The sequence below is a fragment of the Vulpes lagopus genome, chromosome 5 (assembly GCF_018345385.1).
Source record: "Vulpes lagopus strain Blue_001 chromosome 5, ASM1834538v1, whole genome shotgun sequence".
NCBI lineage: Eukaryota > Metazoa > Chordata > Mammalia > Carnivora > Canidae > Vulpes > Vulpes lagopus.
This window is the reverse complement of record NC_054828.1, coordinates 42900198-42972286: the sequence shown is the minus strand read 5'-3', so window position 1 is coordinate 42972286 and position 72089 is coordinate 42900198.

Below are 72089 nucleotides of genomic sequence, written 5' to 3'. Positions count from 1 at the left end.
CCTAGCTTTCTGTGATTCTGTGAAGTACACTGGCTAAGGAAGAGGGGTTCTTAACAGTATTAACTTTTCTCTTCCACAACCATTGAAGCATCACTCAACAGCCAGGTTAAAAGGCAGTAACTTCAACAAACATTCTGCTACTACCCCCGTAAAGACAAGCTCTCAAACAAGAGCTACCATGATTAGAAAACTAGAAAGAAAAATCACAAATCAACATGAATGAAAAAGGAAAGTCAATAAACCACCAAATTTTCACTGTGACAAATATAGACTTTGTGGAACTCTGTTTACCTTCTCCATTCCAGAAAACGACATACTTCTCATCAGTGGTCATAAGAAATAAGTGAGGTGACTCTGAAACACATTACAGACAACAAATAAAAGGAAGAAAACAAAGCAAAGGTCTTCTTTCACTACTGTCTCATACATATTGTCCAAGAAGAGCTCTACTTCTCCATTCTTACCATTTGGTAGACAACAGACAGAAAATCCAAGCCACACAAAAATGCAAAACCCACTGTATGAGTTTGGTTAGGTTAAATGCATACTCATAATGGGTTATAGGTTTAAAAAATCAATTTTAACCACTTGAGTCAATTGTGGAAGTCTTAATATTGACCACATTTACTCAACTGTCTACCACATATATCTTGTAGTTATTTCAGGGCTTATTTATAAACAATATGAATATAACACCCTGCCATTAAAAAAAATGATTTAAAAAATCTCTTGCTTTTCTCTTTAGTGAGGAAATGTCATGTCATCAGATCAAACTGTGTGTCTGTGTGTACACATGTATTGTATGTAGATCTTTATGAGAATATCTACTGTCTACAGGTAGAAGAACTACTGTAAGCAGTACAGAGGAATCTTAAAGGTTGTATTTCTTACAATAAAAATGTACTATATTTCAAATTTTACTAAAGTAAAGAGAAACACATTTCTTCTTCTTTTACCTCCTGAGATTTTGCACATCCCGTATCTGGGATCTGATTCCCTTTCAAAACCTACATAAATCTGGTAACCTTATTCTAAGGGCTTGAGCACTAGAATTATGCAACAGTGATAAAGTGTGGTAAATTTTTAACATGTTTTTGCTAATGAGATAGGCAAAGGAGACGCTATCGAGGAGCATGGTAATGTTAAAAAAAAAGTTGGTTTCCAATTCCTTGGTTACATTTTTAAGTACACTCAACATCAAATGTCCAAACAAAGTATCTTTGTTTGGGTCTTCTTGCTGTTAAGCATTGGTGCTTATAAAATATGGATGTCTAAAACCTATATACATTCTGTAGAAATCAGTACAATATGATTTAAAACATTCCTGGGAGATTTTTAATAAGATTTATGATAGTGATTAATTACCACCTTACAATTTCAAGCATCAAGCTTTATGAAGAAAAGCATGTATCTACTCATAAAGAAATAACAGTACTTTTAAAAATAGCCATTTTTATAAGCAAAACAGTGGATTTATTCAATCAGATATATGATTATCAATATGAAATACCTTTGACATAACTAATTTAAAATCATTACAGAACCTTAATGGATATCACTCTGTATAAACCCCTACACCTCCCTTGGATCTTCTCACAACTATCTCAAACAGCCATAAAAACAAATGAAATCTTGCTATTTGCAACAACATGGATGGATCCAGAAGATATAATCCTAAATGAAATAAATCAGAGAAAGACAAATACCATATGATCTCACTCATTTGTCACATTTAAGAAACAAGACAAAGGAAAAAAGAGATCATCAAAAAACCCAGATTCTTAAATACAGAGAACAAACTGGTGGTTGTTGGTGGGAAGGTGAGGGGGGGCAGGGGTAAAATGGATGAAAGATATTAATACTATACTTACCATGAGGAGTACTGAGTAATATATAGACTGCATAGAATTGTTGAACACCTGAAACTAACATAACACTCTATGTTAATTATATTGGAATTAAATAAGTAAATATTTTTAAAACATAGAATAGTTTAACTATGAGTTATCAATTAATCAACCACATTCAAAATATATAATATATAAAATGAAAAAGATAATGTTGAAATTTTCATAGATTCAGAAAAATCTCAGGATAGAAAAACCTATAAGCAGGTGAAAACTCCAGTGTTTATAGAGAACAGGGGAGTAATGAGATTGTGATAAGTGGACTGCGTTAGTTTGTGGCAACAGGAGTTCCTAATGTGCATCTCAAGGGACAAAAGCTACTTTCCACTGGCAGGCTTGTCATTTATAAAGGTTGGTATCCCATTGTCAATTCTAGTTTTTCAAGGAAAGCTGGAAATCTAAATCTCGTGAATTCTCCCAACTTTTAAGTGTTGGCAACTAATTCAAAATAATAAAACCCAAAAGGGACAGATTAAACCCATCTGGAGACCATGAGCTGCTTCTGGGTCACTAGATTAATAAGCTCCTTAGTCCAGGCTTTCTGATTTGTAGCTCTTATTACCACATTCCTGTCAGGGTGCTCTTCCTCGGTTCAAATACTTTTAACTATGAAGAACTCAGTAGTCCTCAAGCCAGACTCCATATTTTGGATAGTTCTTCCTTATTTTTTATCAAAACTTACTTCTCATCATTGTTTAAGAGCCATCCCTGCAACATGAAAATCTTATAGATACTTGAAAATATAAGCATACCATATATATTTGGATGAATAAATAAACTTTCCAAATATAAAAATATATGTATGACTCTTACTATTTAGTGGAGTCTTTTTAGACAACAGATCATTTTTTTTCATATAATTTCATAACAAAATCAAAACAAAAATCAAAAACAGGAATAACATCATCAGACCAAGTGTTGGAAAATATGAAGCATATCGGTAAGGGAGATCTTGCCAGTGACTCAGAAAAAGAGAAGAGAGGAGAAGGACCTTATCAGAGGCTGACACAATCAATACTCTATGCCTTCCCAATCCCAGACCATGATGAGCTCATTTCTGTACTCAGGTCAGCACATCAATGCTTGTGGACAATGGCCCTGTCCATTTCCTCACATGTATAATTTGAAATACTACATCCACTACCTTATCCTCAATCAATTCCTCTTGCCTGTATGTCCAATTCAACACTCCATTTCTGGTTTCCAATCCTCCATGGGCTTGTAGCTGCCTACCCCACATCCTTTCTCTTTCGCTGGTCTCTTCAAACCACTTTCCCTTCCTGCTTTTTCCGTAGAAACTTGTTCCTTTCCTTGCTTACCTTTTGAACAGCCTTCCAATCAGTCTCCATCCTAGCAATTCTCCATTTATTACCCCTTCTTGGTTGCCCATCCCCCAAATATTGTTCCACACAAAAGACTGCCAGTGATAATTATCAGAGATGTTTTAGAAAATAGTTGTGTAATACTATTCATTTGCCATTAGCTGTTGAGAAATCCACGTTGAAAATGAAAAGCATTGTGCTTTCTTTCTATCTTTTTTCCTTCAGACATGTGAAAATGTGATTTTTGTGACAGTTTTGTTAGGGGTGAGAATTTTGCCTTCCTTTCCCCTTCATGCAATGGTCTCCAGTGTCAACATTGCCTATGAAGCGAGTAAAGGCTCTTGAAATACAACAACCATATCACTTCTTTTTTAATCAAGGGAAGAAGAAAATGATGAAATCTCCTTCAAGTGCTAAAAAGATAGCAGTTTATTTAAAGAAAGTATTTACACTCCTCACTAATTACTTAGGTGTGTCACACTGATACCAGCACAGAACTTTATATACTTCAACCATCTTCAATATATCATTAAATTCATAAAGAAATCAGAAACATGCTTCAGTAATTGGGAATATCTTTCAACTTTCTCAGGGTTTTTTTTAATAGAAATTAAAAAAAAAAAACTCTTCCTTAGAGGCAAAGAGCCTTTGTACACTGGGCATATATTCTCAGCATAAATATAGCATGACTGCCCTCATCTGATTGAAGTTTTGTAGCAGAAAAAGTATCCCATTGTCCACCTACTTTACCAGGAAGAAAGGAGTCTTACTAAAAAAAAAGTATAGACTGACCAGTTTAAAGAAAGAACTTTTATCCTTCCCAGATTTAGTAATGGAATATTTTCCTATCCAGATTCTTTTCTAAATTTTCCATATCCCCAAAGGAATTCCCTTTTCATTTTTGCTTTCTTTCTTTCAACGAATATTTACTGAATGCCTTCTCTGTGTAAAGAACTCTACCAGACGTAGGGTGAAAACAGAAAACAATATAAATAGGACCTCTACTTTCATTGATATTACCATTCCATCGGGACAGTAAAATATTACAAGACTATTACCTCAGTTAACTATTTAGTTACACTTTGTGATGTGCTAGATAAAGGAGGATGATAGAGCATAGTAAGGGCAAATAACAGAAGGACCTGGAAGGTCCTCAAATGCTTTCTTAGGAAGTGAAAAGCAGCAATTATTTTTTCAGCATGTAGAGGAGAACGGGAGTTTCCAGAGTAAAGGAACAGAGTATGTGAAGGCTCTCAGCCAGGAAGGAGCATGGGTATTAAAGAGTCTGGAAGTTTAAGAGTGAGCAGGAGAGAGGTTTCAGGCCGGTAGTAGAAGTATATTCTCCATCATTTAAGGCTTGAGACCATGTCAAAGATTTTGATTTTTAGTTTCAGAGTCTGAAAGGAAGTCCATGCTAGAAATATACAATTATAAGTCATCAGTGTAGTGATTCTACAACAAAGAACAGGCTTAAAACCACTGGCATAAATAAAATTTCCTGGGGGAGTAACATAGCCTACAAAGAGAAGAAGGACAAGAACAAAGCTTTGAAGCTCTCAAACATTTAAAGATTAAGAAGAAAAGAGCAAGCTGATAAAGGCAATTGAGTAGTAGTCAGAGGTAACAGAAGAAAAACCAGAAGACTGATGTCATAAACTAAGGGAAGAGCATGTTTGTTCATTTAGCAGAAGAATATCAGATGATGTTGATGGGTCACAAAAGTAAAGACTGAGAATGCAAAGAAGTTATTGTCAACTCCATCTGAAAGCTGCACTGGTTCAATGATGGAAACTCCAGTAGAGTATGTTGAGGCGTAAGGAAACAGAGTATTGAAAAAAATTTAGAAACTTGACTAAACTTCATATAATAAATATCTTGACCATATCTGGGAGTGTCCTAAGATTGAATAGAGAAAAACAAAAACTACCATGTCACACACTGTCATAGCCACAGTCTCCCAATTCCCATCTCCTCTTTCCCATTGCCTCTACCACTCAGCAGAACATGCCTCTCTCCCAACTTTGTGCCCACTCACTTCTCTCGCCTATCCGTAACTCCTTAGACTTCAAACATCCTGAGCAAGCACAGACTCAGTTGGCAACTTGTAGGCAGGGGACATTTCATAATACAATTGTTCAGACATATTCCAGAGACACATTTAACTCATGAGTCTCACAGTTCAAAAGACTGATGGCTGATAATTTCTTAAGAAAAGGCGGAAGGACTTGATTTTTTAATGTAATAGGGAGTTAAATAAAAAATGTCACTGTTCACTTGTGCTACCTCAACCATAACTGTACTGCATTGAAATTGTCCTTATCTATTCAATAACTAACTGTATCTTGTCATGTAAAAGCTCTGACATGACAATTAACATCTCTGTTATTCTGCAAGTAAAATTAAATCGCTCACTAGTAAAATAGAATAAAGACAACCGGAAAAGGCAGATATACCACCTATCTTTTTACCCCCATTCAAATCGTGTGTGCCTTTTTTTCTATAACTTACAGAGAAGGGGGGGAAGAAAAAGATATTTGTCCCATGATGAAATAGAGGATTTACCTACCAAATTACATGTCAAAGCAGATTCCGACCCATAAAGTTATCTGATGTATTGGAAGGAGCCAGGTGTAGGCAAACATCACACACCAAATATGGCATAATTCACCTTTCCGAAAGCTCCTCCTATATCTTTCCCAGGTCTACCAGCGAGAATCAACTGAGAAGTTGATGACATTGAAGCTACCATGTGTTCAGGACCTACCTGTGCCAGGCACTATAAAAGACATAGCATGCACATTCTCTCCACAGGTGATCAGTTGGTATTTCCATTCTCATTTTTCAGATATGGCTAAACCAGAGAAGTTAAACAACTTGCCCAGGGTTAGCCAACCATTAAGCAGATAATGGCTAAAAGTGACAGTCTTTCCACTACATCATGCTGCCTTCCTAAATGAAAGTGATTTTCAAACTGAAGAACTAAATCAATGAGAATTATTAAATTACATATATATTAGAATCTATGGGAGGGTGTATCATGTCAGGGTTAAGAAAATGGACCCAGAACCATTCCCTGGGTTCAAACTCCAACATTGTTTCTTACTAGGTGTGTGACTATGTGACCTTGACAACCTCTTTGTGCCTCCATTTCTTGATCTGTAAAATGGTGATAGCAATGTGCCAGACTTAACAGTTCTTGTGAGGATTAAAGGAATAGAGAAAGAGAACTCAAATTAGTAGTAGGTACATCTAGTTTCATCTAGTAGGTCATCAGTTGAGATTAACTAGCTTTGCAAAAAAGCAAACAAAACAAAAACCTTTCTATTCATTCTATGCATTTAAAATAACTATGTAGACCAGTAATTTCCAACTCCAGTTGTGTATCTAGATCACTTCCAAAGCTAGGAATTTTAGCCCTAACTCTGAAGTATCTGAATGAGTTGATCTAGGGTGAGGCTTTGGGATGTGAATTTTAGCACTCTCCACCTGCTGCATCACCATGGCTGAAAACCGATGTAACATCAAAAGATACCACTTTCACTGCAATGTGAAAAAAAATCAGATTAAAATAGCATGTTCCCTTTCTTTCTTTAAAAAATTCAAAAATGTTATCCAGTAAAATGTGAATAGCATTTATCTCTGGGTGGTAGAAGTACGGGTAATATCTACTTTCATTTTATTTTCTACGAAGCCTTTGAATTTTTACAATTCATTGATATATTCATTCCACATATCTGTTTTGGTACCATGTCCCTGGCACTATTTTAGGCACTGAAGATATGATCCAGTTCAAAACAAGGTCTCTGTGCTTATGGGCTTACAATGTTGTGGGGAAGACAAGGGATAAACAAAAATAGAATATCAGGTTAGCAAGTGGTATACACAATGAAGGAAATTAAAAGCATAGAAAGATGACTGAGAGCAACTACTGGACTATTATATTTAGGATGGTCAAAGAAGACCTCTCCCAGGGTAATATTCAAGCTAAGACCAGAATGAAACAAAGGACTCAGCCATGGGCATCACAGAGAGAAGATAATTTTAGGCAGAGAGTACAACAATGCCAAGAACTTGAGTGTTGTAAACATATAATTTCTTTTAGAGTCAGGTTTAAAAAAATGGAAAAAATAATTTCATTTGGGTAAAAAAGGACAAAAAAGGTCAAGTCCATACAATGTTCCCTGGTTCTGGACCTCCATCATCAGACTGGTCTCTCTAATGATCTGAATAGCAACTAGGAATTGAGGGTGGAACTGAGCTTCCACACTTGATTGTATGGCAGTAGTTTCAAAAGCAAATTACACAAGGGATTAAGGGCCTCCTCCTCTCACATACATCTAAGAGGAAAGCATGAGTCAGCATCATTACCTTTCCATGCCAAGGAATAAGTGCTAGACACTGGCATTTTGCCCAATAACTGAGTGATATGGGAAACATAAGAAAAGTATGAAACATACTGCTAGCCATTGTTGAAGCAATCTCAACAAAAACACTACATGTCTGGCATAATACAGAATGCCATTAAGGCCCAAACTGCTGTGTGCTGCAGGTGATGGGGAGAGAAAGGGAACTAAGACAGTGGGTTCCAGAGGTCACTGTGGCATTTATAAAGAAGGTAAGGACAGTCATTGATCGGATCCCCTTCACCCCCTTTCATCTAAATACGTTTTATTGAGTCCAGATAAAGCAATACAAGTTCCATGGTTAGGCAAAGCCCAACAGGGACAAGTTCCGGGCATTTCCATTGCTAGAGAAAGAGACTCTGAAATTAGTGAAAGGAGAGCCATAAGGATGCAATGAGGTCAGAGACATCAGGACACCCAAGGACAGGAAACACAATAGAGGTGGACCATACTGGGAAACCAGGACGCAGTAATTGAGGCCACTCCCTCCATCCTTTAGGGCCTGTGGGGTTTCATCTTTCCTTCTCTTTGCTCATTTGATCCATCCCCTTTGTTTAACTGCTTCCCCAGGTTTTCACTATCCAGCCCTTTAATGACTTCAGTGTGCATGTGATATTAGGAAAGCAGTCCTAGCACTAATTCTATATGACCTTGCCCTATCATCTCAAAGGTCTCTCATAGACTGCAAATTCCCCCTGTTCCTGCCTCCAATTCTCTAAAGGAAAAAAGCTGATTGACTCAGCCAGGCCTTGTCATAGGCTACTGGGTTGCCCCAGGGTCAGGGGCCACCAGTATTCTAATCAGCTGTGGCACAGGTCGGCCCTTAGAAGGACATATACACATCACAGTCAAAGAATCCTGCCTAGTTCTCACTAGAACAGGATCATGGCTTTCAGAATGTGGGAAAAGTTCCACTGGGTCTACCAGGTATTTCTTTTTTTTTTAAGATTATATTTATTTATTTGAGAGAGAGAGGGAAGGAGAACACATAGGGACGGTGAAGGAAGCAGCAGACTCCCCACCAAGCAGAGAGAGAGAGATATGGGACTCGATCCCAGAACCCTGAGATCAGTGACCCAAGCTGAAGGCAGACACTTAACCAACTGAGCCACCCAGATGCCCTCTACCAGGTATTTCTAAGAAAGGTAATAAGTGCATAGTTTATGCTGTCAGTCGCAATCTCACCTGGGATACAGGGGTACAAATTTGCTGGCAAAGTGTTTCAAGCAACAGATTTTAGAGATTCGAGGGACTTCTGTGGAGAAGTTAAAAAAACAGTATCAGAGTACTAAAAAGTTCCCTTACCAGAGTTTAAACCAAATTTTCTCTATCCAGATGGCTTCCAAGGCCAAGAGGGAGGGAAGTCCTGCTGCCTTTTTATGTTGGTCTTGATTGTTGTTAATGATCCCCAGCTGTAAGGCTCCCACATCTCTTTAACCTCTCTCTGGTTGGCCTCACATCTCTGCATCTCTTGCAGGGAAAACGGAACACTAAACGCAGCACCCATTCGCCAGCAGAGCATGTGCTGCACAACACAGGGAGGTCAGCCTCTAAATGGACCCCAAGCCTTGCTCAGTTAGCATTGCCAGGATCCTTCTTTCATCCTAGAAGAAGCTGGCCTCAGCATTCTCATTCCTGGAGGCAACAGGGAGCCATGGCAGCTGCCAGCAGGAGAGCTGAGGCACACAGTCACCTGTAGCCCATGATAAGAGGTTTCTTCCTCTGGATGCATAGGAATCACTGCCAGACAATGGCATAATTTTCAGGGATGATATATGCATTGGGAATTCTGATTCTAAAACAGGACTCTTTGTCACATAAATTTCTTTGTGGGAGTACGCAGCTAAAGTAGCAATGAGAGGTTCACGACAATTTTTCTGGTATTCTCTTGTTTATTCCCTCAAAAAACTTTTCCCGAGTTAGCTATGGATTGTTAACACCATGGAGGCCAGGAGCACAGAGCCAAAACAAGTCACCATGCCAAAGGAGCTCAGAGTCTGGTCACTGCACTCTATGGAAGGTATGCATAGGTGCTAAGGTAGCCTGGAAGAGGAAAGCTCTGCTTAAGTCAAGGGCAGTGGGGTGGGGGCGGGAGGTAGGGGAGCAGTTCTCTGGGAATGCTTCCTGGAAGAGGTGGCACATAAAATGCATTTTGAAAGATAAGCAGAATTCAACCAAGTTATGTAAGAATGAACGATCAAAGACTTCCAGCCAGAAGGAGCACATATGCAAAGATGTAGAGGCATAACAGAATATGGTACATGAGAAGAACTGCCATTATTTCTTAGATTATATATGAGGACCTGATAAAATGAGTCAAGAAATACAGCCAGGCACTCTGTCTTGTTTGCCATACTAGGGAGTACTTCTTCCTTCCTGGAGTTAAAGCCACTTTCAAGAACCCCTTTCTGGGCTACTCTAATAAGTACTGGTCATTGACCTTTCTGACTACCCCCATACCACAGACTATTTATTGAAACTTATAGGCTAGTTAATTATTGCCAAGTAAGTACTTTATTTCTGTGTTTGTTTGTTTAACCATCTCCTGTGTGAGTTAGCTCTGACTACTCATAATACCAGACCCAGGATAGAAGGAAGCCTTTTGTTCTTCTTGTCCTGCAAATAGTAGGCAATCGACAAATACTTGTTGAAATGAATTGAAAATGTCCCTGAGAGGAGATTGCTGTCTCGCTAGCCATGATTAGCAGAAGTTTTAACCTTCTTTATTGAAAATATATCCTTAATCCTCCCTCCCAACATACACACTCTATAACACATCCACCAAGTCTGCACAGTGGCATTCCAATTGTCTACCCCAGGGTCTTAAGCCAAGTCCAAATGAAATGCCCTCAAGTCCAGGTGAATCTCCTACTCTAGGATTTTAAAAATGGACCCAATAAAGAAAATTCAATTTGCAGGCATGGAATCAAGTTTCCTTTGTTCTTTCATCTTATTCTAGGCCAGAGGGAGCAAGACCCTCCTGGTACCTTTATTATAGCTCTAAAAAGGAAGAGGAGAGATTTGAATCTTAACCCTGAAAATCCCAGTCAAGAAACAGCAGCCATGGTGGCATCCAGGCCATGGAAAAGGAAGGCAGGCTTGTGAACAGGCAGTGGTGTTTTCATTCCACCCAGTACAACAGAGGGTTCGCACTGCTTACCAAACCCTCACTCATTGGCTTTGTTCTCTCTTCCCTGCCCAACACCTTAGTCCTTCTCCACTAATTTTCTCCCTCCTAATACCCCCCCCCCAATATTCTGTTCTGTTTAATAAGGCTCCTCTGTCTTTTGTTAGTGCCACAAGTATTACCTTTAAATGCAAACACAATAGAAAAACAGGAAGTCAGTGGTTGTAGATATCGGTGTGATAATATAACTAAAATATCATACAGTACTGTGTATCAAGGCACTTGTTTTGGTTAACCCCTCTATAAAAAGAAGAATGAGTTTAATGTCTATCTGATTCCAATGCCCTTATTCTTATCACATAGAAAATTCAAAGAAAGGCCATAAGATTCATATAAAAGTTGTAGTTTGCTCTACATTTCTAGCATATCTATCATTCAGACCAAAAGAAGCAACCAAAACATGAAAGGGAATGAGACTGTTTCAAAAACTTAACACAGATCAGCATTTTACATATGCTAATTCACTAATTTCTAACATCTCTGGGAGGAAATTCTTATACTAACCATGATAAAATGAAGACATTGAGATCAAATCAGTGACATTCCAGATTGAGACCCAGACCTATATGTTTCCTTTCCTAAATCACACAGCAAATAAAAGGCAAGCTCCCGCACCCATATAAACATGTACCTCCTTTCAGAAGACATTTTTTATACAGCCATTATTCTAAAGGCCACAGATACAAAGTGGGGTAAGACAAGGGAGAAAAGGAAAATGTCCCTATTTTCAGACCTCAGGAAACAAAACCATTTGTATACAAAAGCCAGGGCATATAAAATAAAATAGGTATACTATTTCAAGTCACACATCAGCCCTGCCGAATGGACAGTTATAAAAATTCTGTCCAGAGAGTTGTTGAGATTTTCCTCAAATGCCAAAAGTCAGTCTGTTAAAAAAATCACACCCACGGGACAGATCTACAATCCCTCCTTGACTCCGTGTCATGTTTCCTCAGTTTACTTCCAGTCAAAATGCATATTTTTCCCACTGCTCCCAGGGCTGAGGGTCAGCCTGGCTAATGAAAATCAAGCTGTCTTTTTTTTCCCCCTGCCATCAACACCGGTCAGATAACAAAATGCAGGTTCTGATCCTGGCATGTTTATTGTTGGTGATGATGTATAAACTGATGGCCGACAGCTTCATTTTCTCTAAGCTAGAAAGGCCCTGCTGGGAGAATTGGGGAGGAAGAGAACTTTTGATTTTGACTAGGAGTATAACAGTTGGATAAACATGACATGACATGGATGTCAGAGTGCATAATACAACTGCATGCACCCAGATGGGACTGGAGAATATACAGACATGGATGGAATACATGTAACAGAGAGTCAGGTACAGATTTACAATACTCTGTATTCTTATAATACTGTGAAATGTTAGAATGGAGTTTTGACTAAAAGGCAAAAGTGGGAAAAGTCTTGAAATGAAGAACAATCTTCTTAATATTATTATGTTTTGTAAAATAAAGCAAGAAAACTAGAAATCACCAAGTTATTTTGATTCTAAGGGTTTATGCCAATGACACGTAACACTTAGGGACATTATGGAAAGGTGTGGAGTCAAATAAGAAAACTTATTTGGGCTACAGCATATTTTGAAATGGGACAGTTTAATCAGAGCATTAGGTAAAGTGCAAATGTACAGTAGATTAAGAGTAAGGAGTCTGGTTTTCATTCTAACTCTGCCAGAATATTCTAGGGATTTTTTAAACCATGATAGGCCTGAGTTTCCTTCCGATGTAAATGCTCCCCCTCTTCACTCACCTCTTGATCACTCCTTAACTCACCTGGTTCATCCCAGGCAAGCAAATCAGTGTCAGTCTTAGTTCTTGTTACTGGAGGAGATGGGTCCCATCTTCTCCTTAACTTACTATGAATCATATTCTGATCAAGTTTGGAGTATAAGATCATGCACCAGGTATTACAGGGTATAGCCAAAATTTCCTTTTATCTATAGCTTCTTAGAGAGCAGTGTTTGCATTTTGGCATTTTACAGATTGCAAACAACTTTTATGTCCTGATAAATTAAAAAAAAAAAAAAAGAGGAAACTTTTTCCAGAAGGGAAAAAAAAACTCATATATGCAAATGCCAGACAGACTTTCAGGAGGTTCAAGGATCTCTGGAAACTGAGGGAGTTCATGAACCCCAGACCTAGAAGCACTAAAAATTCACTGGGTTTCATGGGTACCAGCAGTTAATAGCTTTCTCTAAACTACATATTCCAGTTTCTGAATTCACTTTGATATTCTAAACAATCACCATGACTTTAGCTATTGCTCTGCAACCTATCATAAACACAGAAGGAGAAAGACTCCTTTCCTCCTCCAGCTCTGGAGTTCTTGTGTGTCTGCTACCTGAAGCCCTTTTACTTCATGGGGAACGGAAGTGAGAAGTTTCAAATATTCTCAAGTCCACAGGTGACTATTTTCCTGTTTGTTCACTTCTGCTCTCTATCAGTCCTGTTTTTCATTCTCTGACCAGACATCCTAGTCCCATTTGCTGGCTTCATCTAACTCCATCCACCTTAATCAGTGTCCATCTTAACCCACCTCTCTTATGGGAGAATTCCATATCTTTGCCCAGCAGCATCAATGAAGATGGAGAAGAAAGAGGAAAGAGGGCCCAGCACCTAGGCAGGAGGGTGAGGCTCTCCTTCAGGTTTATGTGAAACTGTGGCCACTAGAATTGTTTGAGACCAATTAAATCAATGTTGCCTTGGCTCCAAGATAGCCTTTATTGCTGGGAGGAACTGTCAGCTTAATTTGTGGATGAGATCAGCTGGCTCAGGGCCAGAAATACTAACTCCCCAAACAGAGTCAATACAGAAAGGGGTGAAATTAATCCCCTTTGCTGGGTGGTTTTCCTGTAGTTGTGGCTCAGGGTTCAGGATGTGCTGAAGCCTTTCATTCAGGAATGAAGTTTGACCTTTCAAGGCTGGTAAGATCAATAATGAGGTTCAGTACTCGTTAATGGAAAGAAGTAGGACACATGTTATAGTAGTTTTCTAACTGGAATCTGAACAATCCTGGACTCGTCATGATCTTCCACTCAGAAGGGGACACAGACTATCTTCAGGCATGCACTTCAATGAGTTCCTCTCAGATCCTTGCTCTTCAAAGTGTGGCCAAGGTACTGCAGCTTGTTAGAAATCCAGAATCTTGGGCCCCACATGAATCAGAATCTGCATTTTGAAAAAAATATCGGATAATTCATATGCATGCTGAAAGTTAAGAAGTACCTCAAAGAAATGAAAGAAGAAAAGACTGTGTTTTCAGAGAACTCTAGCAACCCCGAATAAGTCACTTTCTCTTTTGATGGATGAAAATAAATGTAATTGCTTTGCTTCAGTGGTAAGGATATGACTTTCATATTATAGCTGGAAGAAATGAGATACCTTGATGTTTCTTCTAAACATAAAGAAGATATACTTGGATTTATGGTGTGGAGAGTGGAGCAAAGTTTGTCTCAGGAGCATAGAGAAAACAAGAAGACTAAGCTCAAGCAGAAGAAAACCACAGCAGATCACTCTCCAGAAGTCATCTGGATTGAAGCTTGTTGAGAGATTATGATTCAATTACTTATGATTTTTATCCCACTTTAGGCCTCCTCTAATTAGCATCTGTCCAGTGTTTCCAGGTTTGATCAGTGGTGATAGAGCACCCCTCTCTCTATTCATCACAAGGCCCATAGATTACAGCAGATCTAATAGAGTCAGACATGATATGCTGTCCATGGAACTGTCACCTGTGATAAATGAATTACACAAGTCTCAATGTTTTAGGGACTCTTGTGAAGTGTCAGATCAAACAAAGCCATCAAAAACTTAAAAGAAAGGGGCAAAAAGAAATACATTAAGCACTGCCCAGTCACTGACACAATGCTGATATATGAAGCAAAAAATTGTGGTGTCAAGTTACCACATTTATATTCGGAAATATTGTAAAATATGGATTCCGATTACAAAAATTCTCTTGAAATGTCTAGGAAGCCTTTAATCTACCACATAATATCAGTTATAAAAAAATCAGTGAAATTTTCAATCTCCCTAGCATTTCAGCATGCTTGATGCTTCTCTAGATCCTTTTCATGGATCCTTTTCATGGTTGGCCAAATAGCAACTACTCAAACTATCCAAGGTTTCTATACTCTGCACCTACTTGAAGGGTCAGTGGTCTCTCATGCAGACTTGCTCAGGGCATGGTGTACATGAGTAGAAACACAAAGTACAGCCGCTTCCCTAGTGCTGTTGTTTCACTATATGTGTTGTGAGGCCTAAGCACTTGATAATTCATCTATTACTGTTATTTTTGATACACCAGGATACTAAGATTGATTTAAATACTTAGGGGCCAAGTATCTAAGATGAGACTATGCAACTAGAGTTCCTCCTTAAGTTTGATGTATATCATAGGTTCTCCTTTACTATTTTTATTCTTAAATACTTTATAGTAGTTGATGCATGAAGTATGTTCAGAGGAACTTTTGCCCTAATGAAGATGTATATTAAAGGCCTACTCATCTCTTATCTGCTCGCTGATGCACTTATATTAAACTTTCTAGTGTCAGTGTTAAGATATAGTTTAAAAAACAAAGTGGCCGCCAACATTTATATAAGCAATTAACACAGCCTTCACCCTAGGTCTTTAGGAGTGAAGGTCTTTAAAATGGACACATTGAAACATAATGAAGTATTTGTCACCAGTCTTCCAGCTCTCTAAGGTTCTGATGCTGAGCAGTATCATTTTTCCTTGAAGATAACTGAAGAGAATGTTAAAAGAAGCAGAATGTGCTCCTGATGTTTCATTAAGTAAAAATACATGCTGTAAGAAGATAAAACGATGATGATAATTATCATCATCGTTATCATCATCTCAACTGATCCTGCTTCACTCAATATTAAGATATTTGGTAAGTTTTAAGAATTATTAAAGCAGCACTTGAGTGCTCCTTATCCAATGGCATATGTCCAGGAAATAGCTATAGGAATCCAATGGGCTCCTCTACGGTTAATGCTGGGACCCAGTGCTAAGAAAAGACACTGCGACCCCCAGGATACTGGGAATAAAGAATTCATGAAATACCCAGATCCAATACAAGCATTTACCACTCTCTTTCTATTCTTGCTGGGGAAGGCCACAGCAAAATCTGGCCTTTTCCAAGCTTATCAAATGTTCCTCTTAATGATGGATGCTCACACAGTAACCACTCATTGAGACATACATTAAATTAATTCCTTAGTTAGGATTTCAGATTTCTGTTCTCCATCAACTAAACTTATAAACATTGTCTTCCAGGGTTGTAGGGGTGGTAGCTTATCATGACTTTAACTTAAATCTGATAATGTACAGAGTACCAGAAAAATTGTGTCTCAGTAAATCAGAAAATTTAAAGAAAACTTAAAATTTAAAATGTGAAATTTGGACCCTCTAACTACCATATCAGAGCTGCTGATAGTTACTCAGTGCAGGATAAAATAGCAAGTCATCAAATGATGACCTCCAAATTCAGAAAAAGAAATTCCAGGATAATTTTACTACATCTTTCTTCTTTTTTTTAATTTTTATTTATTTATGATAGTCAGAGAGAGAGAGAGAGAGAGAGAGAGAGAGAGAGGCAGAAACATAGGCAGAGGGAGAAGCAGGCTCCATGCACTGGGAGCCCAATGTGGGATTCGATCCCGGGTCTCCAGGATCGCGCCCTGGGCCAAAGGCAGGTGCCAAACCGCTGCACCACCCAGGGATCCCTACATCTTTCTTCTACAGAAGCTATTGATTCTATGCTACTTCATTGTTTCTAGAACAATATTCTCTGTAGACTTGGAATCACTAGACATTTTCTGGATTGCAATTATTTATTCAACAAATATTTGTTGAAGGATATAGGTATAGAACAAAGGAATCAGTAAGCAATGAGTATTATAAAAAATTTAAGGTTAATCAAGATGGAAATACAGGAGTTTTACCAGCAACAAAGAAGGGTAAAGAACATCCTCAACAGAAGGAATAGAAGCATGAAAGAGCCAAAAAAAATGAAATATTCAAGAATGGCAAGCTGTTCAACTAGTCTGGAGCACACAGTGTGTTAGTATGGGAGAGGGAGACATGAAGCTGGAGGTGAAGGTTGGGACCAATGTGTATGAAGAACAGAGAGGAGCCAACTAAAGTTTTCTGAGCAGAGGAACAACATGATATACTTTGTGTTATATGTACCAGAGGTATGCTATTCAATTCAGTTTTTCTTTTCTTTTGAATTTCTACCAGTGATTTGTTTTTGTATGCTGAAATTGAAAGTAGTGGAGCCCAAAGGAGGTTTTGTTCAATGAGACTTGTTATTAAAAATGAACAAAAATAAATAATAATAACAAACCAAAAAATTATAGAATTTTAGAAATATTGAACACTTCAGATAGTATCCCTATATCTTTCCAAATAAAGAAACTGAGAACTAAAGATGCTGAGTAACCTGTAGAAAGTGAATGTGAAAATTAGTAGCAGAAAAGATGAAAACTCAGGTCTTCCAACTGCAGTTCTATAATATATTCTAGTAAGCTGAATATGCATCCTCTCTTTAAGAGTTCCCCAATGTAACACTGATCCTTTACAAAGCTTAACCCAGAATAACTTCCACTTAAAACAGATATGCTTGAAATAATATGTATTTTTAAAAACTGGAGGTTATTAGGAATGCTTGTTTAAATTAAATTGAATTGTTAGCTACAAGTTCTACTTATACAAAAATAATTTGGATTTTTATGAGTTTATGTATGAGAAAAGGAGCTGTCTCACCAACACATTGTAAAGTAGACTCTAAGCAATAAAACTTGTACTGAAGCACAGAGGCATCAAACAAGTCAATCATCCCAAAGTGGCAGTTCAGGATGAGCAAAACATATATTAAACCAAAAAAAAAAAAAAAAGGGAAGGGAAGTGTATATAAAAAGGCAAATTAGTTTTTACATTGCTAGAACAAAAATGAAAATGGGCACTGCTCAGATTTAGAACTCTTTCTTATTCAAACACATTAATACAGCAGAGTTTCCTCCACTCCCAATCAAAACTTTTACAAACTTCTTGTTCATACTGCATTATGCCTTTAGACTATGGGATAGATAAAGATATTTTTGGTGATGTCCACTAGGACTGCATATGTGTATATATATATATTCATATATATTTGTATATATTCATATATATATTCATATATTTCCTGCTTATATTATTTTGAAAGAACTACCTAATTATAAGCCAAAGGACAATCTGTTGAGAATATCAGAAGTGTAATACATACTGGGTCTAAAGATGGTCTAGTCACCCTGGCATTCTGCTTCTGGAACCAGCAGGGCAAGTATCTATGCATCATGCCCCTCTTCATTCTTATCCCCCTGCCTGCAGCCACTAGGCTACTCAACTCCACCTAAGAGGACCCCTAATCCTGTGGATGGCGGTTGCTAACTTCATGGAATTTAAAATCCATAAAATTAGTTCAAAACTTCTTTAAAGTAAGTTCCAAAATATACTACTTTTTAGGGTAAAATTACATAATTTTAATACCTATTGAGCAAGAAATACTTCAAATCCTCTTCCCCTAAATTTCTTCTTTCAGGCTTTGAGAACTCTCTCCAGGTTCTCTTTCTCTCTCTCAAAATTCTGAAAGTTTGTCGAGAGGTTTACTTTCTAGAATCCTGTTATGAAGTCCCTTCACCTCTTTACTCATTCTGGTTGCCTCCACTGTAACTTGTTACACTGCAACTTATCAGTTGCAGAAATGTAATGACATGGGATGTGTGTAGAAACCAAAAATGCAGTCACTGTTTTCACCTTCTATGATCATATACCTAACAGTTATTGTATTGTCAAACCTGAGTCCTTTCTTAACTAAAACACACACATACAAAATAAGCAAACAAACAAAACCACTTCAAGAGATAGATGGCTAAAGAAGAAAAGAAAATCAGCAAGTTGGGTGATTCAAATTGGTAGGTTCTAAAATGTATGAATGTTTAGTGATCCTAGAAGCTGCCATTTCTCCAGTCTTTACTCTATGCCAATAATGTGTTAAGCACTTTCCAAATATTGTTTCACAAAACATTCATAGTAACCCTATGTGCAAGTTCTTATTATCCTCATTTTTTCAGAAAAGGAACCAAAGCTCAGTGCTATTAGAGAACTGACTGAAGGCACAAAGCAGATAAGTGGCACATTAGCAGGTTTGTCTGATTTCAAAGTCTGTGTGCATAACCTTTACCCTGCACTGATACCTTGGCCTCCAGGACACCCGACACAGCAATACTATTACAGCAGAAGCAGGATTCCATATCCCATCAACTTTGTGGATGCTACTATTTGTGACAAAAAAATGTTCATCATCACCCACTCTTAGAGGTATATGATAGGATCATAAGAAGAATAGTTAACAAACATTTGTTAGGAAGAAACAATAATTGTGTGGCAGAGAAGTGGCTCGGGGTAGAAACTGCTCAGCACCACCCATTCTCTCCTAGTAGAGAAACATGATACTTCAAGAGAGCTCTAAGAAAGGAAAATGATAATTCCCTCCTTTTAGGAAACAATTTTAATACATCTAGGTTTTCCTTATTTTATATGAATTAATTCACTTTGTTAAGCATGCCGTGTCTTCTTAACTGGATGGTATGACCTCCTCTGGGCCTCCCTGTGGACATCCAGAGGAATCATAGATCCTTATGAGACAGAATTCAACACTAAGAATCAAACATATGCTTTGTAAACCTTAACAAAGAGGGCAGCCCAGGTGGCTCAGTGGTCTAGCGCCACCTTCAGCCCAGGGTGTGATCCTGGAGACCCGGGATTGAATCCCATGTCAGGCTCCCTGCATGGAGCCTGCTTCTCCCTCTGCCTGTGTCTGTGCCTCTCTCCCTCTCTCTCTCTCTCTCTCTCTCTCTCTCTCTCTCTTTCTCTGTGTGTGTCTCTCATGAATGAATAAACAAAATCTTAAAAAAAAAAGAAAAACTTCAACAAAGATACCAAGGAGTTTCATGTTAGTCAAAAATGGTTGAATCCATACCAAACTCTCCCTTTGAAAGTCCTTGGAACTTACATGATTTTTTTCAGCAACTGCAGTACTGTACTTTCAGTTAGTTCTGTGGAGTTGCTATAACAAGTATTAGTTACTTCTCCTGCCCAGCACAACATTATCTGCCTCATTATCTGCTCCGTACACCATCACCTGTCTGCCTCAATCATCCCATCCATAAAATGGGGTTAATAATATTGGTCCTTATTTACCTTGTACAAATACTGCCAGAAAAAATGAGAATATAAATTAAATTGCTTGCTACTCTTTGGAAGAAAGCTGCCTTAGAAACACAGGCTTATTATTTCTCCATAGAAAAAGCAAAATATATTAGGGTTTGCACAATGTTGCTAGCTGTGATTTTACTCTTTTTTTAACCCTAGGCAGAAGGACTACATTAATTCCAGTCCCTAGGTGAACCTTTTATTCCATTTTTCCACTGGAGGAAAAAAAAAGTTACTTTGCAAAGAAAGAAAGAAAAAAATGTAGTATTCCCAAACCTCATTTACGGAACATTCTGTTCTCCAAATTACAGCACAGCAAGCAGGCAAGTGGGAACTTTTAGAATCCTGCATCCAAGCCGGTTCCACACAGCACCCACTAATACAAAATGGCTTTAATTACTTTAATATAAATCCTGGAAATGTGCAGATGGATTGTAATAATTATGCAAAACTGCGATGGTCCTTTATAGAAACACAGATCTTGCTAGCTTAAAAGAGAATGAAAGGAACACAAGTTCAACACAATATGTCAGGAAGCATATCTCCTAAGAAGTCCTGTATTTCAAATGCCAAGCTGTACGTTTCATCGGATGTGGCAGTTGTTATGGAAACTATGCTTTTTGATTGAATAGCAGAATAAATACCTACCTAAAATCAGCATGATGGGCTAGTGCATAAATTAAGAACTCCCCAAGACAACAATTACTTGGAGTTCTTCCTTGAGATAAATTTGAAACATATATGTGTGTGTGTGTGTATGTGTGTAATCTGAGTTTAAATTTTTCGAAACTAAAGACTCCTTACCTAGAACAGTTAAACCTGCTTCACAATGTGTGTGAATATGACTATGTGTTTACACCTAAACACACACCTCACTCACACGCTGTACACTTAAGACTTACTGAATGAAAAATGTGATGTTTGCCAAAAAGGCAAATTTCTTTATCACATTTCTTCACTTTCCTCCTGAATTAGTACAGGAGAAGCCTTGGGAAACAAATGTTGAGTTATTATCATTGTCATTTTTAAATCAAGTGGGTCGTATATAAATGTGGAAAAATCCCCAGGCATGAGAGAAAGGTCAGTTAAACATGGTTTTCATACTTTCACGAGTCTGATATTAGACTGTTGCTGATTCCTATTGATATTAACAACCTTTCATAAATCATAATACAAATACTTCTATCTTTCCATGTAGATATAATTTGCCTATTTGTTGACTTAATTAAAGGCTCACTGTATAAAGAATGAAATAAAACATATTGAGGTTTGTTTTCCTCTTTCATATTTTACATGGGCTGATATGCCAAGGAAAAGAGTGAGTGCAACAGGCACCCATATCACAAACTTCTCCATAATGGGCATGCATTCGCCCATTGGATCAACATCTTTCAATTTATTAGCATGACAAAGGACACAATTATTTTGGATATGCCTGAATGCAATTTTCATTAACTTTGCAATGATTTATTAACAAAAGTGTCAGGAATGTAATAAAAGCAGCAGGACTCCTCAAAATGCCAAAATAAAAAAAAAATGAAGAATACAGCAGAATTTCCCAACACGCCTTACGGCATCAGGTCAATAAGGTTGCCTGATTCCATCAAAAGCATCACCATGGTGAGTGAACTCTGCAATTAACAAAGAGTAAGCACAAAAAATGCTAATATCTCATTTGAATGTAATTATGCACAGATTACTGTTCACTGGAACAAGAAAAGGGATTTTAATTGTCATCCAAAGTTACATGCAAACCCTGGATTCTAGTTAACTTCTTTTTTTTTTTTTTTTTGGTTGAGGGGTTCATGTGAGAATAAAGCTTACAGTTCACAAATTCTTATGTTCAGGGACATTGTAAAAGGCATTGCCTTTGTTTAAGGGATACAACTTGCAAAGTTTTAAAATAACATCATTCCATGTATGTTGGCAAGGTTAGTTTGTAATAAGTTTCACCATCGTTTGCATTTTAATACTATTTGATCTCATTTACATGTTTAAATTTGTTCCTGTAATAAAATTCATTAGTATGTTTATCATAACCACATAATGAATATAGCCCTTATGTAAAATAAAAAATTGAAAGTACATTAGAGACATTACAAGCTGTTTGAAATTACTGTGCTTTGCATATTATACCTTATTAATTAAATTATAAATTATTTATTTATGTATTTCTTTAATCAGGGGCAAGCACTAGAACAATATTATATTAGTATAAGAAACACAATACAACTCAAAGCTAATTCACACGTGGACCAATTTTACGTAAACGCATGCAGATCCATTTTGCCATGGGGTGGTGAATGCCACTTCCCCTGCTGAGCATCAAGGGATGTGAAACCACTGTTTAAAGGAGAGTGGAGGGCAGAGGAATTAGAAATGCTTCTTGTGCAAGTTAAAAACTGCACTTGTTAGTATAATATCTCCTTTTGCCATCTCATTTTATTAGTATAATTAGGTCAAATATGCAGATGGAAGCAAAGATCAGATCATCATAAGAGCCCATACCATGTCTATTTTATTTGGAGTCCCTGGGAAAGGAAAAAGTAATCTTTTCTTTTTTCCTTTCATTTCCTTTGTCAGCAGTGACAGAGAATATGAATGAGAGAGAAGGAGAGGAAAAAGGAGAGAAAACAATACCCTGGAAAATGAACCCAAATTTAGGGAAACAAGCACTAAGTTCACTTTTCTCATTCATTTTTTAAAATCATTTTTCAAAAACCACAAGCAGAATATCTACAATCTCTTTCTCGTTATGTTCACATGATTTACAGATCTAAGTTAGTTTCCTAATCCCTGGTTTGAGTACACTGCCCTGATTACAGGCTCAGCCTATGTCTATACACACAACAGATTTGACTGTTTTGATAAGCAATTACTTTTGTCTACATGGTCAAACATGATGAGCCTCACATAGGGCAGGGCCTTCAGGCCTTAAAGAAGCCTGTGAAGTGAGGGTGGGAGAGGGAAAAGCCCTTCGAAGAATAGCCTGATGTGGAGAGTGCCTGGGCTTTAGAGTCAAAGAGGTCTGGAGTTTAATCAGGGCAATCTCTTCTTCCAAATAAGGATAATCCTAACTCACAGAGTTGTTCTGATGATTAAATGAGATTAATACTTTTAAATGGTTTAGCATGGCTACATAGTTTATGCTCAATAAATGTTAATTCCAGGACTATTTCTGTGCAGGAACACAACTGAACAATACACCAGAATCTCCTCATAATTCCCCAAGCCTGCACGGAATGCTAGAGCTCATTTTTAATAGATATCAGCCTCTGATATAGGAAAAAGCAAGCTAAATACAGAGAAGGGTAATGTTCAATGCAAATGGCAAAAGAGACTACTACAAGTTAGTTATAAATATCTCTCTAAATAATAAAAATAACTTTATTGTCTTCATCAGTTTTAAGTTTAGTGCGCAAGTCCCTCTCATCTCAGTTTCCACAATTTGGTAAACACCAGAAGAGAAGAGTAGATGGGGAAAGCAGTAGCATCAAGAGATGCTGCAGGATGAGGAGAAGCCCACTACTGTGAGTGTGTTTGGTTGCTAACTTAACAGGGTCTTTGGCAGATTGCTAAAACCAAGACATATCTGTATTCACTTTTTCTTGGCACCCAGCTAAACCTTTTTTTCTGAGCTATTCTGCAGTTAGATGAAGCCATATAACTGAGTTCTGGCTAGATAGATAGATAACTGGATAGATAGAAGTGATACATGCTATTTCTAGACCTGGTCTCTAAAAACTCCTACCAATCTGCCATGCTATTTCTTTGTCCTCTACCCTCTCTGTCTGGATAGAAACGTACCAGCCAAGGACACTGAGTCTTCTGGAAACAGGGTGGGGAGGGCCACTGCATGGCAAGAACATGGATTTCCTAAATGACTATGGGATGCATAGCACCCCCCACCCATCCTAATTAGACTGTGTCAAGAAGGAAAAAGAAAACTTTGTTTTGTCACACCACTGAGAATTTAGACATTTTGTTACAACTGTGAACCCATTCTGACTAGAACTTGGTGATCATGAAAGGTGGGCAGCTTTTGTTTTTCTGAAAAACTCCCTCTTACTGTAAATATAATTCTAGATATAATTAATTTGTTTTGTGTCAGGAAAAAAGAGATGCCCTCAAATTATTTTTTTAATTTTAAATGAAATTTGACTAAGATAATACATTTCTTTCAACAAAGGAATTTCCTCTAGTATAATAGGCACTTCCTCTACTTTTAATACATGGTTTTTATTTTTAAATTATTTTTTCATTGAAAGATAGTTGATATATATATAATAATTATGTAAGCGTAAGCTGTATAATGTGTTGATTTGATACACATATATATTACAATATAATCACCACCATAGCATTAGCTAAAACCTAGTTACTATAGGTATTTTCTAAAACAATAAATCTTCACTAAAACACATGACTATATATTGTGCTTTCAAGTAGTGTACTATATATATATAACTACAGGACAAGAAAATTAACTCTTGAGAAAGAAAGAAACCAATATATATAGATGTTCATTATAGAGAAATTAGATTCACTGAACAAAAGGCTTCATCAAAACACATGTTTCTAATCAGTGTGCTCTGCTTTCCTGAGGGCAAATTTCCAGCCAAAATGCTTCATTAGCAAATAATCAAGACACCCCTACCTTTGTACTACTTTTGAACTGGGAGTTGTCAGTGGGCCACATATAAAGGATGGATAAGGCAACACAATGAACACAAAAACTCTAAAATCGGTAAATAAAATAGAAGCGTAAGTATGTTATGGACCCACTAAGTAATAGAACAATGTGGGATACCACATGGGAAAGTAATGTCAATAGAGAGTAGAAATAAAATAAAATTTTATTGCATTTCTAATAATTCAGCAGGTAAAGAATCTCCAGATTGTCTAATAGTCTATCAGTTGCTATTTTGATTAGCACACTAAAAAAATCTTAAAATATCATTTGCACCTGCCAATACTGGGCATAATATAAAACTCTTTTGTAATCTGTGTGCATTTTTTTCAGTGTTTTTTTAAGCACCTAAATGGCTTTTATTGGTTATGGTCTATTAGCAAAGAGGTTGAGTGTTCTTCCAGAACAAGAGCCTAAAGATCCATTCAAAATTTTATTCATTTTGCTTTACATGGTAGCACCCCACAATTCAGATGGTCTGTTAATAACCAGCAAGAAAGGACAAAGACATATGGCTTAGTTCAAATGAAGGTAAGCAACAAAAGTAATTCAAACCAAGAAGTAAAGCCTATAGCGATTAGATACAGAATGACCTATCTTAATAAATGGGGGAAAAAAAACACATAAAACAAGCATACAACAAATAACCTGCCACCTGGACTCTATATCTAATTATATATATATAAATGGTATGAGATAGAAGGTGAAAGAAAAAGTAGAGCAACTCATGTTTGTTGAGCACCTACTATGTAACAGGCGCTCTCATTCCCATGTCCCCATGGAAACATGTCTTTTCAAGGGCACCAATGACCTCTCATGGTTTTCTATATCCAGCCTGGACTTCTGCTGCACTGAGCCCCAGACCAATGTGCTTGCCCAACTCCCAATTCATAGCTTACCTGGGATGTCCTAAAAGCTTCTCAAATTTTAAGATGTGTTAACTGCGGATCTTCCTCCCCGCCCCCGCCCCCCCACACACCTATTCCTGCCAGACTGCCCCACCTTAGCCAATAATAACTCTCTCTTTCCATATTCTTAGGCCAAAACAGTTGGTCCTTCTTGACTCCCATCTTTTCCTACATTCACATCCAGCAACAAATCCTGTCAGCTTTACCTATAGAGTATATGCAGAATCTAACTGCTCAGGGGGAGTTCTTTTAAAACCAGAAACTAAAAACAAAACAAAAAACAAACAAACAAATAAATAAAACCAGAAACTAGATTATGTCATTCTCCTGCTTAAAAGCTCCAATCACAGCCAGGATAAAAACCAGGGTCCTGTCCAATCCACCAGGCCCTGTATGGTCTGGCCTCATAGCTCTCTCCCTGACTAGATCTTCTTCTACCTTTCCCCACACACTCACTCCTCTCCAGCTATACCAGGCTCTTTCTAGTTTCCTCATACACTGTAGGCACACTCCTGCCTCAGGACTTCTGCACCTGCTGTTAACCCTGCCCAGGACATTCTTCTCAGTGATACTTTTATTCAAATGTCATTATTTTCTGATGACCTTATTTAAAATTGCTATCTTTCTACTTCTTGCTCTGGCATTCAAATTTCCCTTTTTTCTGGCCTATTTTTCTCCAAAACACATATTACATTTATTTTCTTTAATGTCTGACCTCCCTCTTTAGAATGTAAGTATATGAAGGATTTTTTTCCTACTTTGTTTTCTGCTTTATTTTCAGAACTAAGAAGCCCCAAATCCTTGGGAGAATATATCATCTTACTTAACTCAAATGGATCTTTTGACTGAGGAATTATCAACATTCTCATACACGAGTTGAAAAAACTGAAGCTTAGAAAGAATAAGTAATATTCCAAGTAGCAAGGTGGGAAAAGGAAAATGGACAAAAGTCTTGGTCTGTCTTTTGAGATATCTTGTTGTTTCCATCACATCACCTGCCATCACATAAAGAAACTATACCTTACTTACTTAAAATCCACTTGGGCTCTAGGGTCTGAAATCAGTCAAGTATTTTATTGTTGTTTTATTTTTCCTCTTCCCTAATCCATTTTGTTGAGTTTCTTAGGCTTACTTGAATTTTAAAAGCCATTTTATTTAAAAATTAAAATAGTATTACATCAAATTTTTAAAAATATTTTCTTCAAAGTTTATGCATTATCTAACCAGGAATAGAATTATGATGTGAACCAGCTTCCTAGGGTATGTCGAAATTTATGTTTCCTTTGATTGCAAGCTTTAAGAAAAAAGTCTGAAAAATAAGTTCCATGGAATGATCATAATATGGATTTTTTTTCTAATCTTCCTGCACTGATAATTCATTTTTCATCCATTAGACGCATAAAAAGAAGAAAAAGATGACACAAGAAGGGAAGGAGAAAAAGAGATGAAGGTCAAGAGTGCCCCACTTCGTAAATGGGGAATAGTCATTATTCAAATCTGTATTCCAAAATTTAGAGAAAACTTAAAGAGTTCTTCTAATAGATTTGGGGACCTTTACAGACTGTAATTCAATTGAGAGAACAATTTGCACGTGCACACATACATACACACACTGCAGACATTTATCTTAAGCCATTTGGAACATTTGCAGATTTCCATCATTCTTTATGATTCTGAAATTGGCATCCCTTATTATTAACGTATTGGATACTATTCTGTGAAAAGATCCACCCTGCTAAATTTAGAGATAAAGATTAATTCTTCAATCTTAAATATTTAAACAAAATTAAAGGTAATTTTAATACAAAAAAATGCAGAAATAACAAACCTTCCTCTAACTTCTAAATATGAAGTTTGATACATGAAAACACATACTCTGATGGGTATGTTTAAGTCAAGAGGGTGAATTTGAAGCCACACATATTCCTCTTACAAATGTCAGTTGCTTCTAAGGGGATCAAACATAAATGTTAACACCTTAAAATAAATAAATAAACAAATAAATAAACAAGCACTACCTCAGCAAAGTTTCAAGTCAAAATAATAACTGGCATTATTACTTCTAAAATTTGTGAATTTTCCAATCTTCAAAAAGGGCTAGATGAAAAGATATTAATTCTTATTCATCCCCTGTTTACCTCCTAAGTCATTTCAGGATGCTTGCTACACAAAGTGAAAAGCATGGACCAGCTATATCTGCTTCACCTGAGAACTCATGAGTAATGCAGCATCTTGAAGCCATCCTAAACCCATTATGTCAGATTCTGCATTTTATGAGGGTCCCCAAAAGTGCATATGCACATTAAAATTTGAGGAGCATTTATGTATACTATTGAGCAAAATATTTTTGCTTAGTTACAAGAACTAAACTACCTTGGGGCGCCTGGGTGGTTCAGTTAAGCATCCAACTCTTGATTTCAGCTCAGGTCATGATCTCAGGGTCCTGGAGTTGAGCCCTCCCTCAGGTTCTATGCTCAGCATGGAGTCTGTTTGGCCTCTTCTTCTGCTTCTCCCCGACTCCCCCGCAACCCAGGCACTTGATGCATGCTCTCTCTAAAATAAATAAAATATTTAAAAAATTAAACTACCTTTGCACAATGAAAGAAATGGGCATACAAATAAGCTACCATAGCAGTGATATATTCAGAGAAAGAGAAGAAGACTATCTTGAGGACACCATTTCTTTTGCTTCTCATTTTGTATAAGGAATAAATGCTAATGAGGAATCCATATCAGCAGTTATGGCTTCTTGAACATTGACTCAACTAACCTGAAAGCAGTTTTTGAGCTCTGCCAAGAAGACCACCATTATCACTGAATAAAAATAATTTCATTCTCAAGTCTAACATTTAAATGATATAAGATTCCAATTTAATTAGGACAACAATGTGAAGCCAGCTCAAATAAAAAGCAGGGACAATTTTCTAATGGATTTAAATTACGAGCTTGTGACAGACTATGACAGATGACATATTTACTTTTCATATGAGCTAAATGAATACCTTAGATAAAATGTGCTAAAAACACAGCAAATTTGGAATTAATGAAACCGTTGATAATATATTTTTAAAGAACACTTTCTCTTGTAAAGGAAAATAAATCTGCAAAGTGAAACAGTTAAAATGGCAAAATCCAATACATTATTGGAGCTTAGTAATGAGTTGGGAATTTGACCTTTCTTCAGAAATTGAAGATGCTCTAATCAGAATTAGCCAGGTGCACACTGGGGTCAAGCGCCATCCTGAAGTTTCACTAAATAGCTTCTATCTCGCCTCTGATCATAAATGCTTCAGATCCCAGGCTTTGACATCTCAGTGACTTCAGTATTGTGGTTAGGCAGCTGCCACTTATTTCATTTTCAATGCACCAAGTTTTGCATGCCTTAACTAGGGAGCCTTTTGGCAAAATATTTAGTCTAATAAATTCATGATCTAGCATTTTATCTTCTTTATCGTGGCCTTCGTCTCTTTAAGAAAAAGAATTCAAATACAACTGCAGAAACTGAGTGGAAAATGAGAATATAAGTGTACACATGCTTGAAGACATCACGGTGAACTAATGACTAATTACTGTGCAATTGAATACTAATGGAGAGACTCATGAAATCAACATGAACAGGAAATGAACTCAATATGACCAATGGTTCCACAATTAAAATCAAATAAATGCCTAGTATAATAGAAAGACTTAAAAGATATTACTACAACCAGTCAATTATTCTTTGGGTTATACTTTACTAAAATAAGCATAATGCTAGGTAGAAGTAGCTAGCTGGATATCTTTTGAAAAGTTAATGTGCATCTGAAATATGAATTATAGTACTATAATTATCCTCAAATTAAAGTATGTAAAACTAGTTCAATAGCAAGTCACTTATTAAAGCAAATCAGATAAACATGCATTTCAGGAAAGAAACTTGAGAGGTTAACTTTCTAGGACCTCTTAATTAATTAATTGTCACTCCAAATGTTTAACTCTTTAATCCTTGGTAGTCCAGTCAGAAAACTGTCGATAGGAAGCAAGCTTGGGTGCTGGGGAAAAGGCAACACACAAACAAAACAAACAAATTTAAAAAGCCTCTACTTCCAATGCCTAACGAAGTAATGGCAATTATAAAAATTGATTAATAAATTTGCCACCACGTTTAAGAAAATTGCATGCATATTTCCTTTAGTTCTATTTACTTCTTCTCCACGACCCAATGGCTGAATAAGGCAGATTAAAATAAACTGCAATATTTTCTCTTGAAAAGTCTACTCACTTATCAGCTGTGGATCTAATCAAGGACCTAATAAGTCCATAATGGTACATTTACTTCCCAGGAGAAACCATTGTTTCTCATCATTCCAGAAAATACCCCCTTGCAAGGTGCAACCAAGAGCCACAGACTCACTGCAACAGTCTAATAATTTGATTGGGAGCCCTTAGGCAGGGATAACTTAAATTATAATTAGAGAGCCTTCACACTGGTGCTAACATCTGTGTACTGAACCACCGTATACTGATTAAAGGTTTTTAAAAGGGAACTAAGTACTTCCCACATTAGAGACAAGTCTAATTCTAATGGTCCTCATCCTTGGTATGTAATACTTCAACATTCCCTGCTGAGATTTCTGCTTGTGAATCCAAGGAATCCATACCCTGGATAATAACTGTCTTAGAAATGTCCAACAAATGCTCAGGTATAAATAGGCAGAAGGGCAGAGCCCTGGGAAATTAAAGAAAGCACTGTTCATTTCATCACTCTTCCTATGTCTACTTCCCCCTGACCGTTGTGGCTACCTAGTTGAGGTGCTTTTGTTTTTGTTTTTCTGTTAAAAGAGTGATTCGAGGGAGAGGGTCAGAACTCAGAGAAATTGCCATGGGGGCACCAATTAATGAAAGTTGACATGAATGAGGACACACATACTGCACTGCTCAGTGTCCTCCTGCCTTGTCATTAAATGAATCATGCATGCAAAGAGAACAGAGCAGGAAGAAAGCAGAGCCACAGAGCTCTCCCCCAATACCCTAGCCACTCTGCTCCTTCTCCTCCGTTCATTAGGGCCTTTTTCAAGCACATGGCTGCAGCAGATGTCCCCGAGAGAACATTTTGTTTCCCCCCTGCATCCAGGCTCAAACACCTGGGCTCTGACATGACGTCCGGTGGAGGCTATTTTCTTTTTCCTTTTTTAAACTTTCCTTTTATTTGGTTTGCATACAAGGCTAATAATGAGGTTTAAAAAACTATACACAATCAGTATACAATTACACTCATCGGGAGCCTGACATGTAATTTCTGATAAACCCGTATAACTATGAACAGCAAAAGGAACCACAGAGCGCACACAATGTGTGGGGTCATCAGAACACAATGCCAACACAATCTCTGCGTCATGTCTTGTTGCATAGTATTAATCAGTGCAAACATTGTTTGGGAAATGAGAGGGGAGAGAAAGAGCAGTTTCCCAGCTGCTAGTGCTTTGCCATCAAATCTGATAGTTCCATCTAATATAAGAGACTTCAGTAATAAAGCTTAGAACCAACTAATGACTCTTGAGGAGTCTACTTAAACTGCTCAAAATAAAATGAAATAACACATCCTTATATGTAATCTCAACTCTCCTGATAATTTCACATTAGACATGTCTTTAGCAATTTGTTTATTTTCATAAGCTTAGGAAATGTATTAGCATCTTTAACAGGTACAATAGGTGGGTATTGAGTATCCACATTATTTAAATGATCAGTTCTAGGCTAATCACTACAATTTTGATTTACTGCAAATTTTCAAATCCTACATGTTGCAATACAGTTATTTTTCTGTTGAGTCTTATAGGGAAAGGATACAATAAGGTTTCATTATGAAAGAATTATCCAGGACCATAAGATGACAGCCTAGGTCACTGGGGAGCACAATGCAATACTATTGTCAATACTATTGATATGTCTTAGGAAAAGTGAGTCTGGGAAATGCAGAAATGTCACAAGCTTTGTTTTACCTTCATTTTAATAGAGCACAGAATGACCTGTATGGGAGGGGTTGACTACTTCAATTAGGTTTATGCTATTTTCAATAGGCGCTTCCAATCAGTGCATTTAGCTGGAAAGCAATTCCTGACTTTATTATTACTGTTGTCATCCTTAAAATGCATTCTATTTATTTTTTTAATTCGCCAGGAGGGGCAAAGAGAAGACAGGAGCAATAAAGAAAAGAAGCCAGTAACATGCCCTTAGGGACCAATAGTGAAGGGAGAAGAATCACAGGAGAAGAGAGATAGGAGATGAAAATGAAAGACGTATCTTATTAAACCATCATAATTAAGAAGTAATAGCTATTCATAAAGAGACCCATGCCCAAAGGCCTGAAGATGTCTACAACAGCAAGGGCAAATGTTTTCTAATAAGTAATAATCAACAAATTATCTACATTAAAAAACAAACCGACAGCATACGAATGAGAAGGCCGAGTTCAACCTTCTCCGAGTGCTCCTGTCTTGGGGTCAGGGTGGACAGACCAAAACTGAAACTAACTAAAGAAAAGAAAAACTGGTGACTCCTTTTGAAGTACACATAAATTTTGGCAAACACAGAGATAAAGAATATATGGTAACAGCACACCTTGCTCCCCATCACCTGTAGCTTATATTAAGGGATGGTCCCTGGTTCTGAACCCTGAGATTACAATTGCTGCCAGAGATCCAAGGGAATCGGGGCCTGATGATGAAACTGACCCCATGTTATTCATTTCGGCACAAGACAGGAATTAATTGGATGGATTTTCCCTTAGCTCCTGGACTTTAAGTTAGCTGGACCTAGGAGTACTGACGAGACAAATCTGAAGGGAAGGAGAAACACATTTAGTCCTTGGACACCCCCTAGTGTCTATGTGAGCATGAAACCATCTCACAGGTATCCCTTCCTTTCCTGCTATATCGAAGTACTGACAGGTCTGTCTCCTAAAGACAAGGACGCAGAACTCCAGCCCTGTGCTCTCCTAGGTCAGGAGTCAAGGTGTCAGACTCAAATCTCCTCTTGGATACTTCCAGAATTTCTGCTTGCCATTAATTTCATCTCAAAGTGGCAGTTTGTCTCAAGAAAATGTGGAAAATTATGGGTAGAGCCAGAAGGGGTCTATAATTTGCTTCCCCCCTCCCCAAATGATGAGTCTCACTGTTAATATACAGGATGCAAAATGAAAAAGAGAAATAGAGGGAAAATCTATTTCAGAGAATATATGGCAGTTTGTCTTTATATAGATAACTTGTGAGTGTTTGAATAAGTTCTGTGATGTATTTATGTTTACCAATGTGATTGGATGTGAATGCTGAATAAAGTCTGGGAAAAAACTGCTTGCTACTTCTCTCAGTCAGCGGTTCTTTGAGCAGTATTTCATTTCTGTGATGAAGATATAATTTAAAAGTGGCATGGAAAAGCTTTAGTGTAAGCACCTTTGAAAGTTCCCACACAAATTGTATGTGATTCCCTTTCCATCTAGGTAAATTAATTTTTTGTGTGTACCAGAGTTATCTATGGACTAGGCTTTCTCTGTTAAAATGTTGTTAAAATTATGTAGTGTTATCATGAGTTTTATCCGTGGTCATCTCAAAAGTGTAAATGTGCCAGAATGTCATTACTAGATTTGCCTGTTGTAAATACCCAAATCTGCCTCGGTGTGCACAATTCTAGGAAAAACATCCTTCTATATGACTTACTGGAACTCCAAGAGAGTCTTCATATTTTCCTAGTTTTTCTAGTATAATGCTTTCCCACCACCTGTTTTGGGGAAGCACTCTGCCATCCTATTAACTTTAAAGGATATATTACAGCAACACTATAGAGCACTTTTTCCTGCTGCATCTGAGTCAGTTGCAACCTATATGAGATTTGATTCTTTACAGAGTCACAGGATTTTAAACGGCAAGGTTCCTCAGAGACCACCTAATTAATACCCTTATTAAGAAATGGGGAGTTCAGAGTGATTTCATGACTTGCTTACAGCCACGTGGTAAGGTTGTCAGAAGGCTAGAACAGGAACCCAGAAGTCCTGCACCCAGCCATTTTTAGTCATTGATGCTTCTAAGTGTAAGATTACGTTGTGGGAACATTACAAATGTGAATATATCACCTGTGGCAGGAAAAGAAAAGCCTCATTGCAATGTCTGTACCCTCCGTGCTGGAAACATATTCCCTGAAAGGTGAAGGTGTCCGGTCAGATCCTATGACACCCACCCAGGAAGATCATGACAGTGGACTCATGCTCTCCTTCCCTGGATTTTTCATCTGTGACTCTGGTACAAGACTTGCACTGTAGAAAGAGAGATAGGAACCCAGGGGAGGAATGTCAGAAACATCTTGCCCCCTTCCAACTACCACTAAGCACCACAAGCAAGCATGTGAATGAAACAGTTTTGTTCCTTCCCCAGCAGGAAATGCTACTGTTTTAAATACCAAACAAAGATAGCTCTTGCTTCTGGTTACAGCCCACACAAAATAAACTTATTTTTAAAAAGGAATCTTGGCATATGGTAACAAAACCTATATAATTCTCTTGATCTTTAATCTCTATGCCAATGTCTTTTTTACAGATTATGGCCTCAACCCCTGACAAATCTGCTTAGTGAATTTTTGGCTGACAAATCTGGCAACACAAGCACTGTCTGAAATACATTCCAAAGGCTAAACATTTTCATAATAGCTACTTTACATAGCCTAGTAGGTTTCCCTTTAGGACATCAATTAGATTTTTTTTAAAGTGACAGTGTTAATTTTTATGATTACACACAGAACTGAGATTTTTATTTAATACACTGGGCCTTCTTTTAAAGCTTTTCAAGGGGATCAACCACTTTGCCAACAGACGGGTGTTACAGCAGGGGTGATTATAGTAATTTTTCATGTAATTGGAAGTCACCATTTGGTTGCTATCTTTCACATGCTTGTTGACTCATCATATAATCCTTTATAATGGAGGTTTGTTGTATGTCACAAGAATGTGCCAAGCAGCCGGGAAATAACAAACAGAAGAACCCCCTGGCTGGTGGGGACCACGAAAGTCTTTAACATCTGTCCAGCTCTTTAGACTGCAGTACATTTTACTTAGCAGCAGTGACAGAACATTGAAAGGTTTCAGAGGATTTGGGGAGAATCTGTGTTTTCTCTCAAAAAGAGATGTCTCAAAAAAACAAGATTCTAGTATGCACCATGAAAGCACAGTTTTAAAAAGATAAGAAGGTGTAAGTACTCATTAGAATTATCAAAATCCCTTCCCATAAATTCAAGAATTTAAGACCAAAGCAAATGCAGCATGTTGTCCCTCATGTTCACTTACTACAACAATTTCACTTTTCATCTCATCTTTTGAATCCCCATAGTTAGCAAAGTGCTCTAATGGAACAAACACACAAACAGAGGTTTCATGTGAATAACAGATGCTGTGTAAAATAATGGGTAAAGGTCAGAGCTGGAAGTGGGGACACCTGAGTTAGCCCAGTTTCGTCATCCTGGGAAAGACATCTGAACATAACTAAGCCTCAAATTCCCTCAATATTATAAGTGAAGAGGAGCATCCTGAGTCTCTCCAAGAAAGAGGTCAAAATAAGTAAGTCTGGAAATATTTTGTATGTTAAAGCACTAAGTCTTTAGTGCTTAGTTGGAATTGAGATGATGGTTTCTGTTAACATTTTGCCTTCTTTGAACCAGTTAAGTTGGCACAACCACCTATAATGTGCATTCCATCTGATGCTATGTGCATATTTCCTTTGGAATTTTCCAAGAGCATTAGAACTAAGCTGTTCATTTTTATAAAAAGTGTCTGATGAAGTCTCTTCACCATTTGAGTCTAATAGGTTCAGAAGAATGACTTATTTTAACTTATCAGTGATTGTTTTTTCTTCCATATAAGGCCCATTACTATTGACAGCTATGTTGCCTGAAAAGGATTTCAGCTGCACATAACTCTTGCATAATCATTTGACAAAGAACCTAAATCTGTGTTTTAATTTAGCTAAGTACTATTTTATAACTCAAGTACAATATTAAATATGCCCCATCGTACTTAGTTCCTAAGATATAAAAGTCGTTTGCCTCACTAACCATGTGTTACAAATTAGCCGTAATATGAGTTAGCCCTAGGTTAAGTATCTTCAACAAATCCAATGCAATTAAATATCATACTTTAAATAAGTAAATATAAGACAAATCTAAAAACAAAAACCTAACAATACAAATAAACAGTATTTAACCAATTTTAACTCCTATGACACCAAAAACAAATAAACAGTAAGATTATCTTATTAGAGATTGGAAATGACCAGTACTTTAGACTGCTGCTTAACAGTAAATATTAGCATTTAATATCACATGCTCATTGCCTTCAAAAGGCCATCAGTCATACAGGCGTCTCATAAAACTTGGTTGAGGGGTAACCAGCTGGCTCAGTTGGTAGAGTATGCAACTCTTAATCTTGGGGTTGTGAGTTCAAGCCCTGCATGGAGCACAGTGCTCACTTAATAAAAGAAGAAGCAGCAGCAGCAGCTAGTTGAATAGTAGACCATCAAAGAAAACAGTTGGTAAAATTCAAGTCTATTTTGATGGGATAATTATCACAGATAAGAAAGAGTAAAAGCAGGATCATGAGACAACTGCCTCTATGATAACCAAATCTGTAAATAATCAACCAGATAACTTCATACTTTCTAGGAACCCCTAATCACTAGGACACTTTAATTATTGAGTATTTATATCTGTCCAGTGCCACAGGAACTAATAAGTAAATTGCTGATGAGTAAGTAAACAAGCTTTCAGAATCAAAATTACAAGTTAATTTCATAAATAACAATCACCTTTTAATTTACACAAAAGGAGTAAAATTCCTCTGTGAAGTCCAGTTCTACTATTTCAACCAGGAGGACATTCCACTAATAATGACTTTTATCCCACTCCTAATGTTCATAACTACAAAATCCACAACATACAAAACTATAAAACTAGATTACAGGTGATAGGCCCTTCTTTTCTACAACAGAGGAAAATATTTTCTCAACAGAATTATATTTAGAAATACTAAATCTGCAAGAACCCCTTGCCTTTCATGGCTTCCCCTTGTTTTGTTTTGTTTTTAAGATTTTATTTATTTATTCATGAGAGACACACAGAGAGAGGCAGGCAGATACATAGGCAGAGGGAGAAACAGGCTCCATGCAGGGAGCCTGATGTGGGACCCGATCCCAGGACTGTGGGATCATGCCCTGAGCTGAAGGCAGATGTTCAACCTCTGAGCCACCCAGGCATCCCTTCCCCTCGTTGAGTATGCACATTCCCTTCTGATGAGCTGCTTGTATCCAAATGACACTGATCAAATTACGGAGAAAAAAAATGCACTTTGTCATATTCTTTTATGACAGAACTAACAACTTATTTAGTTCCATTAACAAATTTGGTTTGGTAATGGTTTTTATCATTTTCCTATTTGTTTTTTTAAACTTAGAAAAAGAGGGAGGTACATGAAGACAAGGGCGTATTAGGATTGATGTGGCTTCTAGTTTTCCTCTTGAGTTTAAAATCATAAACTATTCACTAATATGAATTCTTAGGAGCAGCCTGTCAGATCTATTGTGATAATTAATATAATGGCATACTGTAAATGCCACTGTTGTTAAGGCTGTTATCTTGGTGATTGCTGTTGCTTCTGACAATGCTATTAATAACGTTACCATGTTGATAATGATACTAACAAACAATGTTAAACACAAACAACACAATGTACTTTGTGCTATACATGCATACTGGAATAAGTGCATTTCTTGGGTAGAAGCTATCATTTAAATTGTAAGGGACACCCACAATACTTGTCTTCAGAGCATCTATATATTGGATGTGAGTGGGTGAGACTTTGCAAAGAAGGGTTGGGAAACCAGTTTTACATAATAGCTCTTCAGAGTACAAATTGAAAGTTGAAGGATTGTATAAAGATTTGAATAAAAGAAATCTTTGGTAAGATGAGACCAACGTGAACTGAGAATTTAGTGAGAAGTTAAGACTTAGAATGTTAGTATGTCAAAAAAGTATATATTATATCAGTGACAAAGAAACAACTGAACAACAAAAACAATTATTTTCCTAATCTTTTTCTGATGATAAATGCAATATGCTTGATTGTAAAAAAGAAAATGTGGATTACACAGAATAATATAAAGGAAAAACATTAGAAGCATGTGTAATACTATCAGTAGGAAGATAATTTTAATTTTGAGTCATTTTAGGGGCTTCTAGTGTTTCAGTGGTTGAGCATCTGCCTTTGGCTCAGGTCATGATCCTGGGGTCCTGGGATCCAGTCCCACCACATTAGGCTCCCCAGAGGGAGCCTGCTTCTTCCTCTGCCTCTGTCTCTGCCTCTCTCGCTGTATCTCTCATGAATAAATAAATAAAATCTTTTTAAAAAAATTTTTGAGTGATTTATTTTGTAATGAAGAGAACCATAATTAGATCAACAGCTTAGTGCTTTTCTAATATTGCTTCACAACCTGTAGGTGGAAGATAAAATCAGTTTTTTGGTTTACAATCAGCATCCTTTTTTATATAAAATGACTAAAAGTTTTTGCAGTAGAATAGAAGTTTTTGTGAAACTTTCATTCATATATACCATGCATACAGGCATGGGTCATGATGTAAATGAATTTCTACATATAGGTCACAAACACTGAAACTAACTGCTTAAAAGCTTTCTATTGTCACAATTCTGGTTGATTTATTTTAAAAAGGAGAAGGAATTGGTATGGAGTTCTAAAAAACAATGAGACATATTTCATAATAAATTTAACCTGGGTAAGAAATATCTTAAAAACACTACTTTATTATGACACTGATGGAGATATCAATTGCCTTCACCTGGTTACACTCACATACACTGGATGCCATTGAGCAAAAACAGACATTGTCGTTAACCTTACAGAGCTCACAAACTAGATATTAATCAAATAACCAAGCAAATACTTGTACAATTTCAGCTGTGATAAATGCCATGGTGCTCAGAGGGTCCAAAAAACAAGAGAATGTAATCTAATGTAACCTAAAGGAAAATTCAAGGAAGGCTGCTCTGAAAAGGTAGCATCACTACATTTTGAAGGGTAAATATAAGGTGAAGAGGAAACATTCCAGACACAGAAGATAGTATATTCAAATGCCTAGATCCAGGAGTGCCTGGGAGTACAAAGCCCACAATGGTCACTCACTTCAGATCTGTTTCGAGGAAATTATCACAGGTGCTCTATGACCTCAATTTAGCGTATTTGCATGTCCAGTGGAGACAGACATTTTTCCTTCCTTGAAAAAGAGCCCAACTGCTTCAAAAAGTTTAGGTGAGGGCAGCCTGGGTGGCTCAGCGGTTTAGCACTGCCTTCAGCCCAGGGCATGATCCTGGAGTCCCCGGATCAAATCCCACGTTGGACTCCCTGCATGGAGCCTGCTTCTCCCTCTGCCTGTGTCTCTGCCTCTGTATGTGTGTGTGTGTGTGTGTGTGTGTGTGTGTGTGTGTGTCTCATTACTAAATAAATAAAATCTCTCTAAAAAAAAAAAAGTTTAGGTGATTATCTGCTTGCAATATAAATGTGGGTAGGTTAGGTGATCCTTTGTGTAGCCTTCCAATCCTGCTTTTTACTTCGTTTTTGTTTTTTAAAGGGTGTGAAAGGTTCACTTGTGAATCACACAATTACAGAAAGGGTTTAAAATGTAAATCCACACCTTGAGGGTCAGTGCTTGTCTTTATGTACAAGTGAATATGCATATACCCCTGGTAATAATTTCTTCATAAAACACTGGTACATCTCTCATAATAAGTCCGTTAATATCTCTGCTTAGAGAAAAAAGAACCAGGAAACTTCTAAATACATCTTCTATATCTTAAAAGACACAAATACAGACCAATCAACTATAATTTTGAATTCTAAAAACTGTACACACATTTTGGGCTCTTAGTTTCTTCTACTCTAAAATCACTTGGCAGCCTGCTAGGTATTTAGCATTAGGAAACTTTAATTTAAAGAAAGCCAAGGTTTCCAAAAAACAAATAAACTTAAGTAGACAGTTCTAGAAAGCTTGGTTTCTTAAAGTATAAATGCGTAACAGAGAGAAAAAAAAAACTTAAGGAAGTAAATTTGTCAGTAGAAGTAGGTAGTAATAATTTCTCGGAGCCAGTTTAGGAATTAATTCTTTCTTCAGTTTGGCTACCAAAAAATATTATGTCTTTAAAGCATTCCACATTTGGTCTGAAAATTCATTTATTCATTCATTCATTTAACTAACACTAATTAGACACAAGTGGTTGTGACATATATAATCTTAAATATTTACTGTGTGCCTGGGTGGCTCAGTGGTTGAGCATCTGCCTTTGGCTCAGGTCATGATCCCAGGGTCCTGGGATCAAGTCCTGCATTGGCTCCCCACAGGGAGCCTGCTTCTCCCTCTGCCTATGTCTCTGCCTCTCTCTCTCTGTGTCTCTCATGAATAAATAAAGAAAATCTTTTTTAAAAAAATAAAAATAATTTTAAATATTTTCTGAAATTACCTAGACATGAAAGAAACCCCTCCAATCCATTTCCTATATGGCACCAAGAATGATTTTGTAAATCTTATTATGACATCCCTTGTTTCAGTGGTATTCCTCTGCACTTGAGGTAAATCTAAATCCATATCATAGGTTTTCATAAAGCTCTACAAAAATCTGTTCCTGCCTATATTCCAGTCTCATCTCACCCTCAATTACTATGCCCTGGTCATAATGGTCAGCTCTCAGCTCCCACCTAGGGACTTAAACAAAGGCTAATTCCTCACAGAGAAGAGAATTGCCTCCATTCCCCATTTGTGGTGAATAATCTCACTCTTTTAGGTCTCCACTTACATGTTCCAATGGAAACACCAACTGAAATTATGCCCCCTTGTGAGAACACTCTGCACTTTTTCTTCATAAGACTTAACCCAATTTATAATTATGTACACTTTTGAATGATTTTTTTTTAAATATTGATTTCCTCTACTAGACTGTGGGCCCCCGAAGGGCAAAGATCATGTCTGGTTTCTTTACTGCTATACTCTAGAGCTTAGCTCCATAAGTATCTGTAGAATACTTTTGTTTTAACCCTAGATCCCCCACTAATTACTCAGCCTGGCATAAGTCATAAAACTTTTCTAAATCCAATCTTATAATCTAAAAACGATTTCAATAGTATCTTCCTTTCATATTATATTTAGATTTTTAAAATGCCATTGCCTAGAACAGAATTGGGCTTAATAAATGAATAAACTTCTTTCTCTACTCCTTCTCCTTCACCTCCGTGTACATCTAAAAATGTTTCAACACTCTGTCCAAAATAAAGCAATGATTCACAAATCTGGCATTTACCAGCCACTAGTTTACTTTTTCCTTCCTACACCCCAATTAAGAGAAAGCTCATTTTGAGGTTTAATGGAGAGTGTCACAGGTTCATCAGAGTTCAATTCAGCAGTCTGGAGTGAATCTGTAATAATCCATGACCACAGACCAGTTTGTATTTTTCCACTAATAAAACTCAAGAATGGCTATGTTTAAATGGAATTTTGCAGGTCATTAATCCATTCTAAGGACTGACTCTTTTGGCTGTTTAATTGGGAAACAGTGGTGGTAGGAGCAGATTAAGAATCGAGATTTACCTAAAATACAAGGTGGTAAACTGTTTAAATTTTATTAATTTATACTTCAAAAGAATTTCTGAATGACTTAAATTGAAAAATTCTAAAAGGCACTGTCACCTTTCTAAATCAGAGATTTATTTATTTATTCCATAAAATACTAAGCCCTGGAGGGGCAAAAAGTTTCTTTCTTATTTGAAACTGAAGAAAGCAGCTCCAGAGACTGCCTTTTCTTGTTTTGAACTGACCACAGTCCTCTATTTTGCTGCCTCAGAAAAATACCCATGTGTCCTGTAATTGGTTGAAACACAGGCCAAGTACTACAGCTCTGGCCAATGAAACACGAGGGGATGACTAGAGGAGGCAGTTTCTAGCATTGCTTTTTTCCTCTTTAAATGGCACATAAAACAGGACATTCCCCTTTTCTGCCTATGGATGTTATAAACTGCAAGATATCTATGTCTATGGCCCCTGTATGGGAATGGTAGTTTGGCATATGTGGGATAAGAAATATTATTATCTGCATTAACAAAAGGAAATAACTGAAGTCTATAAATGTAGAATGATGGACAGAGGCCAATCTGCTCAAGATACAGATTGCTTCAGTTGCTATAAATTATCTGGTCCCTCTGCCTCCTTCCTTCTCCCCTCCATATTCTGACCAATCCTGAAAGTTTTAATCCTGGCAAATACCTATACCAATGCCCCATCACTCCTGAAACACCATATATATGGTTTTTTTTATTCTAAAGTAGTAACTGGAAGATGTCCATTTACTAATCACATACTTCAAAGGGGATACATAGATAAATTTGTGGATGGATAAATATCTCATATATAGACATATTTAATATACGTCGAATATATATTAGCATGTGTCACATACATTTAACATATATACATTTTGTAGAGGAGGGGAGGGGCAGAGGGAGAAGAGAGAGAATCTTAAGCAGACTCCACACCTTGCACAGAGCCCAACACAGATCTCAGTCTCACAGATCTTGAGGTCATAACCTGAGCCCAAGTCAAGAGTAGGATGCTTAACCAACTGTGTCACCCAGGTACCCCTAACATATAAACATTTAACAAATACATTTAACATGCATTTTTACATATGTACATTTTCATATATGTGTGTGTGTATATATATATATATATATATCACATGTGATGTTGTCTATACAGAGAGAGAGAGAGAATAGTTAATGGCTTATGGAAATCCAAAATAAGACTGGAAACAATCCTCAAAACCCAGGGATTCAGTGTTTCTGTGAATGACTAGCATTGTTCTTTTGCCAACAGGCTAGTTAGGAAAATTCATGAAAGCAATGTCCATAAGTAGTTTCCTTATCTCTGCAGTTTAATGACTCACTGCCATTCCTCTCCTTTATCTATCTTCTTTGGAATTGTAATGACTCACCCTAAAGATGATGACTAAATGTCTGTGGTGATTTAATGCTGTCACCCACAGTAAAGACACAGCTAGAAACTGTCAATTATTAGTCTAATCAGGAAATATCAGATTTCTACAATAATGAAAACAAGTAATCATCACTAGAAATGTTCAGCTGGAGTTCAAAGTAGATGCATATGAAGTTAAAAACACATGTAGTCCCTAACAGTCATTCCAGAATTATCACGAGCCTGTCTCCATTTTCTTCATGTTGCAAAGATGCACTTCAACCACATCTTTAAAAGTTGATGTTTGGAATGGAATGCTTAATTTCGTTTTCCTAATTTTGTTGAGAAACTTGATACCTTGAATCTCTCTAAATATAATCTTCCTGTCCCTCAGTATCTAGTATTACACCTGATACACAAGCCTGAGAGTAAGAGTGGCCCCCAATCCATTCTTGTACTTGCAAGAGGTCAAGCAGTAGGACTTAAAAAACCAAGAATTTGGCACGAAAGGACCTGTTTTGTTTTTAAATATGATTACAGATATTTCTCATTAATTTATAAATTATGTGCTTTCCCTCCATTTCTAAACCAGTAAACCCAAACCAATATTTGAACTTTCTTATTAGTAAAAGTAAAATAACTTCTTTTTTGTCTGCTAGTGGATTCCTTCAGGACCCCTACTCCTTTTTTCCTACACTGATCAATGAGCCAGGAAGAAATACACGGTTAAGTTTTAGTGTTTAATAAACATCACAGCACACCACAAACTTCACAAATAACAGTAAGAAATATATATCGTCTGTTATAGGAAAGATGTTAAAATAGAATGTCTGAAATATAAGAATATCATATTGCCAAAATACGTCACAAAACCCAGGATCATATATGTGCAATATCCTGCTTCAAGGAAAATATGGATTTAAAAATTACAGCATATGAGATTCCATTTTAAAATGACATAATAGAGGATATATTTCAATGTTTCTCACAAATGAATCAACCCATTGCATAATTACAATCACATTTAATCATTATAGCAAAGTACAGGGAGCAGCATAATCTTTTTTCCTACTGGACAACTCATCTCACACTGGAATTAACCTGAAAGTAAATTTATTGCGGGTTCCTTGTCTGGCTATACCTGACCATTAAACACAAATTAATTTTTTTTTAATTCTAGGTTTTAACAAAAACATGGTTTTATAAAATAAATGTAGTTTTTTCTTTTTTTAATGCAATTGCTCACTGTTTGTTTAATGTTTGATTCACTCAATAGCAATTCCTCCCTTAAGCATTTGTGAAGTAGTTTGTGGACATGCTTGCAGTAGTATACTTGTGTGCAAAAATCAAACATAAAAACTGATCACATGCTCACAGCTGGAAACCGTGTCAGGCTTTATTCAGTAAGGTATCAGGCATTATCATTTAGCACTCCCACAGCGGGAGGAAAAATGGTGGCACAGAGGAGAACGATCACATCAGACACACTCCAGGGGTTTCCTTTCCCTACATTGTTCCTCTCCCAAATGTAACTCTTTAAATTTTAAATAGGAAAAGAACACACAGAATCATTGCTCAGAACAAAAAAGGGAGGGGGGGAGTGGATATGGAGTAGGAAGGTAGTGGCAAAACAAGAAGGAAAACATTTCTCATTAAATAAAGTGAATACTAGAAAGCTCAATATACACTTTAATATGTCCTTAAGACCTAAGGAAGCACACACATCAAAGAAGTTCTGAAGATCTACTGTAGTTCAGACAGAGCAGTGTTATACTGTGCTCTGTTTTACAATTGTTGATTGTGAACAAGTTACTTCTTGGTAATTAAATGCAAATGAATTCAAGCATTGCTAATTGATGAGGTTTTGTCTTATAAACCTATACTTATCTGATATAATATATATTAATACATATTAAGCTAATTGAAAAAGAGTTGAAGACACATGAACTGGAGCACATTTTATTTTTCCTTTTCCAGACAAGAAATCATCCTCCAATCTGGTTATCTAATTCTAGTTCTTCATAGAAAATTATAATTTAGGAATTAATTTTAACCTCTGAAAATCCCAATTTTCACATTAGTCCTTGTTTAATACAGTAATACCATTATTGTTTTAGAAAAAAAGTTATTACAATAGTAGGTTTATTTTACAGGAAAAGCAAAATTTGTGAGAGGCTTAGTTTCAGCAAGTAGAAGAATTTCTAAACAAGTAATGACTGCTATTTCGTATCAATGATAGTCCACACCAATGCCTTCATTAGCCATATAACTAGCTCCTGACCGTCCACAGATGGATGGTCTAGTCAGTGTTTATCCTTCATGTATTTTGCTGCACCTATTGCTCTTCTTGCTGACATTGCAAGCATTCTTTGCCTACTTTGCAGTGCAAAGAGTGGTCCTCTGAACCCCAGCCACTCAGCTATCTATCTACTCTGCTCTTGGAATGACCTGAGAAAGAAATCTTTATTAGCATGTAATAGCTAAGTAAAGGCAGAAAGCAGATTTGGTCCATCCATCCATCTAGTATTAACTATTTTTTAAGTAATCTCTACCTCCTACATGGGCCTCGAATTCACAACCCCAAGATCAAGAGTTGCATGCTCCATCAACTGAGCCAGTGCCCCCAACTTCTAGGATTAGAATCATCTGTATCCCTAGATTTCATTCTGAAACATTATGATAAAATTCCAATGTATCTTTCTTGTGAGTCTGTCACAAATACAGAAACTAAGCCATATACATGTTAGCCTAAAGCAAATCTTAAAACAAGTTTAGATGTGACCTCTAGCCTCCCAACTGCAAAGCTGTCCTTTCTGTAAGTTCCTGTTCTGACACATATGTGTGTTTATGTGTATACATGTAAATATGTATAGTATATTATAGATTGTGAATATATACATGCACACACATATATCTATGTATATATATCCATATACACACACGACTTTTCAACTTTTAGTTTTTTTCCAAAAAGGAGAAAAATATAATAGATAGATCCTTAGGCGGAAATAAGAAGAAACAACTGAATACGTGCGTTTTCTTTTTAAACAGGGAATCCGATCAGCCTAACAAGATGTTTCCCTGAAATATTGGCCTCAAATGAGTCCATTCAGCCATGGCAAGGAGAGGTTTCCAGCCAAAACATTTAATTAGTGCCCAATTAAGACAGCCAGAATGATGTGAAGTCCGGGCTCTGGCCACATGCATGCCTCAGGATGGATAAGCAGCTTAAGTGAGTCTAGCTGGACTACAAGCTGTCAACTGTCAAACTGTCAGTGGGCCATATGGGTCAGGAAGCATCTCTCTGGAGGATCTGGCTTGTCCACTCACCAGGGGAAAACACCTCCAATACCACTGGGTTGACAAATACCCAGCAAGTTCCTCAAAGTGGGAAGGAACTGAAGTTACGCTCGGATTAAAGGAAGAGCCAAGTCATGTCCTCTTTTAAAACTTTCCTGGCATGCCATCAGCTATAGGAAAAGGTCCAAACTCCTTAAAATGGCAGACAACACCCTGCCTAATTATCTGGCCTCATCTCTCATCCCTCCCTCTCCCCTTTATCCTTGAGCAATGTTAAACTGCTTGACATTCCCTCCATATGCATGTGCACTTTCTGAACTCCACAGCTTTGCTAATACCGTACCCTCTGCCAATAACACCATTCTCTTCTCTCCCCCTACCTCAATTCATTCATCTCTTCCACTCAAATTCATCGTTTTGTATTAAACTTAGGAGTCAGCCACTACAAGAAGTCTTCCCTACCCATGCCCTCTACCATTAACCTCAGGCAGGGTTACAGACCCTTTTACCAGGCTCTCATAAGCCCCTGGATGTCTAACACTGACTTTAATGCATGTGATTCTCATCATCTCTTTATGAGCCCATTTTCCTCTCTTGACTTGAGTATGCAACCTGATGACAGGAGTTTATCTCCTTTGTCTTCATAATCCTAGCACCAGGGGCACTGAATATTCCTACTAATTGTTACTGGTAAGAATTAAAAAATTAATCATGAAATAATCAAGTTAAGCCAATCTTACATCATGTTTATTTCCTTCTTTTGTATCAAAATGTCCCTTTTAGGCAAGCAAATAACACCATGCGATTGGATTGATTTGCCTATATAGACATAGTAAGTCAATAATACATAATCCAGTCACTGCAACCCTGTTGCTCATCTCGTGCTGAGGTCAGAGGATACACCTTTCCGAGAGGACACACACAGGGCAGAGGAGCCTGGAATTAAAATTGATTAAGGTATTAGGCTGAGTGATATCAAATGGAGGAGTGTACTGGCAGTCAAAATCAAATGATCTTTAAAATAAATTATTTTAGCTTTGGTATTTTATCAAAACCGGAATCAAATAGGATATGGAAGACTCTGGAGCAAAAGAGGAAATGTTGATTTGTAGAAGTACTCTAATCTTCTAGTCTCTTCCTCAACAGAAATATTTTTATATGAATATTACAAAGAAGAAACTGTCACAGGCAAACATGAAAAGAAGAGAATATGAGTAGAGATGCTACCATATTGAGCTATATATAGCTTAAAGCCGGAGTGTGCATATGTGTCTCTGTGTGTTGGGGAGTGAGGTACTAATTCCTCAGAACCTATTCAGTAAATATTGGAGATCGAGATCTTTACATTCTTCTGCCCACTACTTTCTTGAGTAAACATGCTACATGGACTCTATCTGAGGCATGCCCATCTCTGCCCCATATCGACCGTGGGACCAAAGGTGCTGCCTCCCTAATAGTTCTATAAGGAAACGTAGAAGTTTCTCTTTTTAAAAAAAATTTTAGATAAAGAATTAGACTGCTCTATATCTTTAGGGCAACTATCCTAAAATAAGATCAAAGATTAGAAATACTACCTCAACTCCAAAATCACCTAGAAATTTAACCAAAATTTCAAAAAAATCTTTGATAAAATACATGCATTAGAAAACAATAAACATTCTCAAACTTAATACTTCCTAAGTTCAAAACAAAGATAGAACCTATGAACTAATCATTTGACAGAAGTTCTGAAAATGAGCATATGTAAATGCTATTATTTCACAAATAGCAACAGTGGGTCATACCTCCCAGTACAGATAATTCAGGTTCTAGTTATTGCCAAAAAATGTTAAAACATAAATTATTTTAACACATCAATGAACCACTCTCAATAATAATGCTTATGAACAACCCTGGAAAACTGCTTTCTCTGGCTATCAGGAAAAGGACCCTAAAGCTCTGCACTGAGTAACTACACTGAGATATGTGAAAAGTCTTGTGCTTCAGTGAGGAATGAGGTCTGTTGTGACTCTGACTGAAAGAGCCTTATCCTAAAATAGGCATGTCCACTAGACAAAAAGAAGAAAAAGGATTAGAATGTAACTATGAGTTTCTACCTAAAGTACAATGTCTCACCCCCCAAAAAAAAAAAATGTAATCTCTTTTTCATTCACAAAGGAGAAATGCTGGTCTTGTTTTTACCTTTGCAAAAAGAACACGTGTCTGTCAGGAAAACACAGAATCACCAAGTCCCATCCCATCTCTCCAGGGTGCCTGCAAACCTGCAGGAGGCAGTCTTTCACCAAGCCATGCTTGTCACTGAGCTTGCAGCTGCTTCCTTCCTCTCTACGCTAAGCCAAATCACATCAGCTAATGACACCCACTCCACCCTTCCCACAACCAGAGGTACCAAGGCTCCTCCGGGCCTCTACCAGCTGCAGGGAAACGTTTCTGAGCCTCTTCAAAGGGACACTAAGAATACTCATGTGGCACCTCTACTGCCACCCAACTAGCTATATTAAGGGGGGAAATCAAGGAACATATTGACTAGGAAACAGAACTCTGGAGAGAGGAAGAAACAAACAAATGAAAAACAGAAAGACTCTAGGTAGAAAAAAGAAGGGAAAAATAAAGAGCCCCCTGGTGTTTATCTAGATTTCTCTATATTCTTTAGCATCTAATGGTAAGATTTATTTTTTTCCTGATAGTGGTCTGTTAACTCCTCACAGGTAAAACTCACATGTTGCACTTAGAAATAAGTCCCTGAAAACTCTCTTGGTCCCTCCTGGAAAGAATGTAGGAGGAGATGCAGAAAGGGGCTTCCTTCTCCCTTTTTTTTTTTTTTTTTTTTTTTTTTTTTTTTATGATAGTCACAGAGAGAGGGAAAGGTGGAGACACAGGCGGAGGGAGAAGCAGGCTCCATGCACCGGGAGCCTGATGTGGGATTCGATCCCGGGTCTCCAGGATCAGGCCCTGGGCCAAAGGCAGGCGCCAAACCGCTGCGCCACCCAGGGATCCCCCTTCCTTCTCCTTTTAAGGGAGCATTCCTTTCTTAGGTTAGAAAAAAGTGAACTATATTGTAAGGAATCCTTAATTAGAATCTTTGTCTTGCAATATACACATAGGTCAGAAAGGAACGCAAATCAGACTGTTTACTTGGACAAAATGAAGTCCTAGATATGGAGTTTGTAAGGGAAGTTCCCAGGTTCTTGGTACTGAGTCTGTATAATGGGTTAATCATAGGGAAGATGCTAAGGTCATAGGTGTCAAATCAAGCCCTTACCCAAAACAACCACAGTGGTCAAGGCCAGGGCAGAATTTTGGGGAAAAAAATTTAGGATAACTGAAGTGATGTCAGAATCAGACATCTAAACCAAGATTTTTTTAAACTATCAGACACGATGGTTATAGAAGACTCACGACTCAGATTCACAAGGGTTCAAGGTCAGGACCACAGAGTCAGGTTATCACTAAGAGAACAATGATATCTCCATATATATGAGTTTTAATCGTAAGACCTGAAAGAACAAAGCTAGCAAACTCACATAGGTACTTTTGTTTTAAGACACCCTACTTATTCTGTAAAGATAATCACAGTATAAAGAAGGTAACAAACTCCACAAGCCTTGTGAAAGTAAAAACAAGCTTTGTGCTGGTTAATAACAACGGATTATAATTGGACATTAAAGGATATATCCTAAATAGAGGAAATCAAGCACTGAACTTGCTATTCACATATAAATGTTGAATTAGAAAAAAAAGAAAAAGAAAAATGCAACCAATTCCCTTGACTTGAATTAACAGAGACAACAGGTCTAGTAAAGCAAACAGAATGAGAACCCTCTAGGTAATAATGATCATAGGTCTATAGACTGTGTCTAGAATGAAAGAGGAAAAAAAAAAAAGCTGAAGAATGTCTAAGGTAATGAAACCCTGAAATCAAATGGCAACTGTCAAGGTACAGAAAGCACTGAAAATTCAAATTAAGCTATATGAAAAGTATTCCAGGTTACCTAAAACTGACAATACTCTCTAAAAATGCTAGAGACTATGCTCAACAAATATTTACATATAAGGCTAAAAATATGGAAAGAAACACTAATATTAAAAGGAATGAAAGAATTTGAACCCTTCTCTTCCAGGGTATTAAAATAGGTATACAAAAATATAAAAACAATGGAATCTTTAAAAATCAGTATTTCTAGGGCCATCTGGGTGGCTCAAGTGGTTGAGCTTCTGCCTTTGGCCCAGGTTGTGATTCTGGAGTCTTGGGATCAAGTCCCACATCGGGCTCCCTGCATGGAGCCTGCTTCTCCCTCTGCCTGTGTCTCTGCCCCTCTCTTTTTCTCTCTCTCTGTGTCTCTCATGAATAAATAAAATCTTTTTAAAAAAATCAGTATTTCTAGGGGCAGCTGGCACAGTTGGCAGAGCATGTGACTCTTAATTTCAAAATCATGTGTTCAAGCCCCACACTGGACCTAGACCTTGCTTAAAATAATTATTGTAATATAAATAAGAAAATAAAAATCAGTATTTCGAGTATATAAAGTTCAAAAAATTAAGAAAGAATCAGCATTTTAATAAATTGTCAGCCAACTAGAAAGAGGTATGGGGGGGTGCTTCTAGGATTCCTGTTATATTCAGTATCTTGGTCTGGATATGATCAAATTATAACGATTCACTCAGTTGTGTAATTATGATTTGTGCATTTTTATGAAAGGATGCTATTCTTCAATAAGAAGGTTTTTTTTTTTTTTTTCAGTAAAAGTTTTCTGAAGACAAATAAGTCCTCAGTCATACTCAACGGTCCTAAATAAAACCTCGAGCTTATCCTTGCTAGGGTATTTGAGAATGAGGCTCAGGATAAGCCCAAGAATGACATCCTAGGTTATAAAAAATGCAATTCTCTACTCCACTCACTCTTGGTCAATAGGCAAAGTCTTAAAAAGTATCCGAGGAGAGGCCTGTTGGAATCCTAAGAAAATGGGCAATGGATGTGAGCAGGGAACCTGTCTCTGCCGTGTGTGAAGCTGAGTCTGCGTAACTTGCGTGAACTGGTATAAGAAGGAAAAATCAGTTCAGAAGGAACGGCCCGACCAAATTCCTTCCAATTTAATGACCAAAAAAAGTAGCATTTCTTCTGGGCCCCGGTGACAGAGCATGTGTCCAGTTACAAAATCAGAATTCTCACAGTTAAGTCGCAATCCCACCACTTCCAAGCCGCCGCTCTTTGGGCCAAACAGTTGACACCACGGAATTGCTCATTTCAACATACATAAATGCCAAGCTCTATTTACCTTATTGGGTTGTTTCCAGTCTTACCTTACTAAGACCGTGGTAGCAAAAGTGCTCTGAGGGGCACGGGGTGGCTCAGCGGCTGAGCGTCTGCCGTGGGAGCTCAGGGCGTGACCCCGGAGGGCCGGGATCCAGTCCTGGCTTCCGGCTCCCGCCTGCTTCTCCCTCAGCCTGTGTCTCTGCCTGTCTCTCATGAATAAATAGCTAAAATCTTTAAAATGGAAAAAAAAAAAATGCTCTGAAAGCTATTAAAAAGGGGGGGGGAGGGGCAGCCCTGGTGGCTCAGCGGTTTAGCGCTGCCTTCAGCCCAGGGCAAGTTCTTGGAGACCATGGACCGAGTCCCACATCCGGCTTCCCGCGTGAGGCCTGCTTCTCCCTCTGCCTGTGTCTCTGGAGATCTCTCTCTCTCTCTCTGTGTCTCTCACAAATTAATAAATAAAATCTTAAAAATATATATATTTAAAACAAAACTATGTAACAATGTGTTAGATTAATCGAACAAGGAGGCCCTCAGCCTGAGGGCGCTGATACCTTAGTAGCCGAGGTCAGCAGGCCAAAATTTAAGCCCAGCGGGCCTCAAAGTAAATCGCAAACCACCACAGCAAACCGCCAATGACGCTTTCCCAAATAAGGCAAGTGCTTGAGTCGGAGCCAATCAAAAATTTCCCCTGCCTCGGGCAGCCCGGGTGGCCCAGCGGTTTAGCACCGCCTTCAGCCCAGGGCGTGATGCTGGAGACCTCGGGTCGAGTCCCATGTCGGGCTCCCTGCATGGAGCCTGCTTCTGTCTCCGCCTCTCTCTCTCTGTGTCTCTCATGAATAGGTAAATAAGATTTAAAAAAAAAAAAAAAAAAAGTTTTCCTCTGCCTTTACACCACATTTTTCTCCAGAAAAGTCTTTCTCGCGGGGGGGGGGGGGGGGGGGGGGGGGAGGGGGGGGAACAGGGGGGGGGGGGGGGGAAACAGGGAGGAGGGGCGTGGCTTCCTGTCAGCAGCGCCCTGCACCTCACCACTTCCGGTTTGGCGCTGCCAAACTAAAACGGGTTTTGTTTTTTTTTTTTTACTCAAAAAAAAAAAAAAAAAGAAAACCTCTTAAATTTGTAACACACCTTAGTTTCTCTTTTCACAACTGGAAGACGGTTTGACTCTGCCGGCGGGCAGCCTGGGGGGGGGGGGGGGGGTCCCGGGGCGGACTCGGAAACTGCCCCCCCCCCCCCGCCCCACCCCAGGAGACACCCGGGGCAGCGGCGCGCCACGCCCCAGCCGCACTGTAGGTGGCGGTTCTGATTAACAAGGGACTTGACGGAGGAGCCTCGGCTTCCTTGGGTAGACTCCGGAGGAGCGGGTCTCCGCAGGGGCCGCCATGGTCCCTTACGAAGAAGCCCTCGCAGGCACCAGGACAGGTGCCGTCCCCCGCTGGCCACGACGCGGGGCTCCCTCAGGGTGCCCCCTTGAAATGGCTCCGGCGGCAGGAAGGGCGCGCGGAACTACAATGCACGGCCCCGGGAGGGAGGGGGCGCCCGCGGGTAGGGGGTTCCGGCCGGGGCAGGTCCTCCCCGCCTCCTCCCCGCGCGCGCGTGCGCAGTGCGACCTATATCGGTTGGTCCGGCCTGATTGGCACCGTCCCAGGTAGGCTGTTGGCCTCTTTTGTCTTCTTAAAAACACGTATTTATTTGTATGTGCTCTTGGCTCAAACCTCCAGCAGCCCCCTTCTGTCTGCAGCCTCGAACCTTCGATAAGAAGGTCCCAGGCTTCCTCGGGTCTCTCGCCTCCCGCAGTCACCCCTGGGAGCCCGAAGTCCCAGGTTTCCAAGTCGTACCTACCCGGGTCTTCCTACCTCTGCAGGTGTGTTCCTGTCCCACCCTTCCCTCGTCGTCGATTTTCCTACTCGCCTTCTTTTCAAAAGCAATCTATCCCTGAAGGGTCTAGTCACATCCTTCCTTTTCAACAAAGCTTCCTTCCCCCATTCACTCTAGTTTATTGATCGATTTATTTATTATCTCTGAATTTCTGCGGATATCATCTTCTGCATCTAAATCCACAACTTGGTTAAATGTTTCTCAGAACATCTGCATGCATTAAGACTCCTCTTCTTCCCAGACTGTAAAATCTTTGTAGAAGAGGGATCATTTCCCAAAACGGGTCATCTCCAAATCTCTGAAGAAAAAGAAAAGAAGAAAAGAAAAAAAAGAAAGAAGGAAAGAAAAAAAGAAAGAAAAGAAAAGAAAGGATTATCTCCTATATTTCCTTTCCTTCTTCCCAATAGCTTGCACAGGGCGGAGCACATGACAGTGAAATTGAAGTTCAATAAAAATTGGGCTTCTTAAAAAAATATCCATGGAAATGAATTAAGTAAATAATTACTACAGGGGCATGAGACAGTTACATTGATGTCTATGTGTCAAAGGCAGTATTTCTCTTACTCATTTCAGATATCCTTTCTGAGAAGCGTTTTGAGAAACTATAGACAAATGTGGTCATATATGAGAAGGAACCCATGTCACCAAAGAAGTAACCTGTGGTCACTATTCCTGATATATAAAAACTCAGACAAATAAGAAAAAAAAAAAATCCATACACAGGACTTAGATAAATACAAAGTCAATCCAAAACAAATAAACACAAAAGGTTAATAACCCAACACATGACTGTGCATAATAAATGCTTGTGTTGTGCTTGGGTTTTGATAAAGGGAGTTTTGACAAGTTCTACCAAGATTGCACTCCACGAACCAGGTCACTAAGGATAGGGGAGAAAAATGGGCAGTTGGTCCAAAATTCAACTGCGTTTTGAACTTGGCCATTAAATGTATGGAGTTAAACTCCTGCAAAGAGGTCTGATTATAGGTGGGTGGTGGTGCTGAGATTTGCAGGGTGCACAATGTGGGAAGATGATGGAAGGGGAGGCTAGTGAGGAAATGGAGGGAAAGGTACTTGGAAACCATTTTAGTTGGCTAACCTTTGTGGTTCTGATAGTTGGCTCTTTTCTTTCTTTCTTTCTTTCTTTCTTTCTTTCTTTCTTTCTTTCTTTCTTTCTTTCTTTCTTCTTTCTTTTTCACTTTTTCCCCCCTCCATTTTGTACTCATGCCCAGATTCAAAGTGATGGCTTCATAATAATAAATAAATAATTAAGGAACCAAGAAAAGATCCAAATGACATGCCAAGAAGGGTTACAAGCTTGGCTCCGGATCTCGCTGTAGTGAGAGACAGAAAGTAGGTTTGGAATTGCTCTGCCTGGATGGCTGAAAGGCAGTGACAGACATCCAATTATGAAGCTCAAGGGGCATTTTCTCTTGCCACCAGTAGGTGCCCAGGCAGCCTGGCATTCACATTTTTAAAACATTTCTTTAAGGGATAGTAATTTTTTCTCTCTGCTATATGGTTTAATTATGCATATATCTTCTCATAAACCTATCTTTAGGTTCAGGAATGAGCTGGGTTTGAGGAATACCTAGACTCCTGCCGAACGAAGGCCCTAGAGAACCGAAGCTCTGACATCCCCAGCTGAAGCTGCTCTTTGCCTTTCAGCACTTGCTGCTAGCTTTCAAATAGGCCCAGTGAACAAGGAGGTAGAGGGATGAATAGCTTCTATAGGAAGGTGATGATTTAGACAGAAACTAATAACTTAGGTTCGTGGACTTTTTTGTAATGTTTTCCCAACCATCATCTCATTTGATCATCATACAACCCTGTGAAACCAGTGGAGGACAAATGATCATTCTCATTGTGTAAAAAGGCAGAAGCTCTGGGGTACTTCCTGCCTAGGTGTTGGTCACAGAGCTGGTGCACTGCTCCAGTGGGACTGGAATCACCCTGAGTGTGTCCAAATAGTCACAAGCTCCAGAAACAGACGACTGGTTGAATGGCCTGAAATTATCCATCGATTTCATGTAAAAGTCTTTTCTCCCAACTCCCAGTTCTATGTTCTTGTCCACCCACCATGACACCTCCTTCCATTTAGCCTCACTTAAACAAAAAACTCAAGAACGTTGTGACACAGCTTTGGAACCATTTAGCCTGATAAAGTAAACTGAAGGTCTGAACAAATACCCAGTAAGATTGGACCTGCAAATAGATTCATTATAAGTAAAAGACTCCTTCTTGTAAAATAGGAAAAGCTGAGGAGAGGGCTGAGAGGTAGGAAAAAGCACCAGATCCAGAAATTTATAGATCTTCATTTATCTCCTAGCCCTGCCCCTCACTACAGAAGGATTCTGGAAGCCTGGCAGAGGGTCGGTTTCTTTATTTGCAATACCCTGTGTGAACAATGTGAACTTCATTGGATTATTAATGAGATAATGGGTATGAAAGTTCATCACAAATGATAACAAGGCATTTTCAGCCTTACTGCTGTGGTTTGCTTTCCTAATTACCTAGCTAATTTTCCTTCCTTTGACTAGATTTTTGTTTTTGTTTGTGTGGCTAAGGTCAGCTGTCTAGTGTGAGGATGAAAGGCCATGGTATAGTCACTCCCAGACTAGACCTTAAAATTGTCCTTTTCCACCCAGTTGTCTCAAACAAGATAGTACATGAGTACTTGAATGTAGAACTTAAGATTACCTATGATGGTTTTAAAACAATATCCCATTAATGAGTTTAGCCATCTAGGAATAAAAGTCACATAAGACATTGTTCAGTTATGTATGATGAAGAAAATTTGGGCATCTCCAAATTTCAAAGGAATATGGATATTACTACTAATAGAGCTAAAACTGAACAGGGGAAAAAAAAAAAAAAAAAAAAAAAACCACTCCCAAATAAGAGTTTTTCAAGATGCCTCCAGCCCTGTCCAAGGTATAGGCTACTTAAACACCTGGGCTCCCAACAGTGGAGACAAACGCACAAGGGTATCAGAACTTGCGGACACTACTTCTCAAGATCCAGAGAAATCCACTGGCTCTGAGGCCTTGCTCACCAACAAAGACTGGTATTTAAACATTTGCTTTTTAACAAGACTTGGCCTCAGGGAAGGAACATGCTGACCAGTTGACACAATATTCAGTCTTGTTTTATGTGGGTACCGACTGTAAACCAGCATTAATTATTATATTAGTTTCATGTGAGTTTAGGTTACAAATGGTTCGTGTTCTCCTAACCTTAGTTACTCTGGGAATAAAGAGGAAAAGAGACTATAAGATCTCACCTGTATACAGGGGACAGTGGTGAGGACACTATAAATAGCAAGTTAAAGATTTGAGAGAATCCTCATATTACTTAAAAACCCTCTTCCCTCATTTACTAAGTTTATAATCAATGAGATAATCAACCAGAAAGTATGCTTACTTGATTTCCTTTTGGAAAAAGAAGATATGTTGATCAACCACGTTTTTCATTAGGTTATGTTCTAGATTTGGTACCAATTTTGCCTAATTCTTCGTTCTAAAGCATTTTTGAAAATACTCGAGATAATAAATGAGAGGAAGTACTTAAAAGCACATAGTGATATTTTATATACTCTTGTTGCTGAAGTTAAAAAGCAAACAAATGTATTCAAGAAAAAACATTTCAATTAAGGTAGACGAATTAAAGGAGTTATTACCTTTTGATTAGCTAGAAGACTCAATTAACCAAAGTCACTTATTCACTTGGTTTTCAGTTAATGAAGATTTTGGAAAATTTAACCATCATTATCATCAGAGTTTGTCATGAAGATAATAATCCACTTGTTATGGTACATATTGTACAGAGAATTCCTTTCAATTGTTATTGTATTGAGTGCTGTTTATTTCAGAAATAATGTGGAGTTAAAGAGGGGTGACATTCTAGTGATTAATCTTAAATCCTTTCAGGATGGGAACATGGCCCTGGGCCAGCAAAATGGAAAAGATGCACCACAATAAAAAATCGGCAGTTCCTTCCTCAAACTTCCTAATCCAAGTGGCCAATTGCTGGTTGTCATTGCATTAATCTAATTATAACTCTTTCCTATTGAATTGTAAAATACATGAAATGACTGGGAAAAATAGCAACTTGTAAAAAGCAAAGGGCTGCAGAGTGAATGTTACATTCAAAGGTAATTACTTAACACACGCAAAGCTGAACTGCACAACCTACAATTCTGCAACTTTCTATAGGCTCTTTTGCTTCTACTTTAAATAAAAGAAATTCCTTTCATTTTGTCAAGAAAACTTTTCTCTACCTCACTACTAGCCTGACAAGGGAACAGATGGCAATTTAAGGGGAGAATTTATGAGAGCCACAATCTTAATGTTGCATAAAGGAAAGAAAAAGACTCGCATCAAAACCACTGACAAATGTACTTGCTAATATTAATGCACTCCCCATTCATCCAATATGCTTCCTAATTGCTTTTCTGTACATAATAATGTGGCACCTGCTGCTCAACATTGCAAACGCATCAGGATTTCTCCAAAGTCAAACAGCTCTGCAACTGGCCCTCTCCCAGTGATAAATGTAGAGCACTGTATCACGCACAGTTCCTGTCAGTGGCATAATTAAAATTTTATACTTACAGAAAAAGATAGTAAACAATCAGTTCTTAAATGGATTCACAAGAGGAACTCTTGTTACAGCCAACTTTATAATTAGTATGCATCATGTACTGCTAATATATCCATGACAAGAAAATAGGAAAAAAATTAGAAACTTGAGTTGTTCCCTTTAATGCCATGTGAAAGAAAGAAAGAGAAAGAAAGAAAGAAAGAAAGAAAGAAAGAAAGAAAGAAAGAAGAGAAAGAAAGAAAGAAGAGAAAGAAAGAAAGAAAGAAAGAAAGAAAGAAAGAAAGAAAGAAAAGAAAGAGGAGGGAAGGAGGGAGAAGAAAGAAAGAAGACAGTTGACTGTTGCTGTATTAATTGTATTATGAGCCTTCTCTTATGTTGGCATAACTGTTTCTTCCCTGTAACTTGTCTGTGGTTTCTCAAGTGGCAATTAGAATAAAATTAGAAATTAGAATAGAGAAAACTTTTGTATGGGCACACACCAATGAAAGCATGACCCCAAATTCCATATATTGTGTAGTGCAAGGGTCAGAAAACTTAAGCCCACTGGCCAAATCCAGCCCACAGACTGTTTTTGTAAGGCCTATGAATTGAGAATAATTTTTACATTTTTAAATGTTGGAATCAAAATCAAAACAAAAATAGCATTTTGTGATACATAGAATTATGTGAAATTCAAATTTCAGTGCCCATAAATAAAGTTGCATGGTAACATAGCCAAGTTCATTCATTTATGTGTCATCTATGGCCACTTTCCTACTATAAGGACAGAGTTCAGAAGTTTTAACAGAGACTGTTTGGCCTGCAAAACCTCAAATATTTCCTGTTTGGTTGTGTTCAGACAGATTGCTGACCCTTTACTTAAGGCATTTGTACTCTACAAGGCAATTGGAGTGGGTAGTTATACATACATGTGTGCACACATAAATAAAAATTAATGGTCAATGAGACAAAAGTAGGGTTACAGCAGGCTTACATCTGTATGTATGCACGTATGTGTGTGTGTGAAAGGTTAAAAATTATAATTCTAAGTATAATTAAAAATTAATGTCTGAGTTGTGATAAAAATCAAATTATATTAATTATCTATCTGGGCTTTTCTTTTGGTCGTAATTATATTTTGCAAAATCTAGCACTTCCCTTTTGAATCTAAACATTTTATGTTCCTATGTCTGTGAAGAGTCCATTTATCAAACAACAAAGCAACCAAAACAACAACAAGATTTACTTTTGGCTATCATTTAATGTTGAAATAGGAGAAGATTTAGTAAAATATCATCACTTGTTTAAGTCTCTTAGCTCTCTTTACAAAATTATGACTAATCTAAAAAAAAGTTATTTGAAAAAATTACTTAGAACTACACACACGAAGGCGCGCGCGCGCACGCACACACACACACTGCACTTAAATACACAAATGAATGCTCATAAAATCTGAGTAAGGTCTATGGATGGTATCAACTTCAGTTTCCTGGTGTTGATACTGTACTGGAATTACGTCAGATGTTACCAGTGGGAGGAACTGGTTAAAGGGTATATATGGAATCTCTCTGTATCAGTCTGGCAACTTTGGTGAATCGATAAGTATTTCAATGAAGATTTTTTAAAACCTTATTTGAGAACAAAGATCTCTGGGCAATGGATTGGCTCCTCTACCTGACATGAAATTATAGTGTATCCAGATTTTTAAAAAATTGACAAGGAAAAGGAAAATAACAATAGAGATAAACAAACAAATAGATCTAAGGATTAACACATTTTCCATACATATATAGGAAATGAGGCTGAAACAAATCAATCAGTTTGATTTTTCTCTAGTGAATATAGTGGGAGGTGGGAAAGGGGGCAGGGAACCAGCCAAGCAGATTATTTGGTTTGGTGGACAAAGTTGACTAGCTGACCATTTTGCTTCACGTGGGCTGTCAAGCATTCCTTTTCAGTACGTCCAGCCTGCAGGGCCCAGTGACTATTTCTTTGCTCTTCTTTTCACATCCCCCAGGCACATTCCTATTGGCCAGAACCTTTCCCTTATTGTACAATTACCATCTTTTACATCTAGATGAAAATCCTTTTCTTCACAGCTGAAAGCTGAAAGAGAAGGGAATTTGAATCTAGAGGATTTTAACTTGCTTTGCTTCACTAGGAAAGCATGCCCCATACGATGTAGTACCTTTTAAAAATTGCTGTTCCTTTGAGCAAATAGTATTAATTCCAACACTTTTTAAAGGAGGGGGAGAACTACCTGTGAATATAAATAAAGTGACAAATTCCACAACTAAAGATCTCAGGGAGATTAAGGTCTAAATCAGAAGCACAGATGCAGACAAAATAATTTGTATCATGAATGAAAATGTTACACACTAAACTCCTAGGAAAAACAAAATCTTTTTGAAGATAAAACTGCATAAAAATTGCTGATGTGAGTGAGGAAATAAAGTGTGTTTTTAGTTTTCATGGCAGGAAGAAGATGAGATTCATTTTTACACCAGCTCCACAAAGGCTTGCTAGCAACCTGCTTAGAATACAATAGACGAGATTTAAATTTTCTTTTCCTTTACGTGGTTTGCTCATTTGCATGCTAGGCCCCAGAATGGTCTTCTCTCTCTCTGCCATTTCACAGAAACACTGGGATCTGAACGCTGGGAGCAAACTGAAAGGTTCAAGGGTGCTTGTGAGTTCAGCATAAAGCTCTTTTATCAATGTATTTGCAAGGGAAAAATGTAGTCCTTTCCCCACTTCATTGGGCAACTTTTCCTTTGAGGGACAGCTTCAAAAATCTCCCCGGAACACCTTTCAGCCCAGAAAGTGCTCTGGATTCCTCAAAACACAGAAGAAACTCACCATGGGGATTGCTAATGAACAAAGACAAAATTAGTGTTGGTTTAGAATGATTTTTAGAAAAAGGATCACTCTACCTTTCTCCCATCCCTGTGTCAGTTTCTCAAATTTCTTCATTTAAAATACTATACATGGCTGTTATTCAAGCTTACATCGGAGTCCAAGGGGTGCAAGACATTGAAGGAAAGGAATAGCCGACCTTTTCTCATCCATTTTAGGATAATCAAAGTGTATACAAATATCACAACTATCCAATCCCGTGGCTAATAATTGAAAAGAAGAGAAGGAAATAAACACGAGACACTTAGTAGCTCGAATAGGAAATATCAATCCAATCCAATGATTGCCGTCAGTTTTTCAAGCCTGAAAAGCACATTCTCATCCTAAAAAGACATACTGTACATGAAGAGAAATGCTCCCTCATTGCAATATAAAGATCTCAGATGTGATGCCCAATGAAATAATAAAAAGACTATATTCATCAACAGACTTAAAACTGCACTGCACGTTATTCTGTTACAGACAGACAACTGTTCATAGGAGCTGAAAGAGGTAGAGATGGCATTCCTATGTAAATAAGAGGGAGTGGTGCTGGAGTGTTGTTTTTTCCAGCATTGCTAGAGCCCTCACAGCAGGAAATGTTTTATTGTAATGCAAATGTATTTGATTTCCTCCAAAATCCCCTTTCACTGTCTTTCCTGTCTGAATGTATCATCACACCATATTTGCAATTCTATTAAGCACCATTTTATATTAGCCTAATTTACGTAACCTGCCTAATAGGAATCGGAAATGTTACAGTTATTTTACTGGATCCAATTAGTATTTCATTGTTTTAGCCTGAGCACAATATTGTACAATAGTCCTCAATACTCAGCTAAATGGAATAGGATGTACTCCACGTAATACGATAAATGGAAGCATATGTTTTAAGCTAATTAAAACGCAGTTAAAACCTGCCTGAACTGAAACCAATTGCATCCTTTAATATCTGGTGAGTGACTATTTAAAAAAAAAATCTAATAATGAAATGTCATATCATGGTGAACTTAAGAAAAAAAACACAAAAGTTAAGTACTGAAAATAGCTGGACTAAATTACTAGGGGATTGTTTCCTGGAAACGCATTTTCTCTTTTTATGTGTCACACAGTGAAGAAGAGTGCCTTTTCCCAAGTTAAATACACAAATTCACAAAATGTGTAAAATTATTGGCTTAAATAGATCAGTTAACAAGAGGGCGGGGGAATATTTTTCAGTATTCCTAGAATTAAAAATACAGTATGTTATCCTTTCTTATTTTAATATCTGTTAAATTTTAAGAACTGCATGAAATATTGCTTTTTGTGCATATATGAAATACTATGTTTAGAAAAAAAGCTACATGATCTCAAATTAAGAAAATTTTGCAACAATGGTCAATTTTACAAGTGTACCAAAGGGAACAGGAGTATATCATTAATTTTATGTGCTATAGAGTGTAATGACTGATATGTTGTATCAAAATTATGAAAATAACAATAGTAATCACTGTAGTTAACAACAGTATGAATAAATATAAATAATACATATAATTCCTTATAAAACAGGAAAATCTTTTTTCACTAATTTCAGAATTTTGCTACTGAATTCATATTGAGTTGTTATGCTGTTTTTATCTTGATACTGTTCCCCTAAGAAACACAGACTCTATTAAAATATAAGTAGGAAATAATCAACTTATATCCAGGAGGAAAAAACACTGAGTGGCACATAACCCAATTAAAAGCCTATTTGCTTCTTAGTTCTTATACGGACACCTCTCAAACCCCATTCCAATGAAGAGAAAATAGGTTTTTAAATTGCGGCTTTGCCAAAAATAACTTTCAGAAAAAGAAAATAGGTACAAGAGGGTTTTCATACATTAAAGAGAGACAAAAAGTTTAATGTTTAGCAAAACATCAAATGCAGTACTTGGTGAGAAAAATCTTATTTTTCACACTGACAATGAGAAACAATACTAAAGTGAACACCCGGGCCGACTAGAGATTTTTAATGGTAATATTATGATGGTTGCACTAAACAGGAGAGTGTGTTTTATGTCATTTCTTTCGACTTTGCCATTAACTCCATAACAGCTGGCATCAAATATACTAAATTGTGATATAATGAGCTTGTATATTGCTAGCAATTACAGAGTTAAGTTGAATAAATCCTTAGAGTACAAAATAAGTGTGCTTTCCACCTGACAATAAATTAAAGGTGACACCTGCCTTAATTCAAAATTGCCTAGGATCATATATAAAAATCAACAAAAAATACTGTGATTGAAACCACATCTCAAAATTTGCCAGCTTTGACTATATCCATTTCATATATGTTTATGACATCTGTCATCTCGATCTATTATTTAAACACTTCTTATGCATTGCTGAGTTGTGAGGTATGTTTGTGATCACTATACTTCTGAATTTGAAAGCCCGGATTGTCAATGCTATTTATCTTGGTTTTCTTGTCAACATATATATATATTTAAACAGAAACTAGATATATAATATTCTTTTAAAGTATGCTACCGAAGGATCTATGTCTTTAGAAAAAAATACCCTTAATTGTCTGAGGTCTAGACTTTTTGGATGCTGCTGGTTACCATATAATCATCACTTATTCAGTAAAACTCATACATGTGGTGAAATTAATTTTTCTTTAATTAATTTTGGAAAAATGTATTTTATAAAAACATTATTTGGACCATAGATTAGCAGACTATATCCAAAAGGAATTCAGGTGGCAGCTGCAATTAGAGACTCAGACAATGGTCTGAGGGGCTTGGGTTTATCTGTCAGCATAAAAACACCTTATGCAAAATAGAGAGGGATGGGACAGGTACCACTACAGGACACATCTCTACACACGCCGTTATACACTTATAGACATATACAGAGCAAATATTGAAAGTTAAATAAGAGTCATGGAGCCTTATAGATTCTGTAAAGCTGGAAGTGATCCCAAGTAGTGAGTAGAGGCAGCCTTTTGGTATCTAGGAGGGAAATAAAACTATCCCAACTGACAGTTATATTTTTCCCTTCTGAATATTTTCAGAGTTGGAAACAATATATTTTAAGAGGTAGCTCCTTTTGTAAAAATGTGGTATATTCCCATCTTGAACACTCCATATCTCAAATGAATCTATTTATGCACCCTAAAATCTTTTGGTGATCTGGCAGGTGTAAGGCCATCTTAAAAGATAATACAAACCTTAATATTTCCATCCCAACAAAGCAGGCTGCCTGCTTGGGGCCATTGACTAACCTCATCATTTCCTATAGAATCAATTTTGTATTATTGGGTATAAAGGAACAGACTGACACAGATCTAAACTGTGGAAATCAAATCAGCCCTAAAGAAACTAAGCTTGTTTGCAGGCCAGAATTTAAACTAACGTGGAAATTACAAAATATAACAATGAACAATTACTTTCTTAATTGACAAATTCTCAGAACTTGAATGGGGGGGAAGCAAAGTTGAAAATCTGAGGTCTAAAAAAATGTTTCTCAGCCATATCTATACCCTACGGCAAAATCAAATGCAAGACACTCAATTCAGAATCCTCAAGTCTTTCTCAGTTAGCTGTGCATTGATTCCAAAGGATTAGCTTATGTGGTGACCAAAATTGATGGCACAGATGGCTAAAGTGACCACAAAGACAGATATGGGGATATTTATTTGCAAAGCTTTTACTCATGCACGTGTTCAAAGATATATACATTTTGCAACCACAGATTGACTGAGACAGGATCTATAGACAAAAAACAATAAGGGAGGGGTGCTGTTAATGAGAATTGCTTCTTTATCAAATGGTCATTACCTGTTCAATATTGCAGAGAATTTTAGAACAACCTAAACTCTTTTGCTTACCCAGAACATCTCAGAATTGCTTCTCAGAACACATATCTCTCATTTTTCTTACTTTGCAACTTTGTAATGCCACGGTGTTAAAAAATCCTCTCTTTCTCCACCTCCTCCTCAACAACAACAACAAAAACAATATTTTGGAGGAAAGAGAAAAATCATCTCTAATTGACTTGGAAATGAGAGGTCAGTACTCGAATCTGAATTTATAAAAAGTGTGCCAAGATATGTCTTACATGATTAAATAATACGTTGATCAACATGCCCATTAATCTCTTGATTGTAAATAACATGAATTTCTCCTTTACTTCTAACTCCTAAAACTATATGAAACCCCATGGACTGTCATTCCTTCTTTCAGTGGCCAAAGCTTCAAATGAGCCAGACCACTTTACTTTTGTCCTGGGTGGGATGTGGATTTGTGGGCAGATGACAAGGTGCTAATGAGGAGCTAATGTCCCTGCAGCTGGCAAACTGCCAACCTCAGGATGGGAGGATTAGAGCATTTGTCTGCATTAGCCCTGGACAAAGGAAGGAGGGGCTGGGGGAAAGCCAACTCCAGGTTGAATAACTTGACTCACATTGGATTCTATGTCCCATTCCTAAGGTAAGGGGCTATTTCAGGATAATTATGCACTTTTCCTAGGTGGCATGGCAAGTTCTCATGTGGATACACTTGACTTGGTTCTCATTCTGGAATAAATCAGTTAGAATAGGCAAGTTCAGAACCTGTCCCACCTCATCACCAACTCAGGATATAATCATATTAATGAGGAACCAGGTGAAACTTCTTGTCCACATTATATTCATTTATCATAAATGTAAAGTTAGTTTATACAAGTGTCTAGCCAGATCACCTCTTGAATTCAAAATTTATTTTTAAAAGAGAAGGGCACTTTATTTTCTAATTTTGCCATCAAAAATTCACATCATGAGTTTCTAAGCCAGGCGGCTGATTGGAAAAAAACCCCAGAGAGACTTGATATTTCAATAGAATCATACTACCTGAGCAGAATACAGCTGAGGTGCTTCCACCTGGGCCATTTTCACCCAGGTCTCCCCAACGTTCATTTCAATAACTATCCCTGTTACATTTTAAAAATCTCACCTTTATGCTTATTAATGTGTATTTTCACGTACATAAAGAAAACAAAGAAGGTTTTTAATGGAAATAGAGGTTTGGTGGGACAAAACAAATACTTTCTTTTTCTGGAAATGATTTTAAAAAACACGAAAGTAAATATCATTAACACCTTAAATAATAATCCTAAAGTGCAGGTACATTAAGTTAGATCATATAATTTTAATTTTAAAACATTTCATCTTTTATAAAGATACATGAATATGTGCTCATAATATTTATTTTAGATATGTATTCTATATAAACTCACTGCCTCATTCACAGTGGTACAGATTGTGAATTCCCTGCGTGATTTACCAAGGATCACGCCATGTATGTGCTCCTAAGCCAAGCCTAACCTCAACACACACACATCCACGAACATGTCATAGATGCTCCTGCTATAAACATGATCCACAAGAACTACTGCATCAGCCTTCTAACTGGAATCCTGAATTTGACTCTTGCTTACTTATTCTCCACACAACAGCCAGTTGGATCCTTATGAAGCAGACCAGACTGCATCTCTACCTGCAAGGTCTGTCCCTGGTCTGGTCCCCACTCCTTTCCACCCTGTGAACCAAGCTTCAACTCCCCTAGGGATCTTCTCAACAAGACACATAGTTTCTACATCAGGACCTTTAGAGGAGTACTGTGCGGTGCTCTTGGAATGCTCCTCTTTCCAGAGTTAGCCCAGAGGCTTCCTTTTCGATCTTCAAATCTAAGCTGACTGTTCCTCAAAGAGTGACCCCTGTCTTGCTCTGATCACTCTGTCAGTGGGATATTTCTCCTTGCACTTCTTGAGCTCAGTACTTACTTTTTTCACTCTCAACACTTGAACACGATGTTTATTTCTTTCACAGCTCTTTTATTTGCTTTTGTTTGCCTATTTTCCCTACTAGAACCACATGAGCCTTCCTCACCGATGTATCCCCACGGCCTGGCACATCACCTGTACTCAGTACATACCGAATAACTATTTATTCAATTAATGAGTAAATATAAGGTATTGAGTAAGGTCTAAAATATTTTAGGATGGAAGTTTTAAGTATATTACCTATAAAGACAATTTTATTTTAGATGTTGGAAAATAGTTAAGTTTTAGATGAACGAAATACTTTGTTCAGTTACTTCATACATTATGATGCCACTTTATTGCTAAACTGGCATCCAGTATCCTGCTGAGGACTCTTTTTTAACTTCTAAGATAAAACTGTGTAACAATAATAGTATCAACTGAGTACCTTTCAAAGCACTTGTATTAACTCATTTAACCACCACTTTGAAGATAACAAAATGGAAGCCCTGAGCAAATTGTGTTACCTGCCCGGGGACATACAACCTGGAAGTAGCAAAGCTGAGTTTGAATGCTGACATTCTAGTTGCAGAGACCATGCTCATAAACATCACAATATGTTGTCACCCATATTCTTGTGTGCACAGTGGCCACCTTCAACAGATTTTCCAATGGCCCTAGGCCCTTGTTCCACATACACATATGGAATAAATGGGACGAAAAATATAAGAAGAGGACTTATAGAATCGCGTCTCAGCTCCAGTTTGGGGTGGTTGGTTAAACAATTTCCTTTTTACAGAGGGATCTAAATTTCAAGCTCCTTCTTACCCTCTCACCACACTGCATGAAATTTTGCTTTGTTTGTAGCATGTAGTCCACCTTCTGGCACCTTATGATGTCTGGCTTCCTCTGGCCCTGGCTATACTCGAGCATTCACAGCTCTCTCTTATTTCTCAAAAAGATTCTTACCAGGAAAAGGTCAGCTAATATTGGTTAGGTTGCTACCTTTGACCATTAGCAAGGAAAATTGAAGTGTATACTAGAGCAAGGAAATATAATACGGGAACAACTGCCTACAGGGCTTCACAGACCTCTGCGTGTATGTGCAGGTGGGTGTGCGTGCGTGCGTTTGTGCGTGCAACCTTCAGAACATGACTCATACTAGTTGAAGGGCCTTAGGAAACACAAACAAGGGACGCCTGGGTAGCTCAGCGGTTGAGCCTCTGCCTTCAGCTCGGTGTGATCCTGGAGTCCCAGGATGGAGTCCCACATCCCGCTCTCCGCAGGGAGCCTGCTTCTCCCTCTGCCTGTGTCTCTGCCTCTCTGTCTGTCATGAATAAATAAATCTCTAAAACACACACACACACACAAAAATTTTCAACAAATATTTGAGGGTCAAAAATGCTTGTGGTAAATAACACTTCACTCCTTGAAAGCAAAGGCAGGTGTGATCCCACATGGAGATTGTGATAGGGTTCAGGGCAGGCCACCTCAGAATGTGCCACTTTGGCATATGGATTACCCTGGGCTGGAGACATTTAAGGCCTAACAGATTCAAAAAGAGCTTTTACCTTACCCTACCTAAACTGCCTAAAAAGATTTCAACAGGGGCCTGTACCAGGAAGAGAGCTATTATCAGAGATAACTTTTTTTTTTTTTGCCTCAGAAAGACTTATTTGTGCCAAAGCAAACATTTGTTTATCAAGCATTTGCTCTTCCCATCTTCCCATGAATTGTCTTCCTCCCTTTTGCAGTCCCAGACACCCACCCTCTTCTCCTTTATATGCCTCAGTTGAATGACTGCCTGAGAGCCTCTTATGTTTTTGTGGGGTTCCGATATATAAGAAATTAAATTTGTTTTTCTCCTGCTGATCTGTTTTATGTCAATTTAACTATTAGGCTGACCAAAGAATCTAGAAAGGAAGAATGAACAAGTTTTCCTCCTCCACAGTTGCAAAATATCAACCAGATTACCAGCCTAAGCACATGAATTGGCTCTGCAGGAATTTTGCAAAGGCAGAGATAGACTAGCTCCATTATGATGGTGAAAACTGGAATGAGAGATAGTAGCAATACCCCAGAGAAAATATTTTTTCAATGTATTACTTTTGCTTTCCTCACTCGTGTATAGGATCTGATGAACAATGAGTGTAGACTGCAAAAATAATGAACTGAGTGAATGTGGATAATATCGGAGTTAGCTGATTCCAATGGGTGGCTAATTTCATACACCATTTAGATTCTAATAGTATTAATCTACCTTTGACCCCTTGGCTGACCCTTTCCTTCTGTCAGAAAACTTTTTCTTAAAAGGTGGGATGGTAAATATTTCAGGCTTTGCAGACCATATGATCTCTGTCACAACTACTAAACTCTGCCATTGTGATGCAAAGCAGCTCTAATGCAGTAAAATAGACAACAAAAAAGAGCAGATAATACAGAAATGAATGAGTGTGGCTGTGTTCCAATAAAACTTTATTTTTGGACACTGAAATTTGAATCTCATATCATTTCCATGTGTCATGAAATATTCTTATTTTGATTTTGTTTCAACCACTTAAAAATGTGAAAACCATTCTTAACTCACAGGCTATAGAAAAACATGTGGAGAACCAGATTTGGCCCAGAGGCCATAGTTTGTTGACCTCTATCTTCTATTATTACAGAAACAAATAAACAAAAAACTCTAGAAGGAACTTTTTAAAGGAGGTCTCTTGGAATACCAGACTTTTAAAAATAAATTAACCATATTCCTTATATTTGAATGTCATTTTTAAGCTTTTTATTCAAGTATATACATAGAGAAAAGTACACAACTTGATGAATATTCACAAACCAAACACAATCATGTAACTAGCATGCAGATCAAGAAAGAAAACATTATCAGCATCCAGAAACTCCCCTCATGCTCCTAACTTGTCAGCCACCACCACTACCCCCATTCCAAGGGTGGCCACTACTCTGACTTCTAAATACCCAAATTAATATGCTGTGGGGTTTTGTGGGGTTTTTTTTGCACTTCATATGGTAGTTTACTTTTTAAAAATAACTAAAACAATGTTGTAGGATGAAGTATGGTTGTATAATAAAAAACACAATTAGCTGCTGTAACTGAAATGTATAATTTTGAGACCACATAATCATAGACTCTAGAAATGTAAGAGATTTCACAAAACATCCATATTTACACCCTCATATTACACAAAAATTTCAAAGTAACATAACTAATATATTTATAATTCAATTGTCTATCCAAATATTAGTTGGATAAGCATTATGCACATATGCATGTGGTCAAAATCTATACATCAATAATAATATTGACAGTTAGTAAAATAATAAATTAAATTTCTGGTCCCACTATTATTGTCAAAGCTAATATCTCCCTCATTTTCATTACATAATTGACAAAGCATTGAGTTTTTTTACACTGAACATCTAGGACTAGCCAATACTTTCAACTATTGGCACTGCTAATGAAGATGAAGTTCTTTACAACAACTCAAAAATGATTAGCCTTCACGATAAGGTGAAACTGAATAATATTTAATGATTTTATTAACTATTTTCTTTTGCTATATATATCAAGATATGTCCATGTTTTGGCTGTAGTATTAACTAAATGTAAAATAACACCTAATTTTACTGAAATTAGACAAAAACTTTTTAAATTTTTTTTTAAGATTTTATTTATTTATTTGAGAGAGAGAGAGAGAGAATGAGCAAAGGGAGGGAAAGAGGGAAAGGGAGAAGCAGACTCCCCCCTGAGCAGGGAGCCCGATGTGGGACTCGATCCCAGGACACTGAGATCATGACATGAACCAAAGGCAGACTCTTAACTGACTGAGCTACCCAGGTGCCCAGAACAAACACTTTCTTTTATAGGAATACACCAAAATTGGGTATTTTAACCATCTTAGAGCGGAAATCTAAAGACTATGTGCTGCATTTCCAAACCATGATACAAATACAGGAGCAAAGTTAGACAAAAGGTAAGATCTGGAGCAGTTTTCTTTCTTTTTAAAAAATTATTTTTAAAAGATTTTATTTATTTATTTGAGAGAGAGAGAGGCATGAGAGAGCACACAGGTGGACGGGAGGGGCAGAGTGAGAGGGAGAAGCAGACTCCCAGCTGAGCAAGGAGCCTGATGCAGGGCTGAGATTATGACTTGAGCCAAAGGCAGACACCTAACCAACTGAGTCACACACGTGCACCTTTTTCTTCTTTTTTTAATAAAGATTCATTTATTTAATTGAGAGAGAGAAAGTGCATGCACAGAAGCAGGGGAAGGGGCAGTGGGAGAGGGAGAGAATCTCACACAGGCTCCCCACTAAGCATGGATCCCATGATCCTGACATCATGACCTGAGCTGAAACCAAGAATAGGATGCTCAACTGACTGAGCCACCTGAGTGCCCCTGGAGCAGTTTTCTAACACCATTTTATACAGCTCCCCATACGGTACCTCCCCCAAGCCCCAAAAGTGAATGTTTTCACCAGAAAGGTATTTTATACTAACAGGATCTGAAAATGTTTTATGAAGAAAAATTAAAACATATTTAAGTGTAAACAGCAATGCATATTATATCCTGAAATAACTCATTAGTATTTCTAAGTATAAAAATAGTCTAATCCAAAGATTCAAACAGGATTGGGTAATCCTAAACAAGACTGTTCTATCTTCACTTTGTGACAAAGCTCTTGCTTTGGGACCTTGACCATGGCAAATTACCTTGAACCTCAATTTCCTCATTTATGATGTGATATTGTGAAGTTTCTTGCCAGTTCTAAAAATATAACTATTCTAAGAACAAGAAAGTAATTAACATCCAAACAAAAGAATGTCTTCTTTCCCGAAATGCCTGAATATAGCATAGTTAGGAAAGAATTAAAGTTTGAAAACAATTTTCCTGAAATGTTATGAGTTTCTTTAATAGTTCAGAGGCTAAATATTAAAACACTTCAACATTAAGAAATGAATGTTTTAAATAGTAAAAATACATTCCCCACACAGGAAGTTAAACTTTCCAAACACTGGCCAAAAAACTTTATCAAGTCTACATCTTTTAAAAGTGAGACTTCTGTGGCTGGCCCCTACCGATCAGTATAAATTCAATCCAATTTAAAGCCCGGTAACAATGTGGGCAGTCTCAGACTATTACTTTCAATGGGATTGAGTCCCTAAGGATGGCAACGACTGAGTCCCATTGAAAGTAATGGAGTAAGCAATCACATGCCATTACTTTCAAGGAGACACAGTTTCTACAACCCATAATAACTTGGTAATATAAATCTGCACTGACTCATCAGCATGAAGAATGAAAATGCAAAAGAATTTCAAAGTAGCAAATGTGCATCCTGAGACCAAAAAAAAAAAAAAAAATCCTTTCTCTTTTGCACCCATAACTCATCAAAGGTAAAACATATTTTAGTGGAGCTAGGAAGTTCCAAGAACCTGGGGTAAGGCAGCATAGATCCTAGGAACAGGATCCTGACCTTCACACATTTCCCTTTGAGCAACTGTTGACATGCTATTGAGTGCTGTCCAGAATTACATGCCTGTTTTGTGCCCTTTTCATTCCTACTTTTATTTTTAAGTATTGGTAGTTTAGAGAAGAATAGTTTTTACCCTTAGAACCACAAATGGTTAAATTCATTATAAATGAGCTGTTTCCTTCTGTC